Source organism: Castor canadensis, chromosome 3 (genome assembly GCF_047511655.1).
Source record: "Castor canadensis chromosome 3, mCasCan1.hap1v2, whole genome shotgun sequence".
NCBI classification, from domain to species: domain Eukaryota; kingdom Metazoa; phylum Chordata; class Mammalia; order Rodentia; family Castoridae; genus Castor; species Castor canadensis.
The window spans coordinates 40,021,884-40,093,972 of NC_133388.1; the positions used below are offsets into that span (position 1 = coordinate 40,021,884).

The 72,089-nt window shown below is 41.5% G+C and overlaps 1 long non-coding RNA gene across 1 annotated transcript; it reads right to left on the reverse strand.

Annotated features, from left to right (window-relative positions):
- Positions 1-15,707: 15,707 nt before the first annotated feature.
- On the reverse strand, positions 15,708-58,617 carry LOC141421550 (uncharacterized). Its single transcript, XR_012446134.1, has 3 exons — positions 58,503-58,617; positions 20,311-20,558; positions 15,708-15,843 (listed from the first exon to the last, which is right to left on the reverse strand). It is a non-coding gene; the product is annotated as an uncharacterized lncRNA (long non-coding RNA).
- Between the last annotated feature and the right edge of the window lie 13,472 nt (positions 58,618-72,089).

Sequence of the window (72,089 nt, forward strand, 5' to 3'; positions counted from 1 at the left end):
GTTGAGGTACTTTCCTTCTATTCCTAGTTTTCTTAGAGCTTTTATCATGAAATGGTGTTGGATCTTATCAAAGACTTTTTCTGCATCTATTGAGATGATCAAGTGGTTTTTGTCTTTGTTTTTGTTAATGTGGTTTATTACATTTATTGATTTTCATATCTTGAACCACACCTGCATTCCTCGGATGAAGCCCACTTGATTGTGCTAAATGATCTTTTTGATGTGTTGTTGAATTCGGTTTGACATTATTTAATTGAAGGTTTTTGCATCAATGTTCATTAAGGAGATTGGCCTATAGTTCTCCTTTGTGGAGGTGTCTTTGCCTGGTTTTGGGATAAGTGTAATACTGGCTTCATAAAATGTGTTTGGCAGTTTTCCTTCCCTTTCTATTTCATGGAACAGTTTAAGGGGGGTTGGTATCAGCTCTTCTTTAGAGGTCTGATAGAATTCATCAGAGAATCCATTAGGTCCTTGACTTTTCTTTTGGGGGAGACTCTTGATTGCTACTTCAGTTTCATTTTGTGTTATAGATCTATTCGGATGATTAATATTCTCTTGGTTCAGTTTTGGATGATCATATGTACCTAGAAATCTGTCCATTTCATTAAGATTTTTGAATTTATTTGAATATTGGTTCTCAAACTAGTCTCTTATGTTTTCCTGGACTTCCATGGTATTTGTTGCTATCTCCCCTTTTGCATTCCTGATTCTACTAATTTGGGTTTTTTCTCTCCTCATTTTAGTCAGGTTTGCCAGGGGTCTGTCGATCTTGTTTATTTTTTCAGAGAACCAACTTTTTGTTTCATTAAATCTTTGTATGGTTTTTTTGGTTTCTATTTCTTTGATTTCAGCTCTTATTTTTATTATTTCTCTCCTTCTCTTTGTTTTGGGATTTGCTCATTCTTGTTTTTCTAGGAGTTTGAGATGTATCATTAGGTCATTGATTTGGGATCTTTCAGTCTTTTTAATATATGCACTCATGGCTATAAACTTTCCTCTCAGGACTGCCTTTGCTGTGTCCCATAGGTTCCGGTAGGTTGTGTTTTCATTTTCATTGACTTCCAGGAACTTTTTAATATCCTCTTTTATTTCATTGATGATCCATTGTTCATTAATTAATGAGTTTTCAGTTTCCAGCTGTTTGCATGTTTTTTGTCTTTACTTTTGTGGTTGAGTTCTAGTTTTATTGCATTGTGATCAGATAGTATGCATGGTATAATTTCTATTTTCTTATATTTGCTGAGACTTGCTTTATGCCCTAGAATATGATCTATTTTGGAGAAGGTTCCATGGGCTGCTGAGAAGAATGTATATTGTGCAGAAGTTGGATGAAATGTTCTGTAGACATCAAGTAGGTCCATTTGATCTATTGTATATTTTAGATCTAGGATTTCTTTATTGATTTTTTGTTTGGATGACCTATCTATTGATGATAATGGGGTGTTGACGTCTCCCACAACCACTGTGTTGGAGTTAATATATGCTTTTAGGTCTTTCAGGGTATATTTGATGAAATTGTGTGCGTTGACATTGGGTGCACATAGGTTGATAATTGTTATTTCCTTTTGGTCTATTTTCCCTTTTATTAGTATGGAATGTCCTTCTTTATCTCATTTGATCAATGTAGGTTTGAAGTCTACTTTGTCAGAGATAAGTATTGCTACTCTTGCTTCTTTTTGGAGGCCATTTGCTTGGTAAATCTTCTTCTATCCTTTCATCCTAACCCTATGCTTATTTCTGTCTGTGAGATGGGTCTCCTGTAAGCAACAAATTGTTGGATCTTCCTTTTTAATCTATTTTGTCAAACGGTGGCTTTTGATGGGGGAATTAAGTCCATTAACATTAAGTGTTAGTACTGATGGGTATGTGGTGATTGCTGTCATTTAGTTGTCTTGGTTGTTTGAAGGTTTGATTGTGTGTACCTAAGTTGAGGTTACTCTACTTTCTTGCTTTTTCTTTTCCTATAGTTTGGTGCTGCCTGCCCTTTCATGGTTATGTTGGGTTTCACTTTCTGTGTGCAGAATCATCCCTTGAAGAATCTTTTGTAGTGGTGGCTTTGTGGTCACATAGTTTTAGTTTCTGTTATCATGGAAGACTTTTATTGCCCCATCTATTTTGAATGATAGTTTTGCTGGGTAGAGTATCCTGGGGTTGAAGTTATTTTCATTCAATGCCTGGAAAATCTCACCCCATGCTCTTCTTGCTTTTAATGTTTCTGTTGAGAAGTCTGCTGTGATTTTGATGGGTTTACCTTTGTATGTTATTTATTTTTTCTCTCTTACAGCCTTCAGTATTCTTTCTCGGGTCTCTGTACTTGTTGTCTTAATGATAATATGTCGTGGGGTAGTTCTATTTTGGTCTGGTCTGTTTGGTGTTCTGGTGGCCTCATGCATCTACATGGGAATAGATTTCTGTAGATTTGTGAAATTTTCTGTTATTATTTTGTTGAATATATTACACATTCCCTTTGCTTGCACCTCTTCTCCTTCTTCAATGCTCATGATTCTCAGGTTTGGTCTTTTGATGGAGTCGGTGAGTTCTTGCATTTTCTTTTCATAGGCCTTGAGTTGTTTAAGTAATAGTTCTCTGGTTTTTCCTTTAATTACCATTTCATCTTTGACTTCTGAGATTCTGTCTTCTGTTTGTTTTATTCTGCTGTATTGGCCTTCTGTTTTGTTTTGCAACTCTGTTTCATTCTTTTTTCTGAGGTTTTCCATATCCTGAGTTTCTTCCTCTTTAATGTTGTCTATTTTCAACTTGATTTTTTTTATCTCTTTATTAATCGTGTTCTTTGTTTCACTTTGGTGTTTATACAGTGCTTCTATGGTTTCTTTTATTTCTTCTTTTGCTTTCTCAAATTCTCAATTTTTGTTGTCTTGGAATTTCTTGAGTGTCTCCTGTACATTTTGGTTGACCCTATCCAGTATCATCTCTATAAAACTCTCATTGAGTACCTGTAGTATGTCTTCTTTCAGATTATTCTTGTGGGCTTCATTGGGTTCTTTGGGATAGTTTATCTTCATTTTGTTGGAGTCTGGATCTGAGTATCTATTTTCTTCATTTCCCTCTGGTTTCTGTACTAATTTTTTGCTGCAGGGAAACTGGTTTTCCTGTTTTTTCTGTCTTCCCGTCATTGCTCTTGGTGTTGTTATTGTCCTTGTATTGTGTGTAATTAAGTATTTTCTAGCTTGCAATATTAACAATGGTGATATTTAGGATGGAAGTGTGAGAAGAGAGGGAAAGCAAAGAAGTTAAAGAAAAAGGGAAAAACAAATAACAAACAAGTAAAACAAACAAGCAAAAAACTTTCAAAGATATAAATAGGGAGAGATAGTGTACTGATCAACAGTAAGCTAAACAGGCATTAGAGAGATATGAGAGGATTGAGAAAAAAAAATCTCCAAGTTCAAATGCAATAAAGTTTCAGTCCCTGAAACTTTAGTTAGTCCCTCAGCCTCCAGCCCTGGAGATGGTGTCTCAGAAGTAGTTCTGTCGTTGTCTCATCAAAGGGGAAAAAACCAAACCAAACCAATCCAAAACAAAACAAAACAGCAACAACAACAACAACAACAAAAAAAAAACACCACAAAGTGTCCGCAGTTCAAATGCAATACAGTTTCAGTAGGTTTTTCAGCATGCAGGTGTAGTTTGGTTGTTGTCTCATCAAAGGATGGAGGAAAAAAAGAATCTGGAGACAGGTCTGTGAATGGCTATCTGAGGCTGTGGCTTGCTTGCCTGCTGCTGTCAGCCTGCTGTTGCTGGAGGCTTTATTTATGAAGATCTCAGGAGTGAGCTTAACACTCACCTGGCCCCACAGGCTTTGTTTACTTAGAGTTCTCCTGGGCATGACTGCCACTGCTACAAACTTTCCCCTTTCCAAGCACACTAGGGGAGGTGACACTGCACCCACTTTCTCAGGCCAGCGTGTTTATTTACAGTTCACATGCGAAGTGGGCCTTCTCCCCCTCCTGTGGAATTTTCCTCCCACTGCCACTTTTACAAGTTTTCCTGCTCCTGGTTTTTGGGCGGGTGCCGCCACTCCTGCCTTCTCCAGCCCAGCTTGTTTATTTATGGTTCCATGATGGATTTCCCCTCCCCTCCTCTTCTGCACTCAGGGCGCCCTGCCCCCTTGCTACATGTCTTTGTTGTTCTTGCTTATTATTCATTTTCTCTTTTTTCCCTGGGTGGGGGTCGGTCTGTCCAGGGGGCTATGCTAATCTGGCCCAGGGTTGTCTGTGGGAGTACCGCATGCTGCTTAGCTCACCTTGTCCGCATTTCCCAAACCATCTAGGTGCTGGTGTCTGGCAGCGGTGTGGAAGCCCTCCTGGTTTCTCCATTTAATGTGAAGTGGGAATGCTATGCACAGGCTGGAGGTGTGGAGGAGTCAAAGTTTTGCCTCTTCTCAGTAGTTTTTCCTGTAAGGTGTATCTCCAGCATCTCTCCAAGATTTCACTTTAGGAGGCACACTTTCTGCTTCCTCCCTCTGGCCGCCATCTTGGAATCCCCCCCTGCAGCACTATTGTACTGCCCTCCTGGTCCCCATGCTCCTGCAAACAGGCTCCAGAGCTCCCACTGCCTGAAGGCTTGGTTGCCCTGTGCTTGCAGCAGCTGCTGTGGCTCCTGGAAGCCCACACCCCAACACAAGTTGACCCCAGGGCCTCTGCTGCCTTGTGGGCACCAAATGATTCATGCCCACCAGCCCCTGCTTCTCCATTAATGATGAAAAATGCTAGATTCCCCACTGAGGGGAGGAAAGCTATAATCTACTACTCAGTGAGTGGCACCAAAAGGCCTGCCTTTTGAGGTGCAGAGGACCAGTGCTTCCCCACTGTGCCTGACAGCTGGAGAGCCCCCGCTCTCTCACCAAAGAGTGAGAATGCCAGGTTCCCCACTGAGGGGAGGAAAACTGTAACCTTCTACTCTGTGGACAGCACCAGAATGCCTACTTCCCCAAAGCGTGCAGAGGCCCAGAACTTCCCACCTTGCCTGCCTACAGGAGAGTTCAGTTTCCCCTATTTAAGAGCTGGGACCCCAGCTCCTCCACTGAGTGGCAATCTGCTACTCTGAAGTTGCCAGGAGACCAGCCTTCCAAGGTGCACAGAGGCCCAGCACTCCCCACTGTCTCTGACAGTGGGAGAGCCCTTGCTTCCCTGTTAAAGAGCAAGAATGCCAGATTCCCCACTGAGAGGAAGAAAGCTGTAACCTGCTACTCTGCAGGCATCAGAAGGTCTGCTTCCCCAAGGTGCACAGAAGCTCAGTGCTTCACACTGCACCTACATGCAGGAGAGTCCTGTCCAAGAGCTGGAATCTCAGCTCCTCCACTGAATGGCAATCTGCTACTCTGCAGATACTAGGAGGCCTGTCTCTCACAGTGCACAGAGACCAAGCACTACCCACTGTGACTGCAGGAGAGTCCCTGCATCCGCATCAAAGAGGGGGAACTCCAGCCCCTCACAGAGGGGAGAAAAGAGGTAATCTGTACCACAGCAAGAACTCTGCAAGGGGCAACATTTCCAGCACACCCTTCTCTGAGGAAAACTGCTGGAGCTCCAGGAGAAATAAAAGTCAAAACTCCAACTACAGGGGCACAAGGGATTAAAACCCTAACCAAAAACAATTTCAGATGCAAAAATCTCAATGCAGAATGAAACAATAAGACAACCATCCTCTCTCAAAAGCCAATTCCACCACTAAAAATGTAAACACCTGCATAGAGGAAGAGATACCAAAAAATGAATCCCAGAAAACAATAGTAAAAATGATTTACAACCTCAAAGAAGAAACACAAAAGTTAGTATTTGACCTCAAAGAGGACATGAATAAACAATTAAATGAGCTCAAAGACAATACAAACAAACAGATGAATGAAATTAAGAAGAATATCTAGGACATGAAAGAGGAAATCAATAAAGATATGGCAACACTGAAAAATAATCAATCAGAAATAAGCAACTCAATCCCAAATAAAAATCTCAATTGAAAGCTTGGTGAACAGAGTGGAGCAAGTTGAAAATAGAGTATCAGGAATGGAAGGCAAAATAGAGGAATCAGACCACACAGTAAAAATCATGAAAGAATGCTAAGAAAATACAAATGGAACATGCAAGATATCTGGGACATCATGAAAAGACCAAACCTACAAATCATGGGGATGGAAGAAGGAGAGGAGATATAAACTAAAGGCAAACCTACAAATCATGGGTATGAAAGAAGGAGAGAAGATATAAACTAAAGGCATTGACAACCTATTCAAAAGAATAAAAGCTGAAAAATTCCCTAACCTTGAGAAAGAGAGAGTCACTCAGGTGCAGGAAGCTTACAGAACACCAAACCATCAGGACCAAAAAAGAAACACATTGGATTACACATTGTAATCCAAACACTCAGCACACAGAGCAAAGAAAGAATTTTGAAAGCTGCAAAAGAAAAAAGACAAGTCACATATAAAGGCAAACCCATTAGAATAGCAGATTTCTCAACTCAAACTCTAAATGCAAAAGGTCATGGAAAGACATAATTCAGGCCCTGAAAGAAAGCAACTGTCAACTTAGACTAGTTTATCCAGAAAAACTATCCTTCCTAATTGACGGAGAAATTAAAACCTTCCACAACAAGAAAAAACTAAAGGAATCTGTGACTACCAAGCCAGCACTACAGAAGATACTTAAGGGACTTTTACATATAGAAGAAGAAACTAGAGTGAAACAGAAAGACTCAAGAAACAATATACCCTTTTGAGCAAGCAGACCAGTAAACAATGAATAAGTAAAACTAAACAACAGGGGAAAAGAAATGGTTGGAAACAACAGGCACCTCTCAATATTAACACTGAATGTAAATGGCCTCAATGCCCCAATCAAAAGACATAGACTAGCAAACCGTGTTAAAAAACAAGACCCAACCATATGTTGCTTACAAGAGATTCATCTCACTGAAAAAAATAAACATTGGTTCAGAGTCAAAGGATGGAAAAAAGTTTTCCTCTTTATGGACCCTATAAAGAGGCAGGAGTAGCTATACTCATATATGACAAAGTAGACTTCAGACTAAAATCAATCAGAAGAGACAATGAAGGTCATTTCATATTAATTAAAGGAATAATTCATAAAGAGAAAATATCAGTCCATAACATATATGCACCAAACACATGGGTACACATCTACATTAAAACAAAAAACTCTAATAGCCCTAAGAGCACAGATAAATCCTAACACAATGATAGTGGGAGACCCAAATACCCCACTGTCACCAAAAAATAGGTCATCCAGGCAAAAGATCAACAAACTCCAGAGCTACTTCACACATTAGACCAAATAGACATGGTTGATATCTACAGAGTATTTCACCAAACAACAGGCAATACACATTGTTTTCTGAAGCTCATGGAACTTTCTCCAAAATAGATCATATTTTAGGACACAAAGCAAGTCCCAACAAATTCAAGAAAATTTAAATAACCCCCTGCATAATATCAGATCACAATGGAATAAAACTAGACCTCCACAACAAAAGAAGCCATAGAAAATATTCAAACACATGAAGACTGAACAACACACTGCTGAAAGACTGATGAGTGACTGAAGAAATAAGGGAAGAAATCAAAAAGTTCCTAGAATCCATTCTACCTCACCCCTGTTAGAATAGCCATCATTAGCAACACCACTAACAACAGGTGTTGGTGAGGATGCAGGGAAAAAGGAACCCTTTTACACTGCTGGTGGGAATGCAAACTAGTACAACCACTCTGGAAAAAAATTTGGAGGCTTCTTAAAAAGCTAAACATAGATCTACCATATGATCCAGCAATACCACTCTTGGGGATACACCCAAAAGACTGTGACACTGGTTACTCCAGAGGCACCTGCACACCCATGTTTATTGCAGCACTATTCACAATAGCCAAATTATGGAAACAGCCAAGATGCTCCACCACTGACGGATGGATTAAGAAAATGTGGTATTTATACACAATGGAATTTTATGCAGCCATGAAGAAGAATGAAATTTTATCATTTGCAGGTAAATGGATGGAACTGGAGAACATCATTCTGAGTGAAGTTAGCCTGGCCCAAAAGACCAAAAATCATATGTTCTCCCTCATATATGGACATTAGATCAAGGGCAAAAACAACAAGGGGATTGGACTTTGATCACATGATAAAGCAAGAGCACACAAGGGAGGTATGAGGATAGGTAAGACACCCAAAAACCTAGATAGCATTTGTTGCCCTCGATGCGGAGAAACTAATGCAGATAGTTTAAAGAGACAGAGGCCAATAGGAGAAGGGGACCAGGAACTAGAGAAAAGGTTAGTTCAAGAAGAATTAATTTAGAAGGTAACAGACATGCACAGGAAATTAATGTGAGTCAACTCCCTGTATAGCTATCCTTATCTCAACTAGCAAAAACCCTTGTTCCTTCCTATTATTGCTTATACTCTCTCTTCAACAAAATTAGAGATAAGGGCAAAATCGTTCTGCCTGGTAGCGAGGGGGTAGGGGGGAGAGGGAGGGGGTGGAGGATAAGGATGGGGGCGGGGGGAAGGGGTGAGAAATGACCCAAACATTGTATGCACATATGAATAAAAGAAAAAAAATTTCCTAGAATCCAATGAAAATGAAAATATAACCTACCAGAATTGTGGGACACAGCAAAGGCCATGCTAAGGAGAAAGTTTACAGCTATAAGTGCCAATGTTAAAAAAAAAACAGAGACCTTTCAAAGAAACAGCCTAATGATGCACTTCAGCTCCTAGAAAAACAGGAACAAACCAAACCCCAAACCAGCGGATGGAGTGAAATAATAAAGATCAGGGCTGAGATCAATGAGATTGAAACCAAACAAACTATACAAAGAATCAATGAAGCAAAAAGTTGGTTCTTTAAAAAGATTAAAAAGATTAACAAACCCTTAGCCAACATGACAAAATGGAGGAGGAAAAAGACCCAAATTAATAAAATCAGAGATGAAAAGGGGGACATAACCACAAATACTATGAAATCCAGATAATCATTAGAGAGGACTCTGAAAACTTATATTCAAGTAAACTGGAAAACCTAGATGAAATGGATAAATTCCTAGATGCATATAACCAACCAAAATTGAACTAAGAAAATATTAAACACCTAAATAGTCCTATTACATGCAATGAAATTGAAGCAGTAATAAAGAGTCTCCCTACAAAGAAGAGCCCAGGACCTGATGGATTCATGGCTGAATTTTACCAAACCTTTAAAGAAGAATTAACGCCAATACTCTTCAAACTTTTCCAGGAAATATAAAGGGAAGGATCACTACCAAAATCATTCTATGAAGCCAGCATTACACTCATTCCAAAACCCAGTAAAGATGTAACCAGAAAAGAGAATTACAGACCAATATCTTTAATGAATATAAATGGAAAGATTCTCAACAAAATACTGGCAAACAAAATTCAACAACACATCAAAAAGATCATGCATCATTATGAAGTCAGTTTTATTCCAGGGATGCAAGAATGGTTCAGCATACATAAAACCATAAATGTAATACAGTATATAAACAGAAGCAAGGACAAAAACCACTTGCTTTGCTCAATAAATGCAGAAAAAGCCTTTGACAAAATCCAACACTGTTTCATGATAAAAGCTTTGAAGAAACTAGGAATAGAAGGAATGCTCCTCAACATAATAAAGGCTGTATATGACAAACCTAGAGCCAACATTATACTAAATGGAGAACAATTGAAACCATTTCCATTACAGTCAGAAATGAGACAGGGCTGTCTACTTTCTCCAATATAGTTTTAGAGAAACTATATATTCAATATAGTTTCCAATTCCTAGCCAGAGCAGTAAGACAAGAGCAAGAAATAAAAGGCATTTAAATAGGGAAGAAAGAAGTCCAACTATCCCTACTTGCAAATGACATGATCCTATACCTAAGAGACCCAAAAACTCTACCAAAAAACTATGAGAAATCACAAACATTTTTGGCAAAGTAGCAAGATACAAAATTAACATACAGAATTCAGTAGCTTTTCTATATACTGACAATGAACTAAGAAATCAGAGAAACAATCCCATTTACAATAGCCTCAAAAACAATATAGTACCTTGGAATAAATTTAACAAAAGAAATGAAAGACCTTTTTAGTGAAAACTATAAACCACTGAAGAGAGAAATTGAAGAAGACATTAGAAGATGGAAAGAACTTACATGCTCATGGATTGGTAGAATCAACATTGTGAAAATGGCCATACCACCAAAAGCAATCTACATGTTCAACACAATCCCTATCAAAATTCCAGTGACATTCTGGGCAGAAATAGAGAATGCAATTGTGAAATACATGTGGAAACACAAAAGACCTCAGAATTGCCAAAGCAATTCTGAGCAAAAAGTCCAATGCTAGAGGCATCACAATACCTGACTTCAAATTATACTATGGAGCCATAACAATAAAAATAGAATGGTATTGGCACAAAAACAGATATGAAGACCAATGGATCAGCATAGAAGATCCAGACATAAACCCATGCATCTATAGCCAAATGATCTTTGACAAAAGAGACCAAAACACACAATGGAGAAAAGATAGCCTCTTCAACAAATGCTTCTGGAAAAACTGGATATCCACATGTAGAAGATTGAAACTAGATCCCTATCTTTCACCTGTACCAAAATCAACTCAAAGTGGATCAAAAACCTTACTAGAAGGCCTGAAACTTTGAAACAACTCCAAGAAGCAGTAGGAAATACACTGGAACAGAAAGGTATAGGGAATGAATTCCTAAACAGAACTCAAAAGGCTCAGCATCTAAAAGAAAGAATGAAAAAATGGGACTGCATCAAACTAAAGAGCTTCTGCACAGCAAAGGAAATAATCACCAGACTCAAGAAACAGCCCACAGAATGGGAGAAAATCTTTGCCAGCTACTCATCTGATAAGGGACTAATATCCACAATCTACAGGGAACTCAAAAAAACTCAGCCCCTAAAGAATCAACACCCCAATAAAATATGGGCACATGAATTAAACAGGGAATTCTCAAAAGAAGAGGTACAAATGGCCAGTAAACACATGAAGAAGTGTTCAACTTCCCTGGTTATAAAAGAGATGCAAATCAAAACAACACTTAGATTTCATCTCACTCCAGTTAGCATGACCACAATCAAGAGTAATAACAACAACAAATGCTGGTGAGGATGTGGCAAATCAGGAATCCTTACACACTGCTGGTGGGAATGCAAGTTAGTACAACCACTATGGAAAGCAGTTTGGAGATTCCTCAAAAACTAGAGCTAGAACTGCCATATGCCCCAGTGATACCTCTCCTGGGAATCTACCCAAAGGAATGTAAGATAAGATACAGTAGAGACACCTGTACACCGATATTCATCACAACACTATGCACAACAGCCAAGCTATGGAAACAACCCAGGTGCCCTACAACTGATGAATGAATCAAAATATTGTGGTATAATACACAATGAATAAGGAATAATGACATGGGGTTTGAAGGTAAATGGATGGAATTGGAGGACATAATACCTTAAAGCAACTGAGGCCAATAGGAAAAGGGGAACAAGTACTAGAGAAAAGGTTAGATCAAAAAGAATTAACCTAGAAGGTAACACCCATGCACAGGAAATCAATGTGAGTCAATGCCCTGTATAGCTATCCTTATCTCAACCAGCAAAAACCCTTGTTCCTTCCTATTATTGCTTATACTCTCTCTACAACAAAATTAGAAATAAGGGCAAAATAGTTTCTGCTGGGTATTGAGGGGTGGGGGGAGAGGGAGGGGGTGGAGTGGGTGATAAGGGAGGGGGTGGGGGCAGGGGGGAGAAATGAACCAAGCCTTGTATGCACATATGAATAATAAAAGAAAAATAAATAAATAAATTACTAAAACAGTAAGTTCAAGTGAACCCCCCCCAAAAAAAGAAAGCGCATAGTTTATTTGCAAAAGGCTATCATTACATATTCATGATCTTGCCTGTACTTGCAGTATGAGCTTTCCATTTTTGCAACTTTGATAACTTCTAGTACTGAATTCTAATAAGAGGTGTGGCATATAAGATAGTAGCCAAATAATATATTTGTGACCTTCAGAATAAAAGTAATGTAACTCAAAAATGTGTAGTTTGATTTTGCCATTAAAATAGTGTAAATCTTTTGGAAAAAAAAAAAAAAAGAAAGCCAGGATTAGAAACACAAAAGCTGCATGTTTTCTCTCATATGTGGAAGATAGATCCAAAGATAAACTTATATACGAAAACAAACATGATCATATACAAACTCAGAACTAAAACATATTTGTAATAGTGGAACTACTCTAGGGAACTCGGGGAAAGAGGGAAAGGAAAAGAAAATGATAGAATATCAGCAATATCATATAGCATAAATGTGAAGGTAGAGGATATAGGATGTGTATTGAAAGATGTTGAAAAATGGAGGGGTGGGAAGTAAAGTGGTAAGGGAGAGCAATGGAAGAGGTTGAACAGACCCACAGTGGGCAAACATTGAGACTCCCTTTTGAACATCAACTTAAGTATTAATAATGAAAATCAGTACTGTAAAATAGGTACAGTGTGTGTGGAAGGACTAGTGGGAAGGAGGAGGGTGAATGAAGGAGATTGAGGTGACAGTATATGGTTGATGGACTTCATATGAAACAGAACTAAGAAATCTCTTGCAATTGCTTTAAGTGGGGTGGGGAAGGAGTTGAAGGGGAGAGACCATGGGGGGACAATGTAAATAATGTACAATATAAGACTAATCAGAATTGTCACTATGAATCCTCCCCTATTTAATGACTATATCTTAATAAAATTTTATCTTAAAAAAGAATTAAGTCATGAAATAGGACAAGCTCTGAAACTAAAATTCTGTGCTAGCCCTGCTCCTTGTTAGCGCTCTAATATTGGGCAACTTTACATCCCAGCCTCCATTTCCACTTCTGTAAAAGGAGAAAAATTAATATCAAATTCAACAAGATTATAGCAAAGATCACATAAGATAATGCTCCTACAGTGCCTGGTGCTCTAGTGTCTTCACCACTTAAGAAGGTGATGCTGGTGAAGCATCATTACAACTTCACCTCCTCCTGTGTAGTCATGCATTTTCTCTGCATTCAACAGTTTTTACCATGTGATTTGTAGAAGCATGTAACTGCCCCCACCCCCGCCTGGGGCCAATTTACCCCTCTGTAAAATTACATACTTTTAGGAACCATCAGGAATAGCATACAGTCAACAAGTGGACTTGTATGGGGTTTAATCCCTTACCTTGTGACCTTGCCCAACAAGAACTTAACCAAACCAGACTCTGGAATAAAATGAAAAGGGCCTATGAACAGTCAAATAGATGTTACAAGGTCCAGTCATCATAGCTCACATAGACAGGGTGGGAACAAACTTTCCTTGTGTTTGGAAGAAAAAGTCCATGGCTTTGAAATCACAGATGAATTCAAACCCTAGTACTATCACATAGAGGTTACATGGCCCTAGAAATGTTGTTTGCCTTCTATGAGGCTCGGTTTCTTATATTTAAACTTGGGAAAACAGTGTGTGTAAGGATTGGAGATAATATTCCAGGGCTATCGAAACTCCTTAAAGAACCAGAGCTATTATTATTTCTGAATATGGGAACCTCTTTCATGTTAATTGTCAGCAACATAATTGCACAGCTGTAAATAAACTTGTTTCCCTAATTACAGAGCCCACAAGTCCACACAGCTAGGAGAAAGTGGCCAGACAGCTGTGGTTCTCAGCCCTGGCTGAGTATTAGAATCACCTAGGGAGGTCGTAAACCTCCAATGCCCTCACTACACTGCAGGCCAATTTAGGTCACAGCTCTGGAGAGGGAGGAGGGTTGGTCCGGCATCCATATTTATAATGATCTCCTGGTGATACTCATGTGCCCTCAAGGTTCAAAAACACTGAGTTGCTTCTCCAACATTAATGTGCATATTTAAAACCTAGGAAACTTATTAAAATGCAGAATCTGATTGAGAAGACCTGGGATGGAGCCAGATTCTGAATTTCTAATGAGTTTCCAGGTGATGCAGGGCTAAAGAAGACTTGTTTTCATTAGCAACATAGAATAACTGAGAGCCTGGTATTTTGGGAAGAGACAGAAAAGCTATAAAATGGAGTCTTGAGCAACAAAAGGCGAGTGACCTGGGACCATCTGAAGAAGAGGCACGTAGCTCTATGCTTGTAAATAATCCCTAGGTGTATTTCTGTAACAAAGCCCAAGTTGATGGTCATAATTTTGATCCTGAGTCTCTGAGAAAAAGTTACAGCTTTACTGTGCAGTACCATTTGTTTAAACGGAGCAGGAAATGTATTTTTAAGTCAGTTTAATCAACCATAGAAGTACCCAGATTAGGTGGCTTACGAACACCAGAAACTTATTTATCATAGTCAAAGAGGCTGAAGTCTGAGATCAGTGTGCCAGGATAGGCAGATTCTGGTGAGGGCCCTCTTCTGGGTTGCAGACTATTGACTTCCCATTGCTTCCTCACATGGTAGAAAGATGGAAGAGAGTTCTCTGAGCTTCCTCTTTTTTTTTTTTGTGGATACTGGGATTTGAACTTAGGGCCTCACACTTGCTGGGCAGGAGCTCTACCACTTGAGCCAGTCTGCCAACCCTGAGCTTCCTTTCTATAAGGGTGGACAGTAATCCCATTCATGAAGGCCCTACCTTCATGGCACAATTGTCTCCCAAAGACCCCACCTCTTAATAACATCACCTTGAGGGTTAGGATTCTAACATATTTAGTTTACTGGGGAACAAATATTCAGCCCATCACAGTATTATACAGCTTTGACACTCAGAAGAAAGCCTATCTCCAATTCTAAGTGTTAAGCTATGGACAAATCTTCCTACGGGAAATAATCAATGTCTTTTGATGCCAATTATTGTGTTTACCAGTCATTTGTCACTCAAAAGCGCCTGATTCTTCAGCCCTATTCAACCTGAGATAGATAGTATTATTGTTTCCAATTATTCACTCTCCTCTTTCCATAAAAAGATTATCATTTCTACACCATCGATGCTGAGATTGACTATATGATTTCTTTTAGCCTATGCACAGAGGTAACATGCCATATACTATTTCCAAGCAGAAGATTCAAGGGCTATCACATGGTTCTTTTCTTGTTCTTTTCCCTCTGCCACAAAACTCAAGTAAGGGCTGCTTTCTGGCTCCCAAATGAAGAAGACATAAGCAGAGTTTACAGCTGACATATATAGGAGCAAAAAATAAGCACCGGCTGTTATAACCCATCAATATGTTAGGGATATTTGTTGTCATAGACTAGCCAGTAAGCATTGACCAATGCACAGCAATGGAGAGAAGGCTACAGAACAGAGAAGATGTCACCACTCCCCGCAGGGGGGATGAAGCAGACATGGATGTTACCAGTAGCAAAAGTAGATCAACATAAGTGCATAGAGTACTAAAGGATTCTGTTTTACATAAACATGAAGACAAAGAGGAGGTGTCCGCAAGTACCTCCTGGTAGATTTGGGGAGGTTTCTTATAGAAAACATTTTCTTTGAATGTGAACAACAGAATAATATGAAAAAGCAAGAGGGTAGGTCTGAAAGCAATTAATACAGTGAATTATTCCAAAGACAAGGTGGCTTTGATAGATGTTAGATGTGAAGCCCAAGTTTAGAGTTAATGTAAAAGAGGACAAAAAGCAGCTGAGAGCTTTGATAATGTGACAGGTTTATTTCCTTTAGGGACACAAAGTTTTCAAGGTGCTTCTGCTCTGGTCTCCATGGAGAAAGCATCTGTGTCATGGCTGGCCATTGCCCTGTGCTTCCATCTCTCCTGACGAGTTCACCTGCAAGGAGAAGTAATTAACATGGACAGCTTCAAGTACCCTGAATCCTATGGTCAAATCTTTTTTTTTTTTAACTACAAGTTTTATTGTTATTATCGATGGAAAACAGAACAATACCACAAGTTCAAGCCATGGAGGTAAAATACAGATGAAATGGAAAATAGTCTCTTACTGTGATCTCTCATTTTCAAACGACACTTTATCTGGAAATTATTTTAATAGGGTAAACAGAAGATCAAATTGAGCTCTCTTACTTTTGTAAAATGGGGAATCAAAGATTTCTACTCAACAAACAAGAAACAAAGCTCTATAGACATAATAATACATTTATATTTTACCAATAACAGGTAGCTAGGGGAAAGAGAGAAAGAAATAGTTAGAAACTGGTACCATTTTAATACTAAATCTCTGTCTGACCTCTAAGGCTTCCTATCTTACTTATGCCCACTGTTCCTGAACTATCAGCAAATGCTCAGAGACATTTTCAGCCAGAGTAAAGTCTTCAATAATTGTAGGTGGTCTCTTTGTTTTTTGTTTTTTTTTTTCCGGCCCTGGGTTTGAACTCAGAGGCTACACCTCAAGCTACGCCACCAGTTCTTTTGGGTGATATTTTTTTTCGAGATAGGGTCTGGTGAACTATTTGCCCAGCCTGGCTTCAAACTGCAATCTTCCTTGTCTCTGCCTCCTGAGTAGCTAGGATTCCAGGTGTGAGTCATCAGCACCCGGCATATGTGGGATCTTAAGTCCACCTTGACATGCTCTAATTATGCTGAAGGAGGGATTGTTTTAGAACCCTCCTCATCAGTTTATCAGAGTCCAAATGGAAACATAAGGTCTAAACACAGTGGAGTGTAGGGCAGATGTTCTGGACATAAAAATAGTGAAACCAAAGCAGACATGAAGCAGAAAAGGTTATAGGTAAAAGGCCATATTGGAAGAAAAGAGAAAGTCTTAAAATCAGGTAGGGACCTAATGACCTTACTATCTCCTTCTACTTCTTCAACCTCATCACTCTTTCATTTGATGAAGCAGCCACTTTTGGCTTAGTAAGACCCTCTGCTGAAGAAAATGGTTTTTTTGTGTGTCACAACTAACAGAGAAGAGAGTCTGGGAAAATTATTTTCTTTCTTTTGTTGGCATGTAAAATCCATTACAAAGCTTGAGGCCTTCTCTCTACCCTAGAGAAAAAGAAAGTATTTACAAAGGAGGCAGAAGAATGTCTTCACACAAATACACAAAACAGAAGGCCAATTAAAACTCTCAATAGGGGAGATTTTTGTGAGCTCATTTCTGTAGAAATACAAAAGCTTGGCCATCAATCAGCTTCTTTTAGACAAGAAACCAAGCTTATCAGAGGGATAAGAGAACTGAAGAGCTGATCAGAATTTAACATCCACCAGCTTGTCCTCTGCTATCCTCTTCCTGGACTCAGTCAAAAGGGTTCCAGATAGAGCGGCCTGAGAGAAGCAGGCTTCTCCTGGTACTAGTAAAGATGTTTAATGACCCAGAACAATTAGAAGGAGAGGACACAGCCTAATTCTTTCTTCATTTATAGAGCCACTTACTTCTTCCTCAGCATTCCTTATTCATCTACTTTTCTGTATTCCTCTTTTTGAATCCTCAAGAAATAGAATCCTCTTCCTAATAACTACTACCACCTTAAAATTAACATGGAGGGCTCTTTTCCCACATAACTCCTGTCTCCAAAGTGAGGTGAGCATGTTGGGTACTGTGTTGGTGATGCACCAGGAGTAGAGGTCCTGGCTTAGAGAGAGGGAAAGATAAGACCAAAGTTGAAAGGGTGCAAGACTTGCTGGAGAGCTCTGGGACATTAGGGTGGGAAGGTCAAGGAATAGACATCTCTCTACCTTCCAGCTGGTAGTCCAGCTTTCTACCTTTGACTTTAAAGGTAAAAAGTTGGACTCCCATCTCATACCAATGAAGAGATCATTGTTATGGCAAAAGGAATGTAATGAAGAATCTGATTCATTTTGTAATATTCGCCTACAATTTTAAGCTAGCCCTCCCATTCCCACATGTGCCTACATCTGGACAAACTTCTAATAAAGCCTGAATTCTCCCTTCTTTGATGAAGGTAAGAGGTTCAAACCCAGCAATACTGGACCTGCATGGAAACTCTCACACTGGTGCCATCCCTGACTCACAATATAAATCTGATCTAGTGTCCTTTCTCTCAATCCGTTTGAGACCTGCTGAGAGGCCTACCCTGCTCTCCTCAGAGACCTCAATGATGTAAACCAAACCTTTCTATACCCTCTTGGTGTGGGTGATATCATCAAGTCTTAATATCTGAACCAAATGTTGGTGGGCATACACTTAACTTCTGCAGGTAACCATAACAGAATAGCTCTAGGAAATACCAGTGGACTTTAATCATCCATGGTGATATCTAGAAAAGCTGGGCCATGTTGACAAGGTAAAAACAAAGCTAGAGGTTGATATAGTTTATGGCTGATGAAGATGAATCAGGTCAGAGTATTTTAACCTAAGTTTATTGGTTAGCATCTATCAGCTAGGTTGCTTCCATGAATTTGAGCTATCTACAAAATCACATGGTACAAGCATGTAAACCATGAGCTGGTAGCATTAGCCATGTTTGCAGAGCAACTCCTGGACAACAACCAGTGTTTATCTCACCTATTCTGATCCACTCCAGCTCTTCCCTTAATCTTCAGCCTTCATCTGCTTCTCTCTCTCTGCCTCCAATGTTTATTGTATGTGCTCACAGTTTGATGACTTGCTTTTGATATGGCAATCTGACTTCAGTTGGTATTCCCTCTCAAATTTCATCCAGAATTTTTTTGGGGGTAGGGTACTAGGATTTGAACTCAGGGTCTCACACTTGCTCTACCCTGCTCTACCAATTAAGCCATGCTCCCATCCTTTTTTCTTTATTTTTCAGACATGGCCTCATGCATTTGCCCAGGGCCAGCCTCAGACTATGACTGCGATCCTCCTATCTCTGCCTTCTGAGTAGCAAAATTTGATTTTTGCCATTATGCATTGGTAATCTAGATAAGTAATAACTCTACACACATGTGTGTGTATGTGTGTGGGAATTAGATGGGTAGAAGTCTAATAAGAATAGAAATATATTCAGAATTCAGACATGATAGCCATCTTCACCATCCCCACCCTGGAACTTATAGCAAGACATACATTATAAGGCAATTACATATATAGAGTCAAGCAGCACCATCTTGTTCTTCCTGAAAAAAAAAAAAAGGCCAGAACAACTAAGATTGTTGATGAAAGAGTGATTTTATTTAAAAAAATAAGTAAACAAGAGAATACTTGGCCCAGTATGTCTAGTTTTCAGTTAATCAAGCATATGTGGTTAACTGAGAAATTAGGTTGAAATATTAGGTTCAAGTTAGTTATAAATTGGCACAAAGATACTCTGTGGTGGTGGAGACAGCTAAATTGAAATTTCCAATTTAAGCTTTGCCACTCTTTGTCACCTCGTTTTTCTTGTCCCTACTTTCCTTATCTATGAATTAGTCAGTTCAGACCAATCCATAAGGTTCTTCCAACCTTAAACCTTTAGTAGATGTGTTATATAGGATATTTGTTGCAGCCACAAATAAATTTTTTAGTGGCTTAAAACTTAAAGTTTATTTCTCACTCATAAAAACCACTGTTATTGTTAGACCTTCCTTGGGCAGTTCTTTTCCACAGATTCAGGCTGACAGAAGTTCCCTTACTTTATGGTTATGTCTTCTAAAAGACAAGGCCTCCAAGGTGTTTATAGCAAGCATAATAGGTATTTAAGGGTCATGCGCTAGCTTTTAAATGCTTGTCCCAGGTGTGACATACATTACTTCCATGAACAGACTCATGACAGGTGGCTCTGTCCACTTGTAGAAGGTGGGACAATGAGAAAGAATATATAGGCATTCCATCTGTGGTCAATAGAGGACTCTCGGCCAAGGTTATATGCTCATATCATGTATGGCCCAGTTTTTATAGCATAGGGATTTTTTTCCAGTGATCATAGACAATACCTCCAATAAGGAGCTGCCTTCTTCCAGAAATGGCCCAGGACTCACAAATATATTAGAATGTGAATGGCTCCAAACAAATCACCAACAGGATAAAGCCAACTCTAACACAATATCTTCTGACAGTGTAAAAAGAAATGCATGGGTAATTTGTTTGAGACTTCACAGGGGGTGGGAAGCTAACACACCACATGACATTTGAAAATGGACCCTATCTCATGACTCTTGCTTTCTACTTCTAGGCCATACATGGTCCAGAAGAGTGCACAAAAATAACACTGCTCAAAGAATTCTTTCTGATTTGGCAAAACAGATCCAGATGCAAACTAAACAAGCTGGAAAGGGAGAAGCCATTTGCATTCAACAGTGTGTTTCCTGGTCAACTGCTGGCTGGCTCACTCAAATTCAGGAATCAGGATATAATACCTCCATACTTCGTACCTACCTGAAAAATAGTGATTATCTTCCACAGATCTTATGCAACCTTGGTGATTTGGGAGGGGATTCTCTCTTTGTAAATGCATCCAGTTTTGGGAGAAGGAAAAGAGAGTTGGAACAGAGCCACCTGGGACTTGGAGCTGCCACAGCTGAACCACAGACAATACAGGAGTCCCATTCCAGGCTTTGAATGAGTCCCTCTGGTTGCTGCCTTTATAATCTGAACAAATTGGAATTCACAAGGCATTCAAGGGCCTAGGAGATATGGAAAGAAAAGGAAGAAAAATGGGGTGATCTTCTAGGTAGCAATGCAGTTTTTCTTTAAGCCAAGATTTCAGCCATCTCTTCATCTTCCAAAAGATTCACTGGAGAACATTTTCAAAGGGTAACTTCCTGCTTTGCTTTACTGAATGGCTGTCTTGAAAAATAGCTGTCTTGCTAGGTAATGCACAGTTCATCTGATGATTTCATGTGTAACTTTTCTGTTGAAAAGCAGGAGAAAATTCCCAGAGACTGAGCCACTGAGTAGTATTTGCAGGTTCCTGTGCTCTACTTTCCCCACCTGCCTCTGCCCTCGCCCTAACCCCACTCTTTGGAAGATGCCCACCCAGTAGAAGCATACCTAGGGTGGGAAGGTCCTGGTGAGTTCAAAGCCTGATACTAGGTCAGATCAGCCTAACTCATGGGGCAGGCTTAGCAGAAGTCTTTTAAGAAGTATGCTTAGGATGTCATTCATTCTGGGAAATAGAAGAGCCAGGATCAACTAGCTTAATTCTATCTTTTAAAAATATATGATGATCAGAGGAGGCTCTCACTTCCTTTTAAAACTGACCCCTTGATTTTGTCTCCCAGCCAGCCCTCTTAAACCTGTGTCAGCCTGATAATGTGAATTTGAACTCTTTGCTAAACAAGGTATGTGACAGTCATTATGCCAGGTGTTTCAAATTGCTTATCTGGTTTAATCCTCTTAATAAACCTCTATAGGAGACTGATGTTTAGGGGAGGTGATTGTAGGTGTGATGACTGGCCTGGGTTACAGGTCTGGCAATGCTGAGAAGCTTCCCTCCTAGGAAAAGGTACAGTTGGGATTGGAGCCCACCTCTGCCTAGTTCTAAGATCAGTGCTCTTTCCACTGTGCTATAGGCCAAAAATAGTAAGACAAAGTATAACAAAAAAAGGGAAGTGAGGCCTTCTCCTCAGCTTCCCAACAGGGTGTCAGGCAGTCTTAGATTCTCAAATGCTGAGCTAGAAGAAGGAATAACCTGGAAGCCAGATGTTGTGCAGTGAGTTGCTGGCATGACAAGTTGGAGCAGCCACAATGCCTCACTGGAGCAGATGGTTACCACACATATAGAAATGAGAAATGTGCCATCCCCACTCACTCTCCCCACAACACGTGGGTACATTTGTAGGGACTGAAGCCTTGTATAAGCAGGTAAGAAAAGAGCCCAAAAAAGAGCCCAAGTTATCATCTTTACTGTGACACCATAATTTTTATGGGAGAATAGTGCCCAGGGAAACCCTGACCTCTGAAACAAAGTAACAAAAAAAACCTTAGAGTCACTGAAGTGGAAGAAAGCTTACAAATTCTTTGGTCCACGAGCTTCCTCACTTTTCAAATATACCAATAAGAACTTTGAAATTATTTGTCTAATAAGTTTTGGGTGGAACCTCAATATATATCTTTTTTAAAGGAAAGAAAAGAAACTGAAGCCTCCTTCACCACCTCCCTTTATTCCTCTATGGTGGCCATTGATCTAGTCCAATCCCCTCATTTTTCAGATGAGGAAAGAGTCCCTGGGAGAAGTATGTGAGTTGCTCTGGGTCACAGGATGGCTAGGATTAGCCATCCCAGTCTCATCACACCTGGGTAAGGGGACTTTTAAATGTACTGCTAGGCCATTAAACCAACGGCTGGCTGTTCTGTAAGGCTGCCCTGTTCTGTGGGCCTGGAGGATTTCCTAACCCCATCTGGCCTCGTTTCCAGAGCCATATTTCTAAGTATGGCCCACAGTTCAGTGGTGGGCCATAACAATGCCAAGATGATGCAAAAATGTGGGTGTTTTTTGCAGTTCTGATGATGAGTGCTACACGGTTCTATAGACTTTCATTTTTGTGCATATACATGGACTAGTTTTTTGTTTGATGGTACTGGGGGTTGAATTCAGGGCCTCATGCTTGCTAGGCAGGCACTCTAGCGCTTGAGCCATGCCCCAGCCCTTTTCTAATTTAGTTATTCCTTTCCCTCCTCCCATTTTTTGCCCAGGACTGGCTTCAGACCTGGGTCCTCCTACCTAAGCCTCCATATATCTGGGATGATAGGAGCGAATCAGCATGCCTAGCTTGTTGGTTGAGATGAGGATCTTGCTCACTTTTTGCCTGGGCTGGCCTTGGACCTCAGACCTCCCCAACTCTATCTCCAAAGTAGCTGAGATTACAGGTATGGACAACCATGCCCCACCTATGGGTTAGTTCTTAATAGCATACCAAGCATGCAATTAAAGATTGTAAAAAAAAAAGCTACAGCTGCATGTTTATGAACTAAAATAAGCAGCTTCTGGAGTTTCCTGAGGACTGTAAGTCTGTAGAGCACAACAGTCTGGCTTCTTAGCAGGTGGCTAAAGTTCCTATTATACGTATGGCTGTGTCAAGAGCTGGGATTCCTGGAACTTTGGGAGATGACTGTGTTATAAATATAGTATCACTGTTGTTCAAGACTAGGTGTCACCTAGTTCAAGAAAACTAGGTCATAGTTTTCAATTACTAAGTTACTTGAATAAATTAAGGTATCTGCACACTTATTAATCATTTTGTGTTGAATTCATGGAGTATTATACTTATGTTGTTATTATGTTCTTCTCAGTGCCTTGCAATCACAAAGTTCTTTTCCACTTGAAAATGGAACTAAGTCAGACAGTCTTGTCCCCATTTGGGGGACTGTGCCCCGGAGATGAAGGAACCCCAACTTCAAGAGCAAGCTTCAACATGACCACCTTCACCTGGCCTTTCCACCAGGTGGGATCCCTTTGTGGAGAGGCAGGCCATCTGGCTTGACTAAAAGAGAAGTTGATTGAACCATGGGTTAAGCACAGAGTTAGAGACTGCAGATACAGAGGAAAATAACCCAGCCACAGGACTAATATTTAATCTCAAATTCCTGCCCCCCCCAATTCCATATTGCCTATAGCTATATCTGACACTTCAACTCTAATTCACCAGCTTCCCCAAACTTTTCCTCCATTGGTTTATTATTTTGGCTTATTACTCCATCAGTCTTCTATTTCCCCAGGCTGGTGACCTTGGATTCATCTTTGATTGTTCCTTTCCTTTAATAATCAATCAATTATTATGTTCCTTAGATTCTGCCATTATCTTGTCTGTCCATAACAACCCTTGTTTAAACTCACATTAATCCTCATCTGAAATATTCTGGCAATTTCCTTTCTGTTCTCCCTGTCTCCCATCTCTCTCCCTTCTGAGTCATCTTATGAGAATAATTACTCTTCCTCAAGCACAGATATGATCAGCTATTCCTTCACCAAGCCTTCAGTGGCTCCCCACTGACTAAAAAATGGAGTATAAATTGCTCACCCTAACATTTAAGGTCTTTTATGACAAAGCCCTACTCTACCTTACCCCTTAACTTTCCTCCACTATGCCTCACACATCAATCAAATTAGATGACTTCTGGCACTTATCCATCTTTGTATTTCTACTCATAGTATTCCCTCCACTTAAAAAGTCTAGCTCTACCTGATGAATCCTATCCATCATCCTTCAAGACCCAGTTTGAACATCACCAACTTCACATGGCCCTTCCACCAGGTGAGATCCCTAGCCATTTCAACCTCCCATAACTTATAGTTTGTACCTCTTTCAAGTTTGGTTACATTTGTACCATATGCATCACCACAGCTGGTCTATGACCTACCCACCATTACAGATGTATGGAAAACATACCAGCAATGACCATGGGGTTCTGTTCTAATAGAGCTGTTAACATTCTAGAGGTGAAAATGCCCTTGGAAATAATGATGTTCCTAAGATACAGAAGGATCTGTGAGGATCTGAGATATCACAATGACCTGTCCTTTTGAGATTTAGTGGAATCTGAAAGGAAAGGAAGATTCAAAAAACTTTTACATTTTCCTTATATCATGAGTTTACAAAATAACAGCCTATATTTATATGTCACTGACTATGTGTTAAACATTGTTCTAGCTAGTCTACATAAGTCGATTCATTTAATCCTTGCAAAACACCTTTGCTGATACAAATGAGTTTATTTAAATATCTTGCCCAAGATCATAGCTAATTATGGAATGAGCCAAACCAAAGCAAACTGACTTCACAGTCCATCCTCACTGCTCCTTGGTTATACAGCTTCTGTCCATCCTGAAAGAACAGGAAGGGAGCTCCCTCCCCTAGAGCTGTGCTGAGCCATTAAGACACATCTCACCTTTCAACATGAATACTTCTACAAAGCCTCACATGTAAAACAGTGTCCTCAACGTCTCCTTGGAGTCAGTTTCACACCAAGTAGCTCTAGAGGGTCACCCACATGGGGCTGCTATGTGAAACTCCCCAAATACAGTGCCTGACCCGAGGGTGGACACAGCAGGAGGGGCCATTTGGGAAGTATGTAAATGGTGTGGGGTGATGCTCTGAAGAAATATACCTTGTCATGGCTTGAGGTTGGGGTGACTGCCTTGGTAGGCTCTATTTCCCCTCCCCCACCCTTCTCTTTCCACCTCCTGCTTTGGGGGATGACTAGTGCCAGGATGGAACATCATGCTGAAACCAAATGCTTGATTCTCATTGGTGTCTCTCTCCCTACTCTGGTTCCCCACTCACAGTCTCCTGTACTTGAAAGTGCCATGTTAGAAGACAAACCATGGCAGGGCAGAGTATGCAGATGCTGTAGGTGGGTGGACATGTTGGCAGCAGGAAGCTCCCCTGCCCCCCACTCACCACACAGGCTAGCTAAAAGCTAGCATGAATTGAGCTTCCATTCTGGGCAGGCACTGGTCCACTGTTCTAAGGACTTTTTAATGCAATACTTATTAATCTTCTCAATAACCATTTATTGAGATAATTCCCCCCCTTCTCTCTCTCTCTCTCTCTCTCTCTCTCTCTCTCCTTTTTACATACAAGAAACCTGGGGCACAGAAAGATAATGGTGATCTTTACAAGATCATACAAGCAGTTAGTGAAAGATCTGAAATTTGAATGTACCCAGAGACTTTGCTCTTAACCATGAACCTGCACTGAATGCCCCCCCCATCAAGGATGTGGCTGTAGGAATGAGAAATAGCCTTTAGATCAGTGGTTCTTAACCCTGGCTGCATTTAGCATCAGTTAAAGCATTTTCCAAAATACCAGTGGGCATGTTGTCACCACCGTTAGAAATTCTGATTCCCTTAGTCCAAAGGGCTATATAAATATCAATGTTTTTTACAACTCCCCAGGGGATCCTAATGCTTTGGATTTGGGGTGGCTTGGGCATCTGTGTGACATGCATGCATTCTTTCTTTAATCCTCCCAGTCATCCAATGTCATATGTGCCAACATATGAGATAACCCCCATATCTACTGCTCAAAAGACTCCCACAGAACTTTGATCAACTAGAAATGTGGGCTTTTGGAAATATAGATAATAATATCAAGACATCTACTTATATTTAACTTATGTATTTACACATATATAGCTAAAATCATACATTACACAGACGAGTCATTTAATTTAGAAACATTGCTTTTCCCATTTTCATATTCCTCACAATTTTATTCAAACTTCTCATAGGCATCTCTCATTTGTGTCTCTTCACATCACTGAAGCCACATTGTCATCTACATAGACTTCTGGTACCTATCACCTGATTCATTGATTAAAATATGCCAGTTTTAAATGCATTTGGTGGCTGGGAATTTTGTTCCATGTCTCATGTGCACACACATGAAGGCACACACATAAGCCCATTTGCATGAAATCTGGACTGTTGGTTGTTCATGTGTGTTGTGAGTAGGGCTGGAAGTCATCTGACAGCTCAATTTACCCCTACCTCTGTTCTGATTGATCCACACCTTGTTCTGATCAATTGTTAGATATTTTGAATGTTCCACTGCCTGTGGACATATTTTTGATTTGTATAACCTACCAACCCCTTACTATATTGTTCCTTAAAGTAAACCTTAAAATGGCTTATTTATAATGATGCCACACTTGCAAAAGTGAGGTCACACACTCAGACATAATTGCTAAAGCCACACTGAATCTCTTTGCCTTTGGTTTCCTTTTTAAAACTGATTCTATCAAAGTTGACCTCTACCATGTCAATTGGGGTGGTTTCTCCCATGTTCTGGTTTCAGAATAAGATAACTGAGGATGCATTCAGTAATCAAACATCTTATAAGGATCCTACTATAAGGTGACTGACTCTCTATCAAAAGGTAAGTTCAGTGAGGGATGGGGTCTCACTTTTTATCTAAGCATAAACAGCTTTTGTTGAACACCCATAATGAGTGAAGCACCTAATGATCCGAGGAACATCACACCTTAGGCATCTTAAATCACCACTTTGAGTTTCTTTTGCTTCTTTGATTATTCTCAGACTCAGAGAAGTGACAGGGGCACAAGAGATTTCCTTCTCCCTCATCTCCCCACTCTGTCTCTGCCAGGTGTCCACCCCTCTGCTAGCTCCCTGTGATACATGATGCAGCCAAGCTGCTCCTGAGAAGCTGTTTAAACAGGGATGAGACAAGCCTCCTTAAGCTGCTTATTCTAAGTTTGGGATTGTTCTTCGTAGTCAATTGATATTGGAAATAATTACTTCTTAGAATCTTTGAAAATCAAATGTGTAAAGAGAAATTAAAATCTAATTAAATGGATGTCAGCAGGTCTGTCTGAGCTGACAACTCTTAAGCCACTGCAGTTTGTCAAAGGTTACATTATCTCTCTGTCTCTAGGGTGCTTCGGGCTCTGCTTGGCTCTCAGCCCAGTGCTCCCTCTCCAACGTCCTTTTGTCTGCCCTGTCCTGGGCCCAGGATTTTTGCTCTTGGGCAGAAATGTCAAAGTGTTTCTGAAATAGGCCAAATGCCTATGGATTACTGAAGGGCTTCCTGCAAAAAGATGGGGTTCTCCCTGATCTTGAAACTTCAAACCAGTGTTTCTCAACAGGATTCTTTCTGGCATTGTAAGGGACAAGTTTTTGTGCATTTCTGTAAAGAAGCAGGGGGCAATAACACCCCAAACCACCGCTTTGTGCTAACTCTAGTTGATACCATACGTAACTGGCAGCAGCCAGTAACAATGTCCCCTAGTTCCCCAAACCCCACCCCTAGTGCCTCTGGGCCACTCCAATATGACAATCCCAGGGTGGGGATGCAGCTGCCCAGCATGTGCAAGGCCCTGGGTTTGATCCCCAGCACTGTAAGAAAGCAAAAAAAAAAAAAAAAAAAAAAAAACTTCTCAATATGGTAATCCATAGACTGATATTACTCCAAGTGTGGACTGTGAACCGGTCCAGTCTGTGAATGTGTTAACAGTCTACAATGAGATTCCTAAGTAGCTAGATGCTTGTATAGCAATTTGACATTATCATATTGTTAATGCATGTTACAGATTAGAAAATCAGTTTGAATGGAGTGGAGGGGAAAGTGGGCCATCACCACAGATTGCTTGACTTCTTCCCCAGACTTCCTCTTGCCTGTTCTGAACCTTGTTATTGACTCCACCTTCTCCATGATTGTGGAGTTTGAACATGGTTTTTCTGGCTTCCTTTGACATGTGACTTTTTCCTCCCCTCGCCACATTCTTTAACTGCAAGAAACAGGCTCATTCACATTACCTGGAAGAAAGCCAGATGTATATCTGTGAGAGCTGACAGAACCCAAGGGAGGTGAGATCAAGGAGCACTTACTGTCCCCACCTCTACGGGGCCACCTTTCTCCTCTCCCCAGCCCTGTGTTCTCTCTCCTTTTCTCTCTCTCTCTTCCTCCCCCTCTCTCCCTCCTGTGTGCACTCCTGCTCCTTCTCCACTTGGTCCTGCATCAGACCCCCATGCCTTTTCTAACCTCAAGATCTCAGCTCCCCTGCCAACAGTCCAGTTACTGACTTCCTCTAGTTTAAAACATCAGGAGAGGGAATCGGATGAGCTGTGCCCATCTTCCCATCCAGGCCTCAGTCAGAGCAGCTGCGTGGGTCGGCAGTGCAAGGTGCTCTCCTCTTGTGCATTGGCTTCCCAGTTCAAGAGAGGGAGATAGAATCACTTGGTGAAATGCAAACCCCCTAACCTTCAGAGCAGTTTCCCTTGAAGGAAGGTGTCCTGGAATCAGTCTGTTCAGAATGCTTCTACTTCATCTCCTCTTACAAACTGAATGTCAGTCTGGACGACACGCTGATCCACCCTGGTCCCTCTTGGGGGACAAGCTGGGGCTTCACCTATCAGATTCTGTGATCCCATGAAACACACATTGCAGATATTTCTCTTCCTGACCATCCCAGCAATAGGCTTAGCTGATAAAGGGCACATAGGAGCTCGCTGGCATTTCCTTCTATCCCACCACAGAGCTTAGATTGCTCCACAGGGGTTAATTGGTTTTTGGCTGATGAAATCACAGCAGAGTTATCCATTGTTGAAGCTCTTCAACAGCCTAACAGTTATTACTCTCTGGGCGCTTTTCCATTCCCTTCTGAGCCATTTCATTTTCTCAGTCTTGTCAGAAATGAGCATTTGCATCAGCATGTCAGAGCCCCCTTGTAATGATGCAGTAATGTTATTGTTTTCACATCACTGTTAGGAGCAAGTGCGCACAGGCTGGCACACACGCACACCAGTTGGCTGGCTAAGCCCCAAAAGGGCATCACCTGGTGGGATGCCTGTGTGGAGAGGCCATTCAGACCCCACGAGCCCTCCCCAGTGGCCTGCAGGGGACCTCCCAACCAGCGTGGGTGCTGCTGTCCCCACAACCAGTCACTAAGAGCTCAGGTCTCTTCCCCTTCCATTCTCTGAATCTTCGGCAAAGTGCACAGTGAGCAGGAGGGGAACAAATTCAGGTCCCCTCCACACCATAAAGGAACATTTTGGCCCCTTGGGGGAGCTCAAGGGCTCCCTCAATGCATTTCTAGGGAACAGTGCTGCTTCTTCCTGTCCCTATGCCTAGACTTTGAGAATCAAGATCTGACTTTGAGCCTAGGCAGAAAGTGAAGGAAGGAGCTTCATACTGTGTTTGGTCAGGACTACAAGGATCTGCAAAAACCCCGACCACCACCCAAGTGCTCTTGGCTGTGCTGTTCTCCGTGACCTTGTTCTCTGTATGTAGGCAGAGACCTAAAAGGGGTGCTTGCTGCCTCAGAGCTGGATTTTCACTGATAAAGATGTTTAGGATTCTGGCCTCTGGCTCTTCCTCCTCCTCTCTTTATCTTTCGACCTTTCACGTAGTTAGCGACATTTGTCTCACCTCCTATCTCCTGGCTTAGACCAAGTCAAAAACTAGATTACGTTTACTGTCTCTCGGACCCTATCTTTCCCACTAGAATAAGGTAAGTCCTGAGATAATCTGTTTGAGAACCCTGTGTTAGCCAACTTTTCTTTTGTCACTGACAAAATACCTGATAAAAACAATTTAAAGGAGGAAAGATTTATTTTGGTACATGTTTTTGTTTTCCCGTACTAGGGTTTAAACTCAGGGCTTTGTGCTTGTGCTCTACAGTCTGAACCATGCCTCCAGCCCTTTTTGCTTGGTTATTTTGGAGACAGTCTTGCTTTTTGCCCATTCTCCTATTTTATGCTTCCTGCTGTCACTGCGTTAACACATATTCCACCACACTCAGCTTTTTTCTATTGAGATGGGGGACCTCATGAACTTTTTTTGCCCAGGCTGTTCTACAACCATGATCCTCCTGATCTCAGCATTCTGTGTAGCTTGGGATGTCAGGCACCACCACTGTGCTAAGGTATTGATTGAGATGGGGTCTTGCTAACTTTTTGCCTGGGCTGGCCTCAAACCATGATCCTACCCATCTTAGTCTCCCAAGTAGCTAAGATTACAGGTGTGAACCACTGGTCCCTGACAGGTTCATGGTTTTAAAGGGTTCAGTCTGTGGTCTGCTGACTTCATTGCTATGAGCCTGTAGTGAGGCAGAACATTATAGCAGCCAGCCAGTGTGGCAGAGGAGGTACACACCTCATGGCTGCTAGGAAGCAAAGAGAGAGCAAGAGAAGAAAGGTCTGAGGACAAGATATACCCTTCAAAGGCACATCCCAGTGACCCACTTCCTCCAACGAGGCCCCAGGTAGGTTCTCAACAACCGAGGCAAAGAGGAATACCGGGGCCTGAGGATTCAGGGAGAACAGCCACAGATACTTAGTCTTAGCACCAGTTGCTTTCTGCCCTGGTACATGGGAGGCCTCACACAACTCCTGAGTCCTAATAAGAAAGCTGGTATCAAGAGCTATTGGCTGAAAGTACAAGAGGGCTTTGAAGTACTATTTCTTAGCCCAGACACCTGCTACTTAGAATCAGCCAAAGGGAAGGGCAGAGCAATTGTCAGAGGAGCCATTTCCAAGGTCATCAGGGCCAGGTAATCTGTTACTTCTGGGTGGCACATAATAGTGACTAATCACTCCTAGGAGTATGCATTCATTTATGAATCTGATATTAATGCCCAATACATTTATTTATGATCCCAAATGTGAATAACTCAGCATCTACTTTTAGCAGATTTCTGCTTAAAAAACAGCATTGACCTCGTGGTTCTTGGCTCTTGACATTGATCTAGAAAAGACTAGAAGAGAAGCAGCTCAGCTCATGTTCTGTGTCCAGGGAGTCTGGGTCTGTCCACCATGGGGAGTGTTTCAGCCCCAGTCCTATGCTGGTATGGGATATTCACTTAGCACCTCCATTTCCTCCTTCAGTTTATTGACCCATGTAATGAAGGCAGAGGATCATAGGAACATCTCTAAGGTTCATTCCCACCTTGAAATCTGAGAAGGATGAGAAAAGAAACTAATGAAAGTAGCAGGAACATTGGTAATAATCCACAGTTCAAAACTAGTTGCATCAACTGCTCCAGTTTGCACATTGTTCCCAAGGACAAAACTGGGGCTCCTTGATGTCTTCATTCCCTACATGTCTATCTGCTTACATCACATTGCTATAGGTCCCACTGTCTGAAGGTGCTTGAAGTAGGGGCTTATTTCTCTTTGGCTGTATTGCAGCACTGAGCACAGCGCCTAGAAGGTCCTTCTACCTGAATGTGAAATGAGAGAATCTATGACATAGGTATGAGGTGGATGAATTCCTACTTCTTTACCATTGTAGTCCATCTCCACGATGAGTGTTGTGGTTTGGATATAACGTGTAACCCCAAAAGGCTCCTATATTGAAGGTTTGGGTCCCAGTTGGGATGCTATTTAGAGGTGACTGGATCATGAGGGCATAACTTCATCAATTGATGATTTCAAACTCAATGAGCTATTAGGAGGTGGGACCTGGCTGGAGAAAGTAGGTCACTGGGGTCATGCCTTTGAAGACTGTATCTTGTCGCAACCTCCACACCCCCTGCTGTTAGCTCCCATGAGGTGAGCAGCTTTCCTCTGCCATGCCTGTCCACTATCATATCATGTTTTTGCCTCACCTCAGGGCCGCAACAATGGCGCCAGCAGACTGTGGACTAAAACCTCTGAAACCATGAGCCAAAATGAATCCTTTCTCCTTTAAGTTGTTTTCCTCCAGTATTTTGTTACGGGGGGTGAAAGCTATCTAGTACAATGAGAAAGGAGGTATGGTTTTCCCAGAAATTCAGAACCCTGTCCATTCCAGTACAACCATCTTGTCCCTTTTAGATTAAGCCCAGTGGACTCATGGCAAAATAATAATCTTGCAGCTCTGCGAAATTCTTTCATCTGTTGCCCATGATTGAATTTGACCTGAGATCTACTCTTGCAAAGAGATGGCCTTCCATTCTTCTGTTCCTTGGCTACTGAGACAGGGGAAGATGGAATCACTGAGGTAGCTGCAGGAACCTACCATGGTGTGGCCTAGGACAAGTGGATTCCCTGAGCCCCAGTTTGTTTATTTGCAAAATAAAAGGATCAGACTCACATTATAAGGAACTTTTTAATCCAAAATTCTTTATAAAAAGTGGGTAGGGAAATAACAGGACTTGCCTTGAGTAACCCTGGGTTTTGTGGCACTCAGAGTAAAAAGTGGCATTACCCATGATGGCTTGGATAAGAATCATAATGATTGGAGCCCCAGACTCTGAGAGCCAATTGCTCTGTCCCAGGACCAGAGCTGGCAGACAGCAGCCTCCCATTTGGGCTGATCATCTATGAACCCAGCAAATGGCTACTAAATCACACCTGCACCTATAAAAATAGCTCCCCACACCTTCCAGCGGGGGTACAGGGAGGCAGGGGAGGAGAGACTAAAAGGCAAGAAACAGCATTTATAAGTGGTGGAAGTTGATGCTGGGATTTTCCTAGTTCAGCCAAATATCCCTGAGTGCACCTGTTCTTAGATTATGTCGGAGAAATGAGAAATTATTCTATTTCAAAGATACGATGCTCAATTACCTCTTTTGAGAGCTTCTTCTGGCTTGTGATCATGGGCATAGTTTTCTTCTAATTGGACTCTTTCTTGATGAGGCCCATTTCTACTTCTGTAATCTTTTTAATTGATGGAGAGGCGCTAGCTATGGTGAGAGACAGAGTTCACATTCCCCACTTTGCTTTGCTGCTTTTGCTTACCAGTCTTCCTAACACAGTCTCTGCTTCCTCCAGGAGAAAATGACTTTGTAACCATAAGCTGTCCCCCTATCTCCACCTCTCTTTTCAGAACCGCTTTCAGTCACTGTACCTTCTTTTCAAAATTCAGTGGCCCAATACTAAGTGTATCACCTCCTCCAATAGTAGAAGTATGTTTTCTTTTACGCTTTTTTTGTTTTTGCGGTACTGGAATTTGAACTCAGGGCCTACACCTTGAGCCACTCCCCATGCCCTTTTTTGTGATGGATTTTGTTGAGATAGAGTTGAGCAAACTATTTGCCCAGGTTGGCTTCAAACTGCAATCCTCCTGATCTCTGCCTCCTGAGTAGCTAGGACTACAGTTTGAGCCACTGGCACCCCACCCATGTTTGGTTTTAAATAGTACCACTTCTAACTTAATTCACTGTTTCCTCCCTAGAAATACCTGTTGCCACCATGTTGTGCTCAGCTCATTTACATGCGTAGAATGACATTGAGACAATGGTAGCTGTGATGATCACAATACAAATGGAAAATAAATAAATGAAATAGGAATAAAGAATGCTGATGATAGAGTTTTGGTGAGAGTGAATGGGTTGGTGTTCTTAGAATGCACTAATGCCCACAGAGACAGCTCATCCAGGGTGCTCAAATCAGAGAAATCTATCAATGGTCACAAGCAACTGCTAGCCAGCATTTAGCATTGTTCTGGGACAATCTGGCTGGTCACAATGGTCTCTAATCTCCTGGTGCATCAATGCTTATTGTTAACATGCTTCTTAGGGATTATAAACAAATCCTGATCTTACTCAAACACTTAGGGTTTTCTTGCTGGTCTCAGACACCAAAGGAAAAGCCAGGGTGGATAAAGGTGGGTGGGAACCTCACTGAGGGCTCAGCTGTCTAATTAGAGTCAGACCCCTGCAGTGGGGAGGCCATTCCTGCAAGAGCTTCCTGAGCCTGTGGTTTGCTTTAATGTATGGCAGGTGGCAAAGGGCATTTCTGTTTTAGTATTAAAAAACCCACACCTGTGCCTCTCAGCCAGCCCAGGCCCCTCACCGGGCCTGTCTCTCCATGTGTAAAAAAGATCATGCCTGTCTCAGAAGTTACTCCTCTATGAGTGGTTGGAGGTGTAGGTACCTGGTGGGTTTTTTATGCATTCTGGAATCTCCTGCCTTTTAATTCAGTAAATCAATATATTAAACACTTGCCAACCACCAAACACTTTGCTAGGCACCTGGGGGGAACATAAGAACAAAGTTCTTGCCTAAGTCACTGACAAACTTTGGGGAAGAAGGGAGTGAAGGGTAAGAGGGCAGAGAAACACAAATAACCAGGACTAGTGCTGTGATTCATTAACAAAGAAAGTGCTGTGAGTTAACTGAGAAGAAAAAGATCACCTTTGATTTGAATATGGTGGCATTTGAATAGTACCACATAGGAGAGCTTCTTTCTTTTTCTTTTTCACTATGGATGCTTTCAAATATATCCAAAAGAAAAGAGAATAGTTTTAGGACTCCAATGTGCACATCATCCAGCCCCTGACTCCAATCTCCACAGAAGGCCAGTCTGGCTTAATATAAACCCCACCCACTTCCCCTTACAACTCTCAGGGATATTTCCATCCAAATCCTAGAAAACCTATCATTTCATAGGAATGTACTTCAATATGTGTCTCTAAAAGACAAGGACTTTTTAATTCTAATATAAGCACAATACAATTATCACATATATTAATAGTACAAAATATTCAGTCAGTACCCAATTGTCAAAAAATAGCTTTTATACTTGTTTTGTTCAAACCAGGATACATAGTAGGTTGATAGGTCATAAGTAGCTTTCTCCTTGCATTTGTCATCTGAGCTATAGAGGTATCTGGATTTTGCTGTTTACATCTCTAGAACATTTCATATTTTCTCTACTCCCTGTATTTTTTGTAAACTGACAGTTCAGTTGAGAGCTCTGTCAGATTTGGGTTGGATATTTTCTGAGACTGCCTTATGGGTGGGACTGGGCACTTCTATCAGAAAGTTCATAGGCTTCTGATCTCATTCTCTGAAGCCAGCAGATACTAATAACCACTACCTACAAAGAGTGTTCTGTTGTTCCACTTGGTCGATAATGACACAGATGGTTGCCTTGGAATTATTTTATATCCTAAACATGTATGACTCATGAAATTTCTAGTGGTATGTCATATTTTTTTAAAGAAAGAATATGGTCATTTTGTTAGGTTTTAGGGAACCCCTAAGGGCCTTGTGCAGGGCAGCAAATCCATGAGATAACACAAAGTGCCTCCCAGATTAAACAGGGTCTTAACAACTAAAAGTTGGGGGGTTACACAAACCATAAGCCTCCCTCTGGGAGATTTTGCTTCCACCTCCTCCTACCAGAATTATTCAGAAAGTGCCAAGCTTCTCTGGTCAGATCTATCTTGTTTAGTTTATAGTAACTAAACAAGAGGGTATTTCTTATGGTGGGTGTTTCCTGTAGTTAATTAGGTATGAGTGAGGCACCTCAGCCAAGGAAATTTCCCATATTTTGATCAATTAATACGTGGCCTTAAAGAGACTCCCAAATATAAGAGAGGGAGGAGAGGACTTTTATAGAGGCAACTACCTAAAGCCAAATCCCAGAGTCACCTCTTACAAACTAGATCACCATGAGCAAATCACTTAACCTGTTCAAGCCTCAGTTTCCTCACTTGCAAAATGAGAGTATCAATAGTCATTGCCTAGTGTCATTTTGATGTTTTAAAGATGCTTGACAATCAGCAGGCATGCAGTAAGGAGCCAGTAAATAAATAATCAACCACTATCGGTTCATAATTCCTCTGACATGTGCTTCTGATGGCCACAGACAGTAGCCAGTCTTATGAAGTATTAACTGATGAAGACAGTATTGAAAAGCAGAGCTGGGGTATAGTTCAGTGGTAAAAAACTTGCCTAGCCTGTGGGAGCCCTAGGTTTGCGCCCCAGCTCCAGAAAAAGGAAGGGAGGGAGGAAGGGAGGAGAGGGAGAGAAATAGAGGAAAGAAAGAAAGCAAAAAGAAAGAAGCATTTTTAGATCTATGAAGCAACTTGGCTATGACACCAATGTGGGTCAAATGGTCTCTTTTCTTCCCTTTTATAATAAGAGAATTCTGTTAATTCAGGAAACTGGTAAACTTTCGGAGTGTAAGAGCAGGAAATATATTATGATGGTCACACTGACTGCCAGCCTGCTCCTTTAACCCTTTGCCAGAACCCTGCCAATGCCCCCATGGAACTGTAAAGTCATTAAGAACAAAGATATAATTAACATCCAAATCAGGCAGGGAGATAGGTTGTCAAACTTTGTGATCTACAAATGACCAAGAGGCTAAAATCACTGAAGAGAAAATTAAAACAGCAAAAAGCTAAATTTGCCTGACTTGTTCTTTACTTTGGTTTAATGAGAGCCTGGCTTGATACTCACTGATAGGGATGGGGCAGCCTGATGGACTGAAGCCATCTCTAAAATTAGATCCCTCTTTCAGCAAAGAAGCAATTTCCAGATGAGGCATCATCCAAGATTCTTTTAGCATTGCTGTGCAGTCAGTAACCCATCCAACATTAGAGTCAATTATGAGAATAGATCAGAGCCTGGCCTTAGGGCACTTACATTCTAATGATGGAGACAAATAAATGAGTAATTACAATAGATCAAGTGGTAATATAATTTTAAGAGACCAGTCTAATTAACATATCCAAAAAGAAGTCCATGAGTCACTAGTTATTTCTTAAGAACCAGGAGTGGAAGACTGGGGGTATGGCTCAAGTGGTATAGCACTTGCCTAGCAAGTACAGGCCCTTAGTTCAAACCCCCAGTACTGCGAAACAAACAAACAAACAAACAAAGCACAGAAGAAGAACCAGAAACAAAAACAAAGGAAGAAGGAAAATCAAAAATGGGTATGCTTTCTACTTCCACTGCTGCTTTAGTTTTTGTAGTACAGAACCCAGAGCCTTGTGCATGCTAGGCAAGCACTCTACTGAGATACATCCCCAGCCGATAATTTTTTATTAACATATATTAGTTGTACAGGGGAGATTCATTGTAACATTTACATATGTACTTATGATGTATCTTAATTAGATTCACTCCCTCCATCATTCTCCTTCATCTCCCATTCGCCTTCTTAGAACAATTTCAACAGGCTTCATTGTTCAGTTTTCATACACACATACAAAGCATGCCTAGACTCTTAAAACATCTCTCAAATGGCTGATTCCTCTTCCCAGAAGACAACTTTCATCAAGTCAGATCCCTGCTCAAAAACCTTTTGGGACTTCCCACACTTACAAAATTAAGTTTAAATTCCTTAGTCTGGGTCTTGAAACTTGAATACAATTTTGCAACTAGATAAGGGAGGTGAGGCAAGAGGTTGGAGTAGGGAGTGGGTGGGGAAGAGACATTGCCAAAGAGACAAGTAGAGTTTGTGACTTTTCTCATTATGTCTTCTCCAGGTGAGCTCTTGGAGTCCTCTAAGCTTCTGCACCTGCCCTGCAGAGCCTGGAGGGATCTGGGATGCACTAAATATCCCAGTGCTAAGGTTGGCTCCACCTTCATGTCAGCACTGACAGATCAGATGAATATCAAAATCACACAGATTTTGCATATCAGTTACAAGCAATGATGGTGCCCCAGTTAATGAATGCCATCCAGGGACTAAAATAATAGCAATGGTAAGAAACCAAAGGGGAAAAGATCAAGAAAAGGCTAAATCTCTCCTAAGCAGGAAGTAAAATTCCATAATTCTAGTGGTTTCCATGTTTTATATCAGGTCTCCAAACTTATATCTCAACCATTACCACACTGTTCATACTCATATTAATTACATGTCTTCTTACTATCTCTCTGGTCCATCTGACAGTAGCATCTTCTGTAGGAACCATCTTTTAAGCAAAACATGTGGCATAAAGTCCAGTAAACAATAGAAACTCAATAAATGCTAAGTGAATTTAGTCCTATTCCTTATAGAGCCATTTCTGAGAACCTGAGACCACAGTCATTTGTCTTTTCTCTGATGTTTCAGGGCACTGCTCTGTCCTGTTTATATATTTTCACAAATTGCCTCACAACTTTTAAATGAATTCAAGAAGTCCATTGGAATAGTCTCTGTTCACAGGGGAAAAATGTCACAAATGCACTCATTGCCTGAGCTAGCTCACAAATCCTATTTTTAGGGTCCTCATGTTCAACTCAGTCAACACATATTGAATACTTACTCTGTGCTAGGTTCTTTAAGAACTGCTGAGTGTGGTGGTATCCAGTCCTGAGTGCCTCCCAGCACTCGTAAGACTGAGGCAGGAGGATGGAGAGTTCAAGACCAGCCTTGTACTACATACATAGACCTTATTAAAAAAAAAAATCAGCTCACGTTGAAGAGAGCAAACAATGATGACAGCACTAATAGGAGGTATGTGACACCTGAACAAGGTTTAGAACATGAATTAGCACTTGCTAGGCAGTAAGATTAAAGGGAAGGCAGGGGTCGGATTATGGGGAAAGAAAGTGCCTGGAAATGGGAAATGGAAGTAAAATGCTGATGAGTGAGGGATAATGGAGAGACTCTGAGGCACTCAAGGCACTTTATAGTGAGTAGGTGATGGGGGTGGCTTTTTGAGATGACTCCAGTCCAGTTGCAGATCAGAGAACAGGTGTTGTAGGGGAGGGGTTGCCATCACCAGAGATAGAGACAGGGCAGAAGGTGTTGCATAGCTCAAGTGAGATAGTGAAGGATGGAACCAAAGTCATCCAAGCTTCCCTAAGCCTCTCCTGTTTGCCTCAGTTACATTTTTTTCTCTATTCTGTGCCCCCTCTCCAAAAGAATGGGCAGTGGACTATGGGCTCCAGTGATGAGGGTGGGGTTGTGTTGAGGTGTAGACGTGGACATTTGCAAGTCTAGTGTTTATCCCCTTAGTGTGTCTTATCTGCTAAGAATGCCAAGTGATGAGGATCAATGCTGCATTTTATAAATCTCTGTGCCACTCACTCATTCAGCCTCTAGCACGGTGTCCTGCATTGTGTCTCAAGCAATCTGTGAATTTAGATGTCTTCATTAAGTCATACGTATTGCCTAAAATACATACTTTTAGGAGCAAGATCAGTATCATGGGAACATTTTGTTCTCTTCTGATGTACTGAATACACAAAATCTGATTAAAGCCACATGACACTAGCAACCAATCTACCAGATGGCATGGCATGGAGATCAGCCTAGACTGAGTCCTCATTCTTGCCTTGGTCCTCATTCAATGCCACTACCAAACTTGGTTTAGATAATTTCTTTAAGATTCAAATGAGGCTCTGGTTTTCTTCCACCTAAGTGATGTGGCTTCTGTGAGTCACTGGAGTAGGAAACAGGTGACTGGGCAAACTGCTTAGCAACATGGCTGACAATCAGAGTGTTTTTGGGTTTTTTTTTTCCTTTCCTTTTCTTTTTTTTCTTTAATTCAGTGAGAAAAGAATTCCCCAGTATACTATACAGGATTCATAATCACCAAACATTTCAAACATGGCAAATCAAATTGAGAATAATTGACTCTCTTTGAAGATTTAGGAAGTGTTTTGGGGTCCTCCAGTGCCCTCACTATGAACTTAGTTTTAAAATTGGGTGCAGTGATGCACATATGTAATCCCAGGAATGTGAGGTGAAGGCAGGAAGACTGTGAGTTCAAGACCAGCCTAGGCTACATATTGAGACCTTGTCTCAAAAAAAAACCAACAACCAACAATCATATGAAACAGGCAGGATGTGGTCACTCATGCCTGTAAATCCCAGGTGTATGGGAGACGGAGAAGGGAGGACGGAGGTTCCAAGCCAACCTGGGCAAAAAGCCAGCAAGAGCCTATCTCAAAAATAAACTAAATCAATGAGGGCTGTGGCAGAATACTTGCCTAATAAGCTCAGAGTCCTGAGTTCAAACCCCTGTATTGTCAAAAAAACAAAAACAAAAAACACCCAGTTTTCATAGCATCGTAGATGGACATAGCAACCCACTGCAGTCTGGCCACTTGAAGCTCTGTGTCAAACAGAAGAACTTGTGTTGAGAGCCAATCTTGCATGTATTCATTTCATCTCATTTATTGAGTAGTAATGTGTTTTAGGTACCAAAATGCAAACCAAAGACATAATGGAAAGAAAACTGCCTTGAGTCAAAACAGATGTGCATTGACTCCGGGTTCCCTGCTAAAGCCAGATGTAGGTAAATTGCTTAACCTTTTTGAGGCTCGGTTACTTCTCTGTAAAATGAGGAGAAGAAAACCTCCTCTGGGGGTCACGATGAAGAGTAATGAAGCGTGCCCTGCAAATAACCTTGCACAGCGCTGATCTCATAGGCCATTTGTGTCAAGTGAGACCTCCTCTCCCTTCTTGTAGGGATCTTAAAAATCACAAGTGAATGCAAACATCAAATAGCTAGAGTATTACCTGAACACAGAGCACAATACTGCATTAATTTACAGTAAACTCTTCAGCATCAAACAAGCCTGCAGCTGTCTGGAAAGGAATGGCTCGGATACCCAAGGTAATTTTTCAAACTTCCATTCTAAACAAGCATTGACATAAACTCATCTGTAGCTAAGCTTCAGCTTCCTAGTGCTTAAAAAATACATAATATAAAAAGTAAATTAAATAGTGCCTATGACTAGGCTTGGGAGGTTTTCAGGGAGCAGTTTCACAACTGATGACTCCGGCCTTCCTGTGGTAAAAATTCATGTTCCCCTGGAGATGGAGGAGCAGAGACCCAGTAAGTGGGGAGGAGATGAGGGCATAGGAAGTATGATTGATTCAGGAAGGTGAGAACTCAGACAAGAGGCTGAGCATGTATCTTCCTTTGAAGACCACTCTGCATGAAGGCGAATGTTGGTTTCTGAGTCTTTCTTCAGCAGGTGAATAGACACTCTTCATTACAGAATCTGGGTCAGGAAATGTGGGTTATCCTCCCAGTCCCTCTGCAATCCTGGAGGGTTACTCAGATTCAGAGCTGCAGGTGGCCATCAGCTCCCCAGGATAAGGAGGCCTCTCACCCTGCCCCCTGCCATGTTGCAATGTCCTTTCCCCAGTACACCTGTTCCCATCGCCATCCCTCTGTTGTCTTTTGAGGTCATTATTGTCCACGTGGTTTGCTCTGATTATCTGCGTCTCCACAGCAGGTGAACATGGAGCCATCCCCCATAGTGGGAGGGATTCAAGCCAAGCTTCCCACATGCGCTTGTCCATCCATCCGCGGGATGGGCCTTGGCAAAAAACAGAGCTTAGGGCCCTTATGTGTTATCAGTGGGGGACTGAACATCAGACTTGGTTCTCTTCCAAGGGACAGATTTGAGCTGGGCTGTGTATCAGCCATTCTGTGGAAAAAGCCAGAACCCCAAAGATTAGGGCAGAGTAGATAAAAAAACCAAATGGGACTGGCCTGGAATCAGGCAAGTTCAGAACCAAATCATGCAGACAAAGCCAAGTTGGTATGAGAAGGGAATCATATCCATAGGAGACAGCCGCCTGCAGCAGCTTGGGCAAATCTCACCAAATTGCATTCACCCTAGCAGCATCCTAAAGGCATTGACCAGCCCCTTCGGGCAAAGATTAGACAGGCAGTGTACGCCTGAGGCTCACAGCCCTCCCTCCTTGCCCTGAATATGCTTACCAGTCTTCCAGTGCTTAGGGCTTAAGAATTCACAAAGCATTTGTGTTATCTGAAAACCCAGTTAGTCCCCATTTTACAGCTAGGGTTTAATAAAGATGAAAGACTTGCCCAAGATCACACAGCTTTTGAGTTGTGGAGGCTGGTTAGAAACCCTTCCTTCCTCTCTGCATTCCCTCCTGAATACATGGCCTTTGTTGCAGTCAGCCCCTGTTTCATACAATATGGCCACACGGACAGCTGGAACTCTTCATTACTCTTGGTTCACAGGCTGAATGACAGTCTTTGTGGATGGTGGTCTAATTAGCTATTACCTATTCCGATCACATCTGTCCTACTCAGATCTAGGAGCTCACAGTAACCTTGAGGATGGTATAGCTCATTTTAGCCACTCCCCACCCACCTGCACTGTAGCTACAGGTGAAACCCCTCACCTTTCCTCCCCATATATACAAACTCATTCTCTTTATGTCATATGACTGCTTTAGCATAAACTGTTGATTTCCTGCTTAATATTGCCTAATTCTTAGCGAAATCATGGCACAAGTTTTAACCACTCCGCCATTATTGTATACTCACCCAGATGAAATCTCAACGAATATAGGTAGCAATCAATCTACAGTTAATTGATATAAAGCAACCAGCCCCACTGAATGCAAATGTTGGTTGGCTAAATATCAGTGCCATTTATCAGTACATCCTCCTTGGGATTGTCTTGGACTTAAAAATATTTTTCATTAACTAGCTGGTATTTAACAGAAATTAATTGTTTGTTAGGCATCATCAATTTCATCCCCTGGAAGTATGACCCGGAGTTGCCTTGGTATAGCTATGTGTACAGAGGTGACTTCTGGTTAGTTCTCAGAGACACACCATGTTTTCTTACTTTGTTCCCTGATTCTCACCTTTCTTCTCCATCCCCCTACCTAACATTTTAATGAGGCTTCTAATTAGGCTGTAACTTCACAAGGTGTTTCTTGATTTCGGTCTTTATACTTGGTTCATGTTCCAAAATATTTTATTATTAACTAATGCCACACTGGGATATAGTGAGAGAATTGGGGTCAAGAATCAGGTGAGGGTAGGTGGGGTGGAGGGTTAAAGGGTTGGTGTAGCTCTGAATGAGGCAGTTCACCTTATGGTGTGAGGACCTCCATTTATGGAATAGTAATAAAAATATTTGCTGCCAACCTGCCTCGACTATATTAGTCCGGATTCCTTTATGGGACAGAAGTGACAGAAATCCACTCAAAAATATAATTGAAGCAAATCAATGACATTTATTGATCAGTGAGTCCAAGAACTCAGGCATGGCTGGATCCCAGGATTCAAACACTGGGGCTAATTCTATCTCTACATCTCTGTATTACCTTCTTAGTGTTGCTGCAACAAAGTACCACAGAGCTGGTGGCTTCAAACAATAGAAATTTTATAAAACAATGTAAATGTACTTAATACCACTGAGATATATACTTAAAAGTAGTTAAAATGACTGGGCATTGCTGGCTCACACCTGAAATCCTAGCTGCTCAGGTGGTAGAGATCAAAAAGATAACGGCTTGAAGCCAACCCTGGGCAAATAGTTCACAAGACCCTGTCTCGAAAATATCCAACACACACACAAAAGGTGCTGGTGGAGTGGCTCAAGTGGTAGAGCAACTGCCTAGCAATTGTAAGGCCCTGAGTTCAAACTCCAATACCACAGAGAAAAAACAAGTCAAAATGGCAAATTTTGTGTTATGTCTATTTTGCCATAATTTTTTAAAACAACAACAAATCTGCCACAGTTCTAGAAGTCTAAAATCAAGGTGTCATTAGAGTCATCCTGTCTCTAAAGACTCACAGAGAGGCTAGGTGTCTTCCTAGATTCTGGTGGTTGTCAGCATTCTTTGGAATTCCCATGGCTTGCGGAGGCATCACTCCAGCCTGGGTTTCCATCATCACCTGATGGACTTCCTCTGAGGGTTTGTGTTTCTGAATCTGTTTTTTCTCTTCATTGGATTAGGGCCTACTTTAGTCCAATATGTCCTCATTTTAACAAATTACATCTGCAATGATTCTATTTACAAATAAGGTTGCATTCTCAAGTTCCAGGTGAACATGAATATTTGAATTCACCATTCAACTGAGTACAGTGTCTTAGCTCCATTTGCTTGTTTGGCTTTTTTTCATGTAAGCTCCCTCAAAGTGGCAGTGATATCTTCAGGAAAACCTAACAATCCCAGAAAAATGTAGGAATTCCCTCCCCACTAGCGTCCATAGCTAGATTCTAATTGGCTCTGTTTGGATCAGAAGTTCACTCCTTTTTTTTTTTATAAAGGAAATTATTAAAAACTTTATTGATAACATTGAGTATTGAAAATCTATTAATGAAATTCCAACCATGCAGTCATTGTGCTGTGTATATATTCAGAATCACAAATGTTTAAACAATAAGATTAAAATCTGTGAAAAATATTTTTTTTATTATTATTCATATGTGCATACAAGGCTTGGGTCATTTCTCCCCCCTGCCCCACCCCCTCCCTTACCACCCACTCTGCCCCCTCCTCTCCCCGCTACCCCTCAATACCCAGCAGAAACTATTTTGCCCTTATTTCTAATTTTGTTGTAGAGAGAGTATAAGCAATAATAGGAAGGAGCAAGGGTTTTTGCTGGTTGAGATAAGGATAGCTATACAGGGAGTTGACTCACATTAATTTCCTGTGCGTGTGTGTTACCTTCTAGGTTAATTCTTTTTGCTCTAAACTTTTCTCTAGTTCCTGGTCCCCTTTTCCTATTGGCCTCAGTTGCTTTTAAGATATCTGCTTTAGTTTCTCTGCCTTAAGAGCAACAAATGCTAACTAGTTTTTTGGTGTCTTACCTATCCTCACATCTCCCTTTTGTGCTCTCACTTTTATCATGCAATCAAAGTCCAATCCCATTGTTGTGATTGCCCTTAATCTAATGTCCACATATGAGGGAGAACATATGATTTTTGGTCTTTTGGGCCAGGTTAACCTCACTCACAATGATGTTCTCCAATTCCATCCATTTACCAGCGAATGATAAATTTCGTTCTTCTTCATGGCTACATAAAATTCTATTGTGTATAGATACCACATTTTCTTAATCCATTCGTCAGTATTGGGGCATCTTGGCTGTTTCCATAGCTTGGCTATTGTGAATAGTGCTGCAATAAACATGGGTGTGCAGGTGCCTCTGGAGTAACCTGTGTCACAGTCTTTTGGGTATATCCCCAAGAGTGGTATTGCTGGATCAAATGGTAGATCAATGTCTAGCTTTTTAAGTAGCCTCCAAATTGTTTTCCAGAGTGGTTGTACTAGTTTACATTCCCACCAGTAGTGTAAGAGGGTTCCTTTTTCCCCGCATCCTCACCAACACCTGTTGTTAGTGGGGTTGCTGATGATGGCTATTCTAACAGGGGTGAGGTGGAATCTTAGTGTGGTTTTAATTTGCATTTCCTTTATTGCTAGAGATGGTGAAAATTTTTTCATGTGTTTTTTGGCCATTTGAATTTCTTCTTTTGAGAAAGTTCTGTTTAGTTCACTTGCCCATTTCTTTATTGGTTCATTAGTTTTGGGAGAATTTAGTTTTTTAAGTTCCCTATATATTCTGGTTATCAGTCCTTTGTCTGATGTGTAGCTGGCAAATATTTTCTCCCACTCTGTGGGCATTCTCTTCAGTTTAGAGACCATTTCTTTTGATGAACAGAAGCTTTTTAGTTTTATGAAGTCCCATTTATCTATGCTATCTCTTAGTTGCTGTGCTGCTGGGGTTTCATTGAGAAAGTTCTTACCTATACCTACTAACTCCAGAGTATTTCCTACTCTTTCCTGTATCAACTTTAGAGTTTTGGGTCCGATATTAAGATCCTTGATCCATTTTGAGTTAATATTGGTATAGGGTGATATACATGGATCTAGTTTCAGTTTTTTGCAGACTGCTAACCAGTTTTCCCAGCAGTTTTTGTTGAAGAGGCTGCTTTTTCTCCATCGTATATTTTTAGCTCCTTTGTCAAAGACAAGTTGGTTATAGTTGTGTGGCTTCATATCTGGGTCCTCTATTCTGTTCCACTGGTCTTCATGTATGTTTTTGTACCAGTACCATGCTGTTTTTATCACTATTGCTTTGTAATATAGTTTGAAGTCAGGTATCATGAAACCTCCAGCATTGTTCTTTTGACTGAGTATTGCCTTGGCTATTCGTGGCTTCCTGTGTTTCCATATAAATTTAACAGTAGATTTTTCAATCTCTTTAATGAATGTCATTGGAATTTTGATGGGAATTGCATTAAACATGTAGATTACTTTAGGGAAGTATTGACATTTTTACTATGTTGATTCTACCAATCCATGAGCATGGGAGATCTCTCCACTTTCTATAGTCTTCCTCAATCTCTTTCTTCAGAAGTGTATAGTTTTCCTTGTAGAGGTCTTTCACATCTTTTGTTAGGTTTATACCTAGGTATTTGATTTTTTTTGAGGCTATTGTAAATGGAATTGTTTTCATACATTCTTTTTCATTTTGCTCATTATTAGTGTATAGAAATGCTAATGATTTTTCTATGTTGATTTTATATCCTGCTACCTTGCTATAGCTATTGATGATGTCTAGAAGCTTCTGAGTAGAGTTTTTTGGGTCTTTAAGGTATAGGATCATGTCATCTGCAAATAGGGATATTTTGAGAGTTTCTTTACCTATTTGTATTCCTTTTGTTCCTTCTTCTTGCCTAATTGCTCTGGCTAGGAATTCCAGTACTATGTTGAATAGGAGTGGAGATAGTGGGCATCCTTGTCTGGTTCCTGATTTTAGAGGGAATGGTTTCAGCTTTTCTCCGTTAAGTATAATGCTGGCTGTAGGTTTGTCATATATAGCTTTTATAATGTTGAGGTACTTTCCTTCTATTCCTAGTTTTCTTAGAGCTTTTATCATGAAATGGTGTTGGATCTTATCAAAGACTTTTTCTGCATCTATTGAGATGATCAAGTTGATTTTGTCTTTGCTTCTGTTAATGTGGTTTATTACATTTATTGATTTTCATATGTTGAACCACACCTGCATTCCTGGGATGAAGCCTACTTGGTCATGGTTAATAACCTTTTTGATGTGTTGTTGAATTCGGTTGGCCATTACTTTGTTGAGGATTTTTGCATCAATGTTCATTAAGCAGATTGGCCTATAGTTCTCCTTTTTGGAGGTGTCTTTGTCTGGTTTTGGGATAAGTGTAATACTGGCTTCATAAAATGTGTTCGGCAGTTTTCCTTCCCTTTCTATTTCATGGAACAGTTTAAGGAGGGTTGGTATCAGTTCTTCTTTAAAGGTCTGATAGAATTCAGGAGAGAATCCATCAGGTCCTGGACTTTTCTTTTTGGGGAGACTCTTGATTGCTGCTTCAATTTCATTTTGTGTTATAGGTCTATTCAGGTGATTAATTTCCTCTTGGTTCAGTTTTGGATGATCATATGTATCTAGAAATCTGTCCATTTCTTTAAGATTTTCAAATTTATTTGAATATAGGTTCTTGAAGTAGTCTCTGATGATTTCCTGGACTTCCATGGTGTTTGTTGCTATCTCCCCTTTTGCATTCCTGATTCTACTAATTTGGGTTTTTTCTCTCCTCATTTTAGTTAGGTTTGCCAGGGGTCTGTCAATCTTGTTTATTTTTTCAAAGAACCAACTTTTTGTTTCATTAAATCTTTGTATGGTTTTTTTGGTTTCTATTTCTTTGATTTCAGCTCTTATTTTTATTATTTCTCTCCTACTCTTTGTTTTGATATTTGCTTGTTCTTGTTTTTCTAGGAGTTTGAGATATATCATTAGGTCACTGATTTGGGATCTTTCAGTCTTTTTAATATATGCACTCATGGCTATAAACTTTCCTCTCCGGACTGCCTTAGCTGTGTCCCATAAGTTCCGGTAGGTTGTGTTTTCATTTTCATTGACTTCCAGGAACTTTTTAATTTCCTCTTTTATTTCATTGATGATCCATTCTTCATTAAGTAATGAGTTATTTAGTTTCCAGCTGTTTGCATATTTTTTGTCTTTACTTTTGTTGTTGAGTTCTACTTTTACTGCATTGTGATCAGATAGTATGCATGGTATAATTTCTATTTTCTTATATTTGCTGAGAGTTGCTTTGTGCCCTAGGATATGATCTATTTTGGAGAAGTTTCCATGGGCTGCTGAGAAGAATGTATATTGTGTAGAAGTTGGATGAAATGTTCTGTAGACATCAAGTAGGTCCATTTGATCTATTGCATATTTTGGATCTTGGATTTCTTTATTGATTTTTTGTTTGGATGACCTATCTATTGATGATAATGGGGTGTTAAAGTCTCCCACAACCACTGTGTTGGCATTTATATATGCTTTTAGGTCTATGAGGGTATGTTTGATTAAACTGGGTGCGTTGAAATTGGGTGCATACAGGTTGATTATTATTTCCTTTTGGTCTATTTCCCCTTTTATTAGTATGGAATGTCCTTCTTTATCTTGTTTGATCAATATAGGTTTGAAGTCTACTTTGTCAGAGATAAGTATTGCTACTCCTGCCTGTTTTCAGGGGCCATTGGCTTGGTAAATCTTTTTCCAGCCTTTCCTCCTTAGCCTATGCTTATTTCTGACTGTAAGATGGATCTCCTGTAAGCAACAAATTGTTGGATCTTCCTTTTTAATCCATTTCGTCAAGCGGTACCTTTTGATGGGTGAATTAAGTCCGTTAACATTAAGCGTTACTACTGCTAGGTATGTGGTGATTTTTGTCATTTAGTTGTCTTAATTGTTTGAAGGTTTGATTGTGTGTACCTAAGTTGAGGTTACTCTCTACTTTCTTGCTTTTTCTTTTCCTGTGGTTTGGTGCTGCCTGTCTTTTCATGGTTAAGTTGGGTTTCACTTTCTGTGTGCAGAATCCCTTGAAGAATCCATTGTAGTGGTGGCTTTGTGGTCTTATATTGTTTTAGTTTCTGCTTATCATGGAACACTTTTATTGCTCCATTTATTTTGAATGATAGTTTTGCTGGGTAGAGTATCCTGGGGTTGAAGTTATTTTCATTCAGTGCCCGGAAGATCTCACCCCATGCTCTTCTTGCTTTTAATGTTTCTGTTGAGAAGTCTGCTGTGATTTTGATGGGTTTACCTTTGTATGTTATTTGTTTTTTCTCTCTTACAGCCTTCAATATTCTTTCTCGGGTCTCTGTACTTTTGTCTTAATGATAATATGTCGTGGGGTAGTTGTGTTTTGATCTGGTCTGTTTGGTGTCCTGGAGGCCTCTTGCATCTGTATGGGAATATCTTTTTCTAGATTTGGGAAATTTTCCGTTATCATTTTGTTGAATAGATTACACATTCCCTTCGCTTGCACCTCTTCTCCTTCTTCGATGCCCATGATTCTCAAGTTTGGTCTTTTGATGGAGTCGGTGAGTTCTTGCATTTTTTTCCACAGGTCTTGAGTTGTTTAATTAATAGTTCTTCGGTTTTTCCTTTAATTACCATTTCATCTTCAAGTTCTGAGGTTCTGTCTTCTGTTTGTTCTATTCTGCTGGATTGGCCTTCTGTTTTGTTTTGCAGTTCTGTTTCATTCTTTTTTCTGAGGTTTTTCATATCCTGGCTGGTTTCCTCTTTAATGTTGTCTATTTTTGTCCTGAGTTCATTTATCTGTTTATTCATCGTGTTCTCGCTTTCACTTTGGTGTTTATACAGTGCTTCTATGGTTTCCTTTATTTCTTCTTTTGCTTTTTCAAATTCTCTATTTTTGTTGTCTTGGAATTTATTGAGTGTCTCCTGTACATTTTGGTTGACCCTATCCAGTATCATCTCTATAAAATTCTCATTGAGTACCTGTAGTATGTCTTCTTTTAAATTATTCTTGTGGGCTTCATTGGGTCCTTTGGCATAGTTTATCTTCATTTTGTTGGAGTCTGGATCTGAGTACCTGTTTTCTTCATTCCCCTCTGGTTCCTGTACTAATTTTTTGCTGTGGGGAAACTGGTTTCCCTGTTTTTTCTGTCTTCTCATCATTGTCTTTGGTGTTGTTCCTGTCCCTGTACTGTGTGCAATTAAGTATTTTCTAGCTTGTAATAATAACAATGGTAATATTTAGAATGGAAGGGTGAGCTCAGATGGAAAGCAAGAAGTTAAAGAAATGGGAAAAACAAATACACAGACTGGAGGGAGAAAACAGAACAATGTATCAGACAAGAAGGTTTCAAAGGTATAAACAGGGAGCTTTAGTGTACTAATCGACAGTAAGCTGAACAGACATTAGAGAGACAGAGAGAGGATTGAAAATCAAAAATAAAAAAAAAGGTAAGAATAAAAATAAAAAATAAGTAAATGAAAGAAAAATCTATTTATAAAAATGTATTAAAATAAAATAAAATAAAATAATAGAAAATTAAAAAAAACCAAAAAACCTCCAAGTTCAAATGCAATGAAGTTTCAGTCTTAATAATTTGGGTGTCTGTCTCAGTCTCCAATCCTGGAGATGGTGCCTCAGATGTTGTTCTGTAGTTGTCTCATCAAAGGGGACACATACAGTAGAACAAAACTACACACACACGCACAAAAAAACTCCACCAAGTGTCCCAAGTTCAAATGCAATACAGTTTCAGTAAGTTTTTCAGCTTGCAGGTGTAATTCAGTTGTTCTCTCATCAAAGGTAGGGAGACAAAGGAAAAAAAAGTCTGGAGACAGTTCTGAGAATGGTATCTGCAGCTGTGGCTTGCCTGCCTGCTGCTGTCAGCCTGCTGTTGCCAGAGGCGTTATTTATGTAGATCTCTGGGGTGAGCTTAGTACTCACCTGGCCCTGCAGGCTTTGTTTGTTCAGATTTCTCCTGTGCGTGAGCCTCTGCTACAAGCTTTCCCCTTTCCAAGCACTGGGAAAGGTGACACTGCACCCGCATTCTTAGGCCTGCATGTTTATTTACAGTTCATGTGGGAGGTGGGTCTTCCCCCCTCTCCTGTGCAGTTCTCCTCCCACCTCCACTTTCACAAGCTTTCCTGCTTCTGATTACTGGGTGGTGCTGATGCTCCTGCCAGCCGCCATGTTTGTTTACAGCTCACGTGGGAAGTGGGTCTTCCCTCCTCTCCTGTGGAGTTTTCCTCCCTCTGCCACTCTCACAAGTATTCCTGCTCCTTGTTGCTGGGCGCCCGCCCCCGCTCCCGCCAGAGCCTCTTCAGCCCACCCGGCTTGTTTATTTACAGTCCCGGGAGGGATTCCCTTCCCCCAATCTTCAGTGCTCAGTGCGCCCCACCCTCTTTCCTGCATGTCTTCTTTGTTCTTATTGCTTATTACTCAGTTTCTCTTTTTTCCCTGGGTGGATGTCAGTCTGTCCAGGGGGCTATGCTGCTCTGGCCCAGGCTTGTCTGTGGGAGTACCGCGGTACCGCAAAGCTCGCCTGGTCCACGTCTTCCCAAGCCGTCTGGGTGCTGGCGACTGGCGGCCCGGGGGCCCTCCTGGTTTCTCCGTTTAACGTGAAGTGGAGATTCTCTGTGCCGGTTGGAGGTGTGGAGGGGTCAAAGTTATGCCTTTTCTCAGTGATTATGCCTGCAAAGTGTGTCTCCAGCATCTCTCCAAGATTTCACTATAGGAGGCTCGCTTTCTGCTTCCTCCCTCTAGCCACCATCTTGGAATCCCCCCCAGAAGTTCACTCCTGGACCAATCACCATTTGAGATGGAATAGCCCACTCCTGAGGCAGAGAAAACAGGTCAAGGTAACTGAGACACAGTCTTTCCAGAATTTTATGGAGATATAGGACAGACTCAGAGGTCCTTTCAAATTTCTCTAACTTTCCATAACTATAACTTTTTCTGTTATTTAAGAAAAAGACCATTTGAAAGTACTGTTTCCAACTACAGAAACTTGATCATCCAGTCATGCTGGTACATATCTCTCTCATACATGACTATTGTTTGGATGTAGTTTGTTTCCTAAAGTTTCATGTGTTTGAAACTTGCTCCTCAGTTTGACATGTTGATGTGGTGTGGGACCTTTAAGAGGAGGGGCCAAGTAAGAGGTGTCTAGGTCACTCGGGGTATACCATAGGAAAAGGTCATGGGACCCTAGGCTCCCTAGCTTCCTCTTTCGAGATTTGATCTCTTCCACCCACACATGCTCCCAGTGCTGTGGCCTGACAAATTAGGCTCTTCCCAAAGGCCAAATCGATGGAGCCAACCAGATCTTGGACTTTGAGCATCCAGAACTGTGAGTTAAATAAACCTCTTTTCTTCTATTTTATTACAGAAATGCAAAACTGACTAATATATACAGAAGAGAGTGGATTTAACCAAGATTTATAGCAAAATTATAAATTATTAAAAAAAAGGCTTCCCTCTTTTATTCATGAACTGAAGCCAGAAATTTAGGGGAAATGACCCTTAGATGACACAAAAAGGTGATAAGTGGCATCAGGTATGCTTAGAACTATGGGGTATTCTGAGCATGAGTAATTTATTAATGAAGACCTCAAGTGGATTTCACAATTCCCCCTCCACTGCTGTTCTGTCTAAATTCCATTCTCTAACTCTTCTGTTCTCATAAAGGTGTCATAGCAGATTCATCAATGGAAGGGCCATGTCCACACTCAGCAAAGGCAGTCCTGAGAGAAAAGTTAATAGCCATGAGTGCATATATTAAAAAGACTGAAAGATCCCAAATCAGTGACCTAATGATATATCTCAAACTCCTAGAAAAACAAGAACAAGCAAATATCAAAACAAAGAGTAGGAGAGAAATAATAAAAATAAGAGCTGAAATCAACGAAATAGAAACCAAAAAAACCATACAAAGATTTAATGAAACAAAAAGTTGGTTCTTTGAAAAAATAAACAAGATTGACAGACCCCTGGCAAACCTAACTAAAATGAGGAGAGAAAAAACCCAAATTAGTAGAATCAGGAATGCAAAAGGGGAGATAGCAACAAACACCATGGAAGTCCAGGAAATCATCAGAGACTACTTCAAGAACCTATATTCAAATAAATTTGAAAATCTTAAAGAAATGGACAGATTTCTAGATACATATGATCATCCAAAACTGAACCAAGAGGAAATTAATCACCTGAATAGACCTATAACACAAAATGAAATTGAAGCAGCAATCAAGAGTCTCCCCAAAAAGAAAAGTCCAGGACCTGATGGATTCTCTCCTGAATTCTATCAGACCTTTAAAGAAGAACTGATACCAACCCTCCTTAAACTGTTCCATGAAATAGAAAGGGAAGGAAAACTGCCGAACACATTTTATGAAGCCAGTATTACACTTATCCCAAAACCAGACAAAGACACCTCCAAAAAGGAGAACTATAGGCCAATCTGCTTAATGAACATTGATGCAAAAATCCTCAACAAAGTAATGGCCAACCGAATTCAACAACACATCAAAAAGGTTATTAACCATGACCAAGTAGGCTTCATCCCAGGAATGCAGGTGTGGTTCAACATATGAAAATCAATAAATGTAATAAACCACATTAACAGAAGCAAAGACAAAATCAACTTGATCATCTCAATAGATGCAGAAAAAGTCTTTGATAAGATCCAACACCATTTCATGATAAAAGCTCTAAGAAAACTAGGAATAGAAGGAAAGTACCTCAACATTATAAAAGCTATATATGACAAACCTACAGCCAGCATTATACTTAACGGAGAAAAGCTGAAACCATTCCCTCTAAAATCAGGAACCAGACAAGGATGCCCACTATCTCCACTCCTATTCAACATAGTACTGGAATTCCTAGCCAGAGCAATTAGGCAAGAAGAAGGAACAAAAGGAATACAAATAGGTAAAGAAACTCTCAAAATATCCCTATTTGCAGACGACATGATCCTATACCTTAAAGAATGAAAAAACTCAACTCAGAAGCTCCTAGACACCATCAATAGCTACAGTGAGGTGGCAGGATTTAAAATCAACATAGAAAAATCATTAGCATTTCTATACACTAATAATGAACAAACTGAAAAAGAATATATCAAAACAATTCCATTTACAATAGCCTCAAAAAAAATCAAATACCTAGGTGTAAACCTAACAAAAGATGTGAAAGACCTCTACAAGGAAAACTATACACTTCTGAAGAAAGAGATTGAGGAAGACTATAGAAAGTGGAGAGATCTCCCATGCTCATGGATTGCTAGAATCAACATAGTAAAAATGTCTATACTCCCAAAAGTAATCTACATGTTTAATGCAATTCCCATCAAAATTCCAATAGCATTCATTAAAGATATTAAAAAATCTACCGTTAAATTTATATGGAAACACAAGAGGCCACAAATAGCCAAGGCAATACTCAGTCAAAAGAACAATGCTGGAGGTGTCACGATACCTGACTTCAAACTATATTACAAAGCAATAACAATAAAAACAGTATGGTACTGGCACAAAAACATACATGAAGACCAGTGGAACAGAATAGAGGACCCAGATATGAAGCCACACCACTACAACCAACTTGTCTTTGACAAAGGCGCTAAAAATATATGATGGAGAAATAGCAGCCTCTTCAACAAAAACTGCTGGGAAAACTGGTTAGCAGTCTGCAAAAAACTGAAACTAGATCCATGTATATCACCCTATACAAATATTAACTCAAAATGGATCATGGATCTTAATATCAGACCACAAACTCTACAGTTGATACAGGAAAGCGTAGGAAATACTCTGGAGTTAGTAGGTATACGTAAGAACTTTCTCAATGGAACCCAGCAGCACAGCAACTAAGAGATAGCATAGATAAATGGGACTTCATAAAACTAAAAAGCTTCTGTTCATCAAAAGAAATGGTCTCTAAACTGAAGAGAATGCCCACAGAGTGGGAGAAAATATTTGCCAGCTACACATCAGACAAAGGACTGATAACCAGAATATATAGGGAACTTAAAAAACTAAATTCTCCCAAAATTTATGAACCAATAAAAAAATGGGCAAGTGAACTAAACAGAACTTTCTCAAAAGAAGAAATTCAAATGGCCAAAAAACACATGAAAAAATGCTCACCATCTCTAGCAATAAAGGAAATGCAAATTAAAACCACGCTAAGATTCCACCTCACCCCTGTTAGAATAGCCATCATTAGCAACCCCACTAACAACAGGTGTTGGCGAGGATGCGGGGAAAAAGGAACCCTCTTACACTACTGGTGGGAATGTAAACTAGTACAACCACTCTGGAAAACAATTTGGAGGCTACTTAAAAAGCTAGACATTGATCTACCATTTGATCCAGCAATACCACTCTTGGGGATATACCCAAAAGACTGTGACACAGGTTACTCCAGAGGCACCTGCACACTCATGTTTATTGCAGCACTATTCACAATAGCTAAGTTATGGAAACAGCCCAGATGCCCCAGCACTGACGAATGGATTAAGAAAATGTGGTATCTATACACAAAGGAATTCTATGCAGCCATGAAGAAGAACGAAATTTATCATTCGCTGGTAAATGGATGGAATTGGAGAACATCATTGTGAGTGAGGTTAACCTGGCCCAAAAGACCAAAAATCATATGTTCTCCCTCATATGTGGACATTAGATCAAGGGCAAACACAACAAGGGGTTTGGACTTTGATCGCATGATAAAGTGAGAGCACACAAGGGAGGTGTGAGGATAGGTAAAACACCTAAAAAACTAGATAGCATTTGTTGCCCTCAGTGCAGAGAAACTAAAGCAGATACCTTAAAAGCAACTGAGGCCAATAGGAGAAGGGGACCAGGAACTAGAGAAAAGTTTAGATCAAAAAGAATTAACCTAGAAGGTAACACACATGCACAGGAAATTAATGTGAGTGAACTCCCTGTGTAGCTATCCTTATCTCAACTAGCAAAAACCCTTGTTCCTTCCTATTATTGCTTATACTCTCTCTACAACAAAATTAGAGATAAGGGCAAAATAGTTTCTGCTGGGTAGTTAGGGGGTGGGGGGGAGAGGAGGGGAGGTGGTAAAGGAGGGGGCAGGGGGAAGGGGGGAGAAATGACCATTGTATGCATGTATGAATATGTGCATCGCCTTTGTGGAAAGCTTTCCTGGTCCCCTGCAATCTGTGTCTGAGCAGTGTGACACTGGGACATGCTTGTGGGCATGGTCAAGAATATTAATTTGTTATTGTGCACAGAATCTGAGGCATAGACGGACTCAATAAATATTTGTTGAATGCATGTATGAATAAATGAATAAGCCTGGAGCTCAGCAGGCCAAGTGGCCTGGATCTGATAAGCCTGGTCCCCCAGCTCACTGCATAACCAAGAAGTCCACAATGAAAGGCAAATTAAACTTGTTTTCCCACAAATCATATCACACACAAATAAAAAGTTGGAAAGGCATCTCTTGGGTGGCTCAGATCGGCTTTCCCAGAGGTGAGAAGTATAACTGTTTCTGTCAAAGTCACACAAATACCCCCTTAGTGGACTTCTTTGAGGCATCTATTGATCTTTAAGAAAAGTATAATTTACAAAAGAGCTGCTTCCAGCTTCTTGTCTTATTCCCTGAATTCCCTCCAAGTATTTCTGACTGTAATTTGAAGTTCAACTGTGTGTCAACTGATGATGGTCAACTCCCCAGCTCACCCACTGGCTCAGGGTGAGAAGCTATTTTCACAGCTACCTCTGGACAAGATGTTATCTCTGATAGACTGGAATAAAAAGTCTTCCAAGCAGCTCAGACCTTCCTGGCTGTGCTAGAGTGGAAACATCAATAAAGGTTAACCCCAACCTTGACTCAAGACCAAGGTCTCTGGCATCTCCTGTGGGTTCGGTCTGCTGAAGAGAAAAGTGGGTTTCAAAGTTATTTGAGGAGTAACAGAAATGTCAGAGTGTCAACTCTGTGGGTAGCATGAAATCGCATGTCTCTGGAATTGAAGAATGGAACACAATATCCTTTCAGAAACTTCCTCTCCCTTATGTTGGGAACTCTGAGAAGGTCACCATCAAAGTCCCAGTTTGCTGAAATGTAACTTTTCTGTTCTGAAATTGATTTTTTTGCTTACTCCCCACCCCCCACCTTGGTTGATAGCAAGATGTCTATAATATGACAATGAGGGCCCTCGACTAGCTGGGCAGGCTGTGGCAAATCCATTTCAGTGGAGCCTACAGCATGCTTGTGAAGTCCAGGTAGGAAGCTGTGTGAGAACATGCTTTATAAACTGCAAAACACTACACGAATAGGAGAGACTATGATGATAGGCCACCTATAAAGCACTAAGTTTTGAAGAACACTATGCAGAATATCATTTAATGCTACCTAATGTCTCATAAAGCACTTTATAACCTCCCAATGCTCTTGCAGTATCATTTTGAGCTTTGCCTGTTATGGTCACAGGCAGAGTTCTTAAGCTCAAATACACGGGGGACTAAAAAAAATTGAGGGCAGCTAGGCAGCTAGAAAATAGTAATTAGATATCACCACCAGATGGCACTATTGATGACTCTTCTATGCCATGATTAAAACAGAGCTGACATTTGAGGGGTCCAGGTCAAGATTACAAAAGGACACTTGTACACCATATGCTTAATTACTTAAAAGTTAAATCAATCTAAGACACAAAGTCAAAATATGTTTCCATGAAAACTACATCCTATGGTAAGGAACGGCCAGGTGCAAATTTAGAAATCTGGCATTCCTCAGAGTTGTAGGCAGAACAGGGTGGTTCAGAGAAGGTCTGGTGCAGCCTCCTAACTTCAGCTGTTCTGCACAGAAAGGACTTTGCATGCATGCTCCCTAAATACTCCATTCCTATCTCTGCACCCTCAGCCTTAGGCCACCCTCAGAAGTCAGACCAGAAGACAGGCCTCTGTGTGCTCTGGAACCTCAAGGTTGTTGGTCAGAGACTTGGGAAGCTCTGGGGATGCACAATGTGATCTAGAACAGGGTCACACTGACTTTTCTGTAACAGGTCAGACAGTCACCATTTGGGGGCTTTGTGAGCAATGCAGTCTTTGCCATAACTCTTCAACTTTGCCATTGTGTTATGAAAGCAATCATAGACAATACATAAGTGAATATGGTTGTGTTCCAATAAAGTTTTATGTACAAAAACTGGCAGTGGGAGAAATTTGATCTGTAGGCCATAGTTTTGTAGCCACCTAGTTCAGAATCTGGGCCTAGACTTGCCAAGTAAAATATAGGACTCAAGTTAGACTTGAGTTCCAAATAAGCTAAGTAATATTTTAGAGTAAGTGTGTCCTCAAATTTCATAGAGTGTACTTATACTAAAAAAAATTTTTAAAGAGTGGCTGTTTTGCTGAAGTTCAAATTGAACTGTGCATCAAACATTTTTAGTTGGTAAATCTGTCCACTTCAGCTTGGTGCAGAAGCTGTGGGCAGGACCATCCATTTGCCCTATGGACTCCTCACCCCTGTGGGAGGGCTAGAGCCAGAGGGAGACAAGAGCAGGGCCTCCAAGTCACAGGCCCTGGGTTAAGGCCATGCTTGCCCGGACAGGAGGACAGAACTTTTAAATGACAGTCTTTATATTCTAAAACAATAAATCCAATGTCTTTTTTTTTTAATTTAAGTAGCTGACTTTTGAATAATCGGGCATTTATTTATTCAACAAACATTTACTTACTGAGTTCCTACTATGTGCTAATGGGGGATGGGAAGAGACACACAGTACCTCCTCCAAAAAAATAATCTGGTCATCATAGGGTTTATGCAAGGGAGACATCACATCAATTCACATATTCACATAAAGAAGCAATTCCAAATTGGAAGAACTATGAAGGTAAGAACAATAATGGGGAGATAAATAAATCCAGAGGCCAGAGAAGACAGCCTACCTGATATAGCTACGAAGAAGCTCCAGCAGTTGCTGAGGGAAGACTGAGGGGAGAGGATTCCAGGTGGAAGGAACCTGAGCACAGACCCTGAGGCCTTACAGAGGCCAGGAGTGAGTAGGAGGAGGAGAAAATGAGAAAGGAGGGGCAGGAGCCAGCAGAGCAGGTCAGCCAGTCCTGCTCCTGCCAGCAGCTTACCAAATAACTGGAAGAGTTTTGAAGTTTCCTAATACATAGAAATGACAAATGTTTAAGGAGATGGAAATGCTAATTACTGATTTCATCATTACACGTTGTATACATGTGTCAAATTATCATATTGTACCCCATAAATATGTACAAATACTATGTGTCAATTTAAAAACATTATACATGCAGCAGGAAGCCCCCACAGAGTTTTAAAGAGGGAGAAAATCTGATCCAGTTCTCATTTCTAAAGCTTATGCTTGCTGATTCCTCCTGCAGAGCAGATGGAGCAAAAGGAAGAGCAAAGGGGACACTCACTGAAGAGCCACCTTGGTAGTTGTGGCAAGAGAGGGCATGTGGGGGCAGCTTTGAGAAACCTGTGTAAGTGCTGGGTGGGAAGGGCAGGATGAGAGAGAGGACAGGTCAAGACTGTTTCCTGGGCTTCTGGCTTTGCACAGATGAGTAAAAAGTAGAGAAGACAAGCCTTGAAGAGAAGATAGACATCTTCATTGTTGACCTGTAAAGTTGGAGATGCTGTTAATACCACTACTATACTTTGGATCTTATGCATTCCCCAGAGGTCCATGTGTTAAAGGACTGGTCCCCAGCTCATGGCGCTACTGCAATGTGGTGGAACCTCTAACAGGTGGGGCCTAGAGGGAGGAATGTAAGTCATTTGTGGCATGAATTCACAAGGGATTATTGTGGGACCTCAGCCTCTCTTCTTCCTTTCTCTTTGCTTCCAAACCACCCTGATGTGAGCAGTTTTTTCTACTGTACATCCCCACCCACCCCGTGTGCTGCCTTGCCACAGGCCCAAAAGCAATGAGGTCAGCCATGGACTGAAACCTCCAAAATTGAAGTCAGAATAAACCTTTCTTCTTTTTAAGTTGATTATCTTCAGTATTTTGGTGTAATAACAGAAAACTGACTAATTCAATTGCCAAGTGAACAGACCAAGTGAATGAGTACTTGCCTGCAGCTCAGAAGACAACTTAGAGCTAGGATTGAGCACTGTGGCAGTGAGTGGCCTATAGAAGACATTTATAGCCAGGAGAATGGGTGGGACCTTCTTGGTAAAATGAGAAAGGGGCCTGGGACAGAACTCTGAGGTAATTCAACAAAGGATCTTACTACTTGGGAGGATGAGATCAAGAGGATTGCAGTGCTAGGCCAGCCTGAGCAAAAAAAGTTTGTGAGATCCGATCTCAACAGGAAATTATTGGGGCATGGTGGCTCATGCCTTTCATCCCAATGACAGCCAGAAGCATAAATAGCAGGATTGTGATCCAGGCCCACCTGGGCAAAGAACAAGACCCCCATCTCCAAAACAACCAGAGCAGAAAGGGCTGGAGGTGTGGCTCAAGCAGTAGAGTGGCTTCCTAGCAAGTGTGAAGCCCTGTATTTAAACACTAGTACAGCAAAAAAACAAAACAACAACAACAAAAAAAAAAAAAAGAAGGGATGCACCCTAGAAGCCAAAAGAAGGAAATGTTTTCCTGTGTTCCATTTCTAATGTTTCCTTGAGAACTAGTGAGTCCCCTCCTCAGCACAGCCTCCCTTTCTCCACATTTTTGCTATATTTATGATGATAGAATGAAGAAGCAGAAGAGGGAAAGAGAAAACACCTATCAGCAGCTTTACCCAGTCATTCCCATAAGTGTTTACACATTTGCCATTGAGGGAGTAATAAAAAGATAAATGGAGGACTGGAAGTACAGCTTATGTAATGTGCTCAAGGCCCTAGGCTCCATCCACAGCATGAAGAAAGAAAAGAAGAGAGGGAAAGGGAAATGGAGGGAAGGGAAACAGAGGGGAGGGGAGGGGAAGGAAGAGAGGGGAGGAAAGGAGAGGAGAGGAGAGGAGGGAAAGACAGGAAGACAGAAAGGAAGGGAGGCAGGGAGGGAAAGAAAGATGGAGAGAGGGAGGGAGGGAGGAAGGAAGGAAGGAAGGAAGAGAAGGAAGGGAAGGAAGGAGGGAAGGGAAAAAGGAGGGGAGGAGAGGGGATGAATGGGTGACTTTTGAGTGATTAAAGATCTTCACTCTCCTTTTCAAAAGATTCCTTATGACTCTTTCAGAAGTTTCTTTGACAGACTGGCAACCAGTAAAGGAAGAGGCCCCTTGGGTATTCTTACATGCTTTGGCTCATCCCAGCCTAGTATGGCTGCCCTCCTGTTGGACGTGGTCAGGAGCCTGGGGGAGACAGCCCCCATGCTAAGCTCACCAGGACAACAGGCACTGTGCAACGCATTGCTCTGCCTACCTAGAGAACTTGTGAGGCTTCCGTGATTCACGGTAGTGACATTTCTTAGTTCCTAGTAAATAACCTGTGTCTTGACCCATAACAATGTGAAATGCTAACAAAGCTGTGAGGAAATTAAAATCCCTTGATGTGGTTTGGAAGCTGTCTAAACAGATCCTGTCCAGGTGACAAAAGGTCTGCTAGACCCTGGGAAGAAACACAGGAAGGAAAAGGTCACAGAGGAAATAGCTGCGTGGTGAAATGCCAAAGCAGAAGAGTTTATCTAGACCAAAGAGATACCTTTTACATGGAGAATTCCAGGACACAGGTCACTAACGCCAAGTAATACAGGGCCAATGGAAATAGATGCTTAGAAGATCTGGACTCTGATTGCTTTATTATACAAATCTCTGGTGTGTAGCAGTACTTTATGCTTATGTACAGGCTAAGTATTCCTGATCCAAAAATCTTTGTGGGCACCAGCATGATACCACAGTGGAAAATTACACTCTTGACCTCCTGTGACTGGGCACAGTTAAAACACAGGCACGCTAATAATATTATATAAAATTACCTTCAGGGTACATGTATAGGTATATATGAAACCTAAATGCATTTCATTTTATATTTGGGTCTCATCTCCAAGATATTTCATTATGTGTGTGCAAATATTCCAAACTCTGAAAAAAAATGCAAAATCCAAAATACTCCTGGTCTAAGCAATACAGATGAGGGATACTTGATTTGTATAGCACTTCACATTTTTCAAAATTCTTCCACCTTTTTTTTTTCCAGAAGCCTAGCAAAGTAGTCATAGCAGTGATTAGGATTTTAGTTTGGCAGATGAACTGAAGGAGGAAGGATTGGAGAAATTAAGCAATTTACCCAACCTGGTAAGATAGTAGCCAGAATCCCAGTCTCCTAACTAGCAGTTCATTGATTATTCTAGCACAGTTATCTTTCAGGACAATGTTAGATCACAAAATGAGACCCATACAAGGCATCAGTGATCCCATAAAGAATTTTCTACCCATTTGTTAGCAGACTTCTGTAATTGACACATCTGTGCAACATCAGGAATCTGTGTAAGTAGAAAAGCTATCAGTTGAGACATGGCAGTTAAATTCCAAAATAACGGTCACATGGAAAGCTCACATTTTGTGAACCTAAGAAAGCACTGGATATCACTGCAAGGCATGAAGTAAGGTGGCACCGACGTCAATTGTTTGCTACTTACTGTTACTGTCTGTTCCTGGGAAGAACACAGCCAGGCTGCTCTTCAGTACGGTTCCCTGCAGGATCTGTGGAGTCAGACAGTGTCTCTAACACCTCATCTGCCTCAAATCCTTTGGTCCTCTCTCCTTTATCCTTGTATGAAGACCTACAGAACAGTTAAGCATCAAACTTCTAGAAATTCAACTGATGGGGGGATGTGAGGAAGACACCAAGGCCCAGCTAAGGGTTCTGTCCAGCAGGAGGACAAAAAGACTAGATTCCAAAATCCTTGAGTTCAAGGATCAAGCATGAGGTCTTCACTCTTCTATGTATCTCAATGCAACAAACATAGTCCTGCAAATAATAGTGTAGGCTGGCTAAATTGAGTCTTGTAGATGGGATCACAGGAGCAAGAAGCAGTGTTAAAAGGCTGGTACAGTGGTTCACGCCTATAATCCCAGCACTTGGGAGGCCGAGGCAGGAGGATCAGAGTTCCTATCTCAAAACAAGTGAAAAAAAACAAAACAAAAAAGAAGCAGTGGGAAATTGTGGGGGTCACCTGGGGCCATAGGACCGTTTTTATCCTTGCCAGCATTGGGCAGGGGCAAATTTACATTTTACACAGATACCAGGAGCAACAGCTCTGTGGAAGATGAAGTTAAAGAGAGACAAAATTAGAGCTAGGAGGAGTGGTTAGATCCAATTTTAATGGTTCAAGCAAGAAATGGCATGTCTTGAAAACAAGGCTTCATTGTGTCCGTTCTCTCCACCTTACCCATATGGAAGTGATAACATAGTAGCAGATGCAGGTGTCAGAAAAGCATGAAGGTGAAGATGGAGTCCAGGAAGATAGGATCAAGGGGAGAGAGGAATCAGGCATTACTAATTAACCACGGCCAGGTCAATCTGGTATTTACCATAGGATAGCATCAGGCACCCATTAAGAGCTTTGAGGAGTTTAACTTCCTTACTAAAGCCAGCTTTGATATTTTAAAGTCACATTTTGTTTTTCCAGAGGAGTTTGCTCTTTATTCCATAAGCAAACATTGATTTATTTCCTCCTTTCTGGGCAAAGATTCCTGGAGTTAGCTGCTGTGGCTGAAACAACTCTTTTTGGGCTTCAGAGTCTCAGTCGCCTGCTTGCAGGAAGGGAGTATTTTGGTCTTTTGCAGCTGCAAAGTCAAGCAAATAGAAGGTAAAGAAAAGACTGGGTTTGTCACCATTGGAAAGCAGGGCTCAAACTTTATAAACAGTCAGAGGCAGCCTCAGGGGCGCCATGCTCAAAAAAACCATTCAATGCTACAGCCTTTGGACATCCGCTTTTTGATAACCTGAGTCGATAAATCCCGTCAAGGACAATATCTAGGGACTTTGAAGGTGTGGCAGAATTAATAGCCTTTGTGTGCAACTACTGACCACAGGATTCCTCAAGCAAGGGAGTCCTAGAGTCTAAGAACTTGAGATACCAGGTCTGGGAAACTCTCGAGATAAGAGAAAGGGGAGCAAGCCTTGTGGAGGGTGGGGTTCCTGTGCTGATTCTGAAGGACTATAACCAGCATCCCAGCCTCCTTCAAGGAGGGTTCTGGGAACCCCACATAGGGAGTAGGTGGGCAGTTTGGAGAACCAATTGCTAGACTCAGGTGGTCCAGAGGCTGATCAGATCCCTGCTGATGAAATTAACAGAGTATCCCGGTCCTCTCCCAGAATGGGAACAGCATCTTAATCACATACTGCTCTTTGTGTATTTTAAAGGTACCACTTCAACTGCTTCTGGTTTTTGTATGTACTTGGCAGCAAAGGCATGTTTAAATAGGATTAGAGGAAAGGCCAGAGAGCAGGATCCCTGACTTGAGCCACCCTGGAGATTTGGCTGTGTGGAGCTTAAGTGACCCAAGTGGATCTCACCCCTGTCAGGACTCAACTGCACACACTACTCAGTCACCTTCAGTGGCTGCTCCCTCCCCATGGACAGAGCGTTTACTGTGCACCAGACCCTGTAATGGGCTCCAAGGCCCCAAATGATAAGCCTCTTGTGTTTCTGCCTCACAAAACAACTGGCACAGACAAATACATCAAATCTAAGTTCTAACATGGTGGGATAGGAGCTATGTAAGATGTAGTTCTGTTACAAAGTGCTATGGAATACAAATGAAGACCAAGTTCTAATGGAAGGAGCAAAGGTTGGTTAGAGTAGTGGGAACCGCCTCTCATGGACTTTCTGTTGAATTAAGAAGTTGGTTAGTAATTCAGTTAACAAGTAACATCTGAGCTGAATCTTGAACCATAAGTAGGAGTTCTGCAGCTCAAGAGGGGAATGGCACCCAAGTGGAAAGAAAACTTGAACAAAAGCTCAAAGTAAAGTTTTAGAGAGCACTTCCAAAATGGGATATCCATATGTTCAGGAACCCACTGCTGTGGGTCAAGGCATACTCAAAGCCACAGGATAAAGATGGGGTGTTTCCATGATGTTAATTTCACTTAAATAGTTGGGCAAAATAAGCTATATAAGCAGTAATTAAAGGTATTTTAATTAAAATAGGCATTATATTATTCAATACAAGACAAAATTGGCATGAGTTTTTAAGATAAAGGATTAGCCCTAATAGTGCACATATGGAGTCCTGCCTTCTATTGCCAACCCAGATCTCAGGGTACTCTGGCAGAACAAGAAGACTGGTTACACATAATACAGGGTTCAATGTCCTGTGAGGCTTGCTGGCAGCTGGGGGGCAGGCAGATGGGCCCACCTGGTGATGAGCTGCACAGAACATGCCAGTGCCTTTGGCTGAGCTTTGTAGGTAGCAGAGTCCCTGGCAGCCTGCCCAGACAAGGCGACTGTGCTGCCTTAGCTGCATGGTGACCCTCACGGCATGGCTTCATCAACAACAGAACTGGCAGCCACTGAATGAAGTCTGCTGTATGCAAACCCAGACTAGAGAGCCCTGTGTTTAGAGAATGGATTGCAAGGCAACAATGGACATGAGGAGACAGCTGAGCACTCTGGGCAGCGATGGCAGGCTGAGCTGGGGAAGCCCAGTGGGGTGGAAAGAGGCAGATGGCACTTAAGGTCCTCCTTACCGTCTAACTTGCCATTTCAACTTCCATCTCTCACAAGAGTTTTCCTACATTTTTATCAGGTGGAATGACTCATATTGCTGCATGCCTTCATGAGCGCATTTGTTTTGTTCCTTCTCTTCTTTCCATCTGGATTGTCCTCTCCTAACCTCATCTCCCAATGCCAAAAGGCCCCTGTCCTCTGGGTCCAGCTCCAGGGCGGGTCCTTAATCTGAGTGTCCACTGTGTGCCAGGCACCATGCTAGGTGCTCTACATAATCTGTACTCTCTCCTCCCAGCGGGTGAAGAGTGGCATCTCCATTTCACCAAGGAAGGCATTGAGCATCAGAGACATTGAGGAACTGACTTATCTTGAAAGTGATTGAACCAGAATTTGAGTTCTGATCAATCTGATAATCTTCAAATAACCCAACATGACCTCCTCCTTCAACTGACTTTATGATCAAGCCTACACATGAGTTGAATTCCTGCCATGTTCTGATAGATATTCTGGCACCTCTCTGGATGTACAGTATTGGCACTGTGGGACTGATGAAGGAGATGCGGGTGGATCTGCATCCTCTAAGGAAACCTTGACCTTGAAGAACAACACTGGTTCTATGCTCTGGCTTCAGTCCTGGTAGCTATGTGGCTTGAGGCAAGTCACTTCACAAATTCAAGTCCTAGTACATGGGACTGTCAGGAAGCTAAATGGAATACAAAAAAAGTGAGCTGGCAAATGAGCAGGTGCTCAATTATTGGCTCTTCTTCCTTGCACATGACAGTTGTTTACATGTGTTCAAGACTGAAGGAACAAAATGCTGTGACATTGCTTTATCATTTTCGTTTCAAAAAGCTTTGAAAAATGAAACCCGATGGTTGGGCTCAACCTTCTCCCTGGACACACGCACACATACACACACACACAGCTCTCAAATTTCAAGACAATAGTTCTCTCTTTGAGAGAACTCTGGGCTGAAAGAGGGTAGCATATGTCAGAAGACTCAATGATAATGTGTCCCAGGAACCTGTGACCTACCCATCACAGACCTCAGGCCCTTAGCTGATTAGACACTGCACTGTGTCCATAGGGACTGCCGTACCTCAGGGCTGGGGTCTGTATCCCCTCAGAGCTTGCAGAAGAAGTTACACCTAGATGTGTGTTATGGTTTAGGTAGCAAATGTTCCCCAAACATCATGTGTTAAAAACTTGATTGCCAACTTGTGGTTGGCTATCAGGAGGTGGCAGAAACTTTAAGATGTGGGGCCTAATAAAAGTAAGTTAGGTCTTTGGGGTTATATCCTCAAAAGGATGTTGGGGCCTGGGCCAATCTCTCTCTCTCTCTCTCTCTCTCTCTCTCTCTCTCTCTCTCTCTCAGCTTCCCAGCTGCCATAAGATTTCCACCACAGTGTTTCTGCCATGATATACCATGCCACCCCAGGCCCAAAGTATGGAGCCATGTGACCATGGACTGAAACCATGAGCCAAAATAAATCTTTCCTCCTTTACTATCTCAGGTATTTTGTTAGAGCAATGCAAAGCTGACCAACACCATGCCCTTCATCTTGTCTCCTCCTTCCTGCCACCCATGGATCCTATCATCCACACTTCTCTCCCCTAACTGCCACCTGTGGTTAGGGCCTCTGCCATTTCCCTGCCTTTTGCCTGCAGCCCCATTGCAGAACACAGTTTAGTATCTGCTGTGCTCTGGGATGGACAGGTCCAGAGGTACCTGGAACACATCCAGTCCAGTCTGTATGTGCTGAGACCTGCCCAAGGTATTAATGCCCTTAAGTAGCCCCTCCTGAGCATCTGAAGCTGGGCTAAAGGAAGAAAGGACAGAGAAGGCAGAGAAAACAAGCTTGTCTGTAATCCCATCTCCCTCCTTATTTTTCCCTGCCCCCAGTGAATCTCAATCCAGTGTGAACCTAATGTGGAGCACCTAATTCAATTCCTCATCTGGACGATGAAAATGGAGTCATCTTTCTTGCTATGCCATTTTGCAGCCCTCAGAGCCCATCCTTTTTGCCAGCTTTTAATGAACTTTGCATAGGAATTTGTGTTAATGAGGAAAGGCTGGTAAAGATTTGGGGGATCTCTGTGCCTCAGGATGTGTGCTAAGAGACAGAAAGCAGTAAGAGAAAGAGGGACAGCCCTGAGTCATGTCGGAGAAGCCCATGTCCTTCGGTTTTTCATCCAGGTAAGCATTTTTTCAGGTCTGCTGGGTTTTGGCACCTACCAGCAAGGCTATTTTAAAGCACATAAAATCTGAAAATAAATGGAGTAGGGCTGTGGCAGAGGAAGCCAGGTTTGGCAAGGACCACTTCCCCTGTGGGGCCCTGCTGCTGGGAGGCTGGAAAGCTGGGAGGGAGCTGTGAAAGCAAGGCTGGAGAGGAAAGACTTCAGGGCACAGCCCATCCAGGGTTCTTCTCCTGGTCTTACTGCAACCTGAGGGGCTGCAGGAGAAGGGGTAGTAGAAAGCAGCTATTTCTCTACAGGGAAGAAAGGCCAACACCTGACTTACTATCCCTCCCCCAACCTTCAGCCCTGCCTGTACCTGCAGGCCAAGTGGTCTCTTCTTGAGCCCGGTGGACAAAACCCTGTAGCAAATAGCTCCTGGCTTCTGTTTAATTCCCAGCTGCATTCTGATCCACCCGCCTTGCACTCCATTCATCTCCCCTGTCCCTGGTCACTTTGGAACCTGACCTCTGACCACATGCTCTGTCGCTGTCTCTCCTCTTGTCCCAGCATATCTGACATTTGATACTGCTCACTGATCTCCTCATTTAAGATCATTTACACCTACCTCCTAGAGCACCTGCTTTAGAATGCCAGAAATCCACCTGAGGAATCCTGGAAAGAGGAGGTTGGGTCAGAGCCCTGGGTGTGTAGATTTTGCTTCTGGGGTTCATTTGCTGTGAACTGGATGACATGGTGAATTCCTGAATTCCCCTGAGACTTGGCTTTTTCTTTTGTAAAATGGGGATCATAACAGCACAGGCCTCTTAGAGTAGCTGAGCTAACTTACATGGTAGATGTTTAGAAAGTATTTGAACCATAGTAAGCGCCTGACAATGGTTAAAAATAAGGAGCTCTGGGGGGGATGAAGGAGAATGATGTACAGCATGAATTCAATTAAGATATATTGTAAGAACTTTTGTAAATGTCACACTGTACCCCCAGTACAACAATAATATGATCATTAAAATGTAAAAAATAAATAAAAACAAGGAAGTCGGCCCCCAAGGCCCTAAATCCTTGCTCTTCATGAGGAAGAAATAGATGCTTACAGCCTCTACCCCCTCACCCCACAAATACAAAACAAAAATGCTTACAATAGTGGTGCCTTTCTCTATTCTGTACAACCGGGCTCAACACAGGACCAGAGCTCCAAGGAGAACCCATGGATTCTGTGTTCAGGTTCATGGTCCCCAGCATCAGGGCTCCAGAGCTGCCTGAGAGCCAGTCACCACTGTACCCCTGTCAAGGCCAGTAAGAGGCCAGACAGCCCCACCCTGGACTCTGTGCAGCAGGTCCTGGCGAGCTAAGGGAGGTGGGAGGAACATTTTCAGTGGCATCTGCCAGAATGAAGCAGGCCCCAGCACTGTCACAGAAGTTTGACTTGGTTCTAGGATAGCAAATACATGTTCTGGACGTCTGTAGACTCCCTACCCTTGCCTGAGAACCCTGCCTTCCCATTGACCTTCAGACTCAGCAATGTGGAAATGTTGGGATCTTCTTCGGGTCCCCAGGGAGGACCAGCCACTCATCACGAGAGGCACAATCATTAGTGCCATATCATTAAACTGAAAACTGCTGCTGACTCAGGCTGGAGCTTGGACGGAGTGTGCTTCCTGGCTGCTGTGCCACCTCCCCTGGGGGCTCCCCAAGGTGGGATGAAAACATGGAGATGGATGGATAGAATGGGGCTTGCTCCTGCCAGGCACTGGGCCATGGGCACCAAGGGCACTGAGATGAGGGTATGTATCATTTGGGACAAAGGTTTGCCTGCCCCCACAAAGACACCAAGTTCAGGGGCTTAAACAAGATAAAAGTTATTTCTCAGTCACTCCCAGTCTAGGCTAGTGTGGAGGCCCCACAGTTTTGGGGACCCGGCCTCCTTTTCTCTTATTGTTCCACTATTCCTGGGCTCTTCCCCTTACCTTGTGGTCAGGGAGAGATGCCTGTTATATCTGAACCAGAGGTAGGAAGTCCAGAGAGTGCAGAGCTCCATCCCATAAGCTCTGTCCAGCATGCAGCTGCTGTCCATTTGGTCAAAACTTAGCCACATGACCCTCCAAGGAAGTCTGGAAAACATTGCCTCTTTTTGGGGTACCTATGTGCCCAGCTAACACTCAGAGGCTCTGTGATGGAAGAAACAGACCTAGGAACAATTGATTGTCCCTATGACAATGACCACGACAGAGCCCTGGTACAGGGGATATACAACATACAGACAAACCACTGCAAGATAATACAGAATCAAAGAAGCACCATTGAATCACTTTCTCAAGGAACATTTTTAGAGCCTACAGACACTAAGGAAATAGAAGGAAAGTCCAGTCCCCTCCTCAGTAGGCTTACAGTCATGGCAGCTGGTCATCGAATGTACTAGGTGCTATGACAGAAATACTGAGTACTCATTATGCCTCAGCTATATACTGTCAATACACCAATTCTAGGGAGATGATGACAAATAGCCAGCTCTCAAGCTGCTAGGCCTTTAGAAGAGGAGACAGACACCTAAGCAGGTACCCTCAATACAGGTGTTCAGGGCTGTGATTACAGTAAGTTCAGGAGCTCCAAATGAAGTCCAGACATCTCAGCAGAACCTAAGAGTCACCCAGTGATTTGCACCTCTGTGAGGCCCTAAATAATGGAAATTCAATTTCTATAAGCCCACCTGAGAGGATCAGAGTTGGACTTAAATGATTTTTAAAGAATACAGAAATGGGATATTTCTTGCACACAGGGCTACACATTAAGTCTTCCTTCCTCCACAAATTTTTCCTCCAGCAAGCCCTCCGTTCAGGAGGCAGAACACGAGGAAATTCCCAAAAGTCAGAGGTGGGTTTAGAGAGTCCAGAGAATGAACAGCGAATGAGTCTGTAGCCTGCAGATAATTTTTTCCGAGTTTTATTATCTCCATGGCCAAAAACATCCTTTGTCCAATCAAAATTACTATTACTTGAATTAAAATCCAATTTCTCTTATTTGGGTTTTGAAGGGCCAGGATAATAGCTTCTTAGCCTAAATTGCTGAAAAACATCTTCTAAGCTGTGATGACTCAAAATATTAAATGGCGCTCTTTTCATCATAACTAAGATTATATAGCAAGTGGGGTGGGAACCAAGGTTTATTGACTCACCTTGTCTGTGCCAGGAACTGTGCTAAGTACCTAACATACATTACCTCCCCGTAAACCTACCAAGCCCTGCCAGGTGTTTCCAGATAGGAAACTGAAGTACAAAGAGATCTAGTAACTTGCCCATGGTCACAGAGCTAGTTTGTAGCAGAGTCAGGACTAGAACTCAAGTCTATATGATTCTTTTCAATATTCCACAATCCTAGAAGATTATAATCAGGTCATCCATAGCCTTTTCTTCTCTAGGCTAAGCAACTCCTGTTCTATGAAAATTTTTATCCTTTTTATGATGGACACTTCATCTTCTGGACTATCTTACAGCTTTTGGAAATCAAGAGTTATTCTTAGTGGGTACAAATAGGTGAAGTTTTCTTAGGAGTTTAGCATATTATAATCTCTGAGAAGAGGATGTAAGTCTTAAAATCCCACTGGTACTGGGGTCTATGACAATTATGGCCAATTTAAGCCTGTAGGGGCATCCATGAGGCACTTAAAAAAAGAGTGAAGATACATTTGTCAACATGAATTTCACAGTGTTTTGAGAGAGAGCTGATTAATACCTTTTAGAGGCTTAAAATGATATTAGCATAGAGTTATATGAATATAGTGGGGATGGTGACAGGAGAGAAAAAATTTATCTTTCCATTCATCTAAATATTAGATTATCACTATGTTCAAGACCAAAACTATTTCAAACCCCAGTACTGCCAAAAAGGAAATAAATAAATAAGACCAATATCAGGCTCTTTGGAGGGCTTTTTTTTTTGGGTGGGGGGTGGAGAGGGGGGAACAGGTAATTTGTGGAGGGCAGATTATGGAAAGCCTATGAGAACTGGACACAAGCAAGGCGAGATGCGGCTCACCTGCTTTTCTGATATCAGCATAGCTCTGGAAGCAGAACCACTGTTTCTGCTAAGTTGTTTGTGTTAAGAGAAGCAGGAATGCACTTTCCTGTTACAATGTCACATCCCTCCCCAAGAGCCACTGCTCCACCGTGTTTACCAAGGTTTATAAAAGACCCCCTGAAGGAGGAAGAGGGGCTTTTGGCTTGGGCTTTTTGCTTTTTGCTTTTTGCTTTTTGCTTTTGCTTTTGGCTTTTGGCTTTTGGCTTTGGCTTTTTCGAGTGGGAAGCTTTTGGAAGGGAAAAGAGTTGCTGGAGGAAAAAGATTGCTAGAGGGGAATGGCTAAAGAGGGGTTGACAGAAAGTCTGCACCAAGAACTTTAACATAGACTTTAGAAAGCTAACTAAACAAAGAACATTGTACATAGGCCTGAGAAAAGCTAAGCTAAAGAAAAGCCAAAGAAAGAATTTATAGGAAAAGGGAGGGGGTGGGGGAAGGGGGGAGAAATGACCCAAACCTTGTATGCACATATGAATAAAAGAAATTAAAAAAAAGAAAGAATTTATAGTGCAAGTCTAAGAACCTAGACTTTAAGAGTTATGCATATGCTGTTTTTAGGCAAGGCTGTTGTTTGCAAGTCTGAGCATTGAGGCTTTAAGAAAGCTAAAGAAAAATTGGACAGTGC